The 61,199-nt window shown below is 42.5% G+C and overlaps 5 protein-coding genes across 7 annotated transcripts; 2 read left to right on the top strand and 3 right to left on the bottom strand.

Annotated features, from left to right (window-relative positions):
• Positions 1-3,763: 3,763 nt before the first annotated feature.
• cd9r (CD9 molecule related) lies at positions 3,764-11,132 on the top strand. 2 transcript variants are annotated; one of them, XM_085352102.1, is made up of 9 exons: positions 3,764-3,841; positions 4,098-4,209; positions 6,072-6,177; positions 6,281-6,378; positions 8,586-8,660; positions 8,754-8,855; positions 9,117-9,212; positions 9,325-9,408; positions 10,483-11,132. In XM_085352102.1, the coding sequence occupies exons 2-9, from the start codon at positions 4,144-4,146 to the stop codon at positions 10,570-10,572; spliced, it is 717 nt and encodes a 238-aa protein (XP_085208228.1). In that variant the 5' UTR covers positions 3,764-3,841; positions 4,098-4,143; the 3' UTR covers positions 10,573-11,132. The 2 variants fall into 2 exon arrangements, with proteins under 2 accessions (XP_085208228.1, XP_085208226.1); XM_085352100.1 differs by having other exon boundaries at positions 9,667-10,548.
• Positions 11,133-11,868: 736 nt separating this feature from the next.
• On the bottom strand, positions 11,869-22,523 carry LOC146633271 (uncharacterized). Its single transcript, XM_085352103.1, has 14 exons — positions 22,016-22,523; positions 21,515-21,670; positions 21,208-21,326; positions 19,501-19,672; positions 19,271-19,389; positions 17,459-19,118; positions 17,084-17,194; positions 16,662-16,837; positions 16,356-16,447; positions 14,988-15,121; positions 14,696-14,876; positions 13,827-13,956; positions 13,631-13,691; positions 11,869-11,888 (listed from the first exon to the last, which is right to left on the bottom strand). The coding sequence occupies exons 1-14, from the start codon at positions 22,521-22,523 to the stop codon at positions 11,869-11,871; spliced, it is 3,639 nt and encodes a 1,212-aa protein (XP_085208229.1).
• An 8,445-nt stretch (positions 22,524-30,968) lies between these two features.
• On the top strand, positions 30,969-34,927 carry emp1b (epithelial membrane protein 1b). The gene is made up of 5 exons (XM_085352104.1): positions 30,969-31,094; positions 32,618-32,705; positions 33,251-33,359; positions 34,060-34,200; positions 34,313-34,927. The coding sequence occupies exons 2-5, from the start codon at positions 32,628-32,630 to the stop codon at positions 34,477-34,479; spliced, it is 495 nt and encodes a 164-aa protein (XP_085208230.1). The 5' UTR covers positions 30,969-31,094; positions 32,618-32,627; the 3' UTR covers positions 34,480-34,927.
• Positions 34,928-36,444: 1,517 nt separating this feature from the next.
• Positions 36,445-41,259, bottom strand: gsg1 (germ cell associated 1). Its single transcript, XM_085352105.1, has 5 exons — positions 40,965-41,259; positions 38,244-38,291; positions 37,991-38,155; positions 37,774-37,885; positions 36,445-36,925 (listed from the first exon to the last, which is right to left on the bottom strand). The coding sequence occupies exons 1-5, from the start codon at positions 41,257-41,259 to the stop codon at positions 36,445-36,447; spliced, it is 1,101 nt and encodes a 366-aa protein (XP_085208231.1).
• Positions 41,260-45,359: 4,100 nt separating this feature from the next.
• On the bottom strand, positions 45,360-60,184 carry tcf20 (transcription factor 20). 2 transcript variants are annotated; one of them, XM_085351429.1, is made up of 6 exons: positions 59,906-60,184; positions 49,523-57,952; positions 49,169-49,262; positions 48,984-49,033; positions 48,713-48,813; positions 45,360-46,784 (listed from the first exon to the last, which is right to left on the bottom strand). In XM_085351429.1, the coding sequence occupies exons 2-5, from the start codon at positions 56,723-56,725 to the stop codon at positions 48,754-48,756; spliced, it is 7,407 nt and encodes a 2,468-aa protein (XP_085207555.1). In that variant the 5' UTR covers positions 56,726-57,952; positions 59,906-60,184; the 3' UTR covers positions 45,360-46,784; positions 48,713-48,753. The 2 variants fall into 2 exon arrangements, with proteins under 2 accessions (XP_085207555.1, XP_085207554.1); XM_085351428.1 differs by having other exon boundaries at positions 48,970-49,033.
• Positions 60,185-61,199: the final 1,015 nt, after the last annotated feature.

Raw genomic sequence — 61,199 nt, forward strand, 5'->3', positions numbered from 1 at the left:
AGCCACCGATTGTGCAAGTTCCCCCACCTAAAATGATGACAGAGGTCAGTAATTTGCACCAGAGGTACACTTCAACTGTGAGAAACAGAATGTGAAAAAAAAAATCCATGAATCCACATGGTAGGATTTGTAAAGAATTTATTCGTAAATCAGGGTGGAAAATAAGTATTTGGTCAATAACAAAAATACAACTCAATACTTTGTAACACAACCTTTGTTGGCAATAACAGAGGTCAAACGTTTACTATAGGTCTTTACCAGGTTTGCACACACAGTAGCTGGTATTTTGAATAGCTGCAAGGAATAGTAATTCAAAGGGTTTATTCTGTTTTTCATAACCCTGTCACCATCTTCTTAGGTCCATGGAATATACTGCCTAAAGCCGAGAGCCCGGGAGGCGTATTCTATCTGGTAATCGGGGTGGACGTGTCAGGAACAGATTCGTTTGGGGTAATTAGGGTACACTTAGTTTACCCCAAAGCCTGAGTCGCACTTAAAAACTCAATGACAAATCTAACTGATAAACTAATAATCTCGGCACCAAACACGATAGGGCAAGCAGAGAATGCCAATTCATTTATGCCAAAACAAGATAACTATACATGTTTCAAGTTTTCTAAAGATAATGTAAAGTACCAGGTGGGAGAAATCGACCCTACTTGGTGTGCCGTCACACCCACCGGAAGAACCACGAATAATGTGAGTGACCCGAGCACATTAATTAGAACATGGACAAGAAGTGGGTTGTATTATTATTGTGGGCAAAGCACCCTTTTGGTTCGTGTCCCAATGGGAAGCGTAGGGACCCCGGAGCGGTCGTTCCGGTGTTCCAGTGTCCATTGAGGAACTTAGATGCCATAGAGTGGGCTGAGGAGTGATACAACACGAGGTGTGGTGACATTTCTTTTGGAATGTCAAAAGAGGGAATGTGGAGATACAGAAATTCTTTCATTGCTGCCATATAATCTGTATCATTATAATTGCATTAATAACATTCTTTACAGCATTATTTCATTTAATAATATTTCTTACAGTATTGATATTGCATTTGAGGATCCTTTTATTATGTTTACTTTTATTACAGGTACAGCCAGAAGTATTTTATACACATTGCATAAATATTTGTGCTCATTCAGAGTTGTTGCATTAGTCTACAGAGGGTCTCAAGCTCTGTCTGGCTTAGTGCATAAAAGGATAACTGCAATGCATGCTTACAGTACATATAATACATATAATCTAGGAATGTATCCGGCCTGAGGCCTTAACTCATTTGGTGTCTTACTATATTTTATTCTACTTGGTAACAGACGATCAGAGTCAATAATTAGCCTCAGAGACCCTGAGGGCTTGAAGTTTATTACCTTGTATGGAAGGTGTTATCGAAAAGAGAAGTTCTATGTCTGCTTATAGCTATTAAAAATGTACGATTAACGGTGACTAATGTCACAGGGGGGCGTGTACCCCACTGCTTTATAAGTATCCACAACATGTATTTTGTAGTGATGTGCGATACCACTGATTTCCTTTCCGATCCGATACCAAGTAATATTCAGGGTGGTATCGACGATACTGATCCGATACCGATACTTTGTACAAAACGGATTTTATTTATTGTATCTCAAATTATAGCGTCATAATGATTACAGGACATCAGAATACCTTCTTCTTATCACTTAATAATGCAGAGTTCATCATATAGAAATAAAAAAACTAAAGTTGTGCGCTATTTGAACACCTTGCCTGCCTGGAGGACTAAAGGACTCCGTGAGAGACTCTCACCCTAGCAGCACCTGTCCCTCTCCTCCTCTTCAGTTCGCCTCAACATATGCTCGTCATATTTTGTGATATGATTTACTCTGAGGTGTTTGACAAGGTTAGTCATGTTGCCACAACCATACATGCCAACCCTCCCGATTTTTCCGGGAGAATCCCACCTTTCTCCAGATTTTCCACCCGGACAACAAAGTTGAAAAACCATATCGCAGAATTCATAGCGCGGCCCAGCCAATTCCAGTTTCCAACAATGACGGCAGCGACTTAGTTTTAATATCACTCTTATTTCTCTTTCTGGGTCGCAAAAAAACTTTTAACATATTTTCAGGTGAGAATGTAGCTGTGTAAACTTCAAATATCTGAGCCGACCGACACATCGTCTTCAAACCCCCGCGGTCTTTCACCACTCGGGTTAAACATGATGTACAAGTCACTTTGATAACTTAAAAATGTTCTTGTTTGGCTTTTTCAGTGTTTTATTTGTTCGTGAGTAAATCGGTTTGGCTGAGATTAAAGTTATTAGATTAGATTAAATTAAATTAAACTTTATTATTCCCTCGGGAGGGTTCCTCCGGGGTTTTCACACAGCTGAATAAACGTCAAACAGAAAACTGATTAAACAGAAGAGTTTACGTCAGTGTCCGGTTATATTTTAGACAGCAAGGAGCAGACGGCAGAGTTTCACTCCACCGAGGGAGCTCGTGACGTACTACCCGGCTTTCTTTAGACCGCGAAGGCCGGTCCTCAGGTGGAAGCAGCCTCTGAATTTGGACACCCCCGCTGTTTCCGGGCCGGCCAATAATAACGGTGACATTTAACGTATTTTATCCGATAAATAAACCCTGTAAAATATATTTATCCGCCCAAACAGCCCTTTTGAATGTCTCCCTAATTCTGAGGTCTCAAGGTTGGCAAGTATGGCCACAACACCTCACTTTTTTTGCCACATTTATTGCAAACCACGGCTCAGCTGTTTGTGGAGGTAAAATACATCCGCACAATTACGCTCAGCCATTGTTGTGAGTGCGCACGCCAAGGGGCTGCGAGACATTTATACAGCCGTATTTCGCACATGACTATGAAAGGCGGAAGAGGAAGTAGTTCCTTTGAATGTAGGCAATCCGAATGTTATAGTTTCTTTCCACTGTGTTCCTGTTAATGATAAACTACAAATTTACTCTAAATTACTAAAATATCGATATTTTAATGTGAGAATCGATTCTAGAACATAAATGATTGGTATCGGAGGAATCGATATTTCAGGATCGATCCGCACATCACTAGTATTTTGGTCAGAGGACATATGCTGATGTTTTCTCGCGTGTGTTAATAAACTCATCGTTTGATTGCACTTTTCTGGGGCTTCCGTGGTTTGTGACACTGCTCTACATTGATCGATTTCGCGTCTTTCATGTCCTCTTTAATGAAGCAGGTTGAGATTTCTTTAGACTGGCATATGTTACATTTGTCCTAATCTTTAATCTTTATTACTGGATAACTGAGAACTGACACGGGTGGCATAAAGCAATAAAATCTGGAGAACACAATTGTCAGATATTTGGTATTATTTTTGTATTTTGCTGTGTGCACAGAACGGAAGCCACACGTGTGCTGTGTGGGACTCCTCCCCACCCAAAAAAACAAGAAAAAAAAAAAAGAAATAAGAAAGATTATAACTGTAATAGACAAAAAAAAAAGCTTAGATCCCTATTCTTCGTGTTTTTTTTTATGTTTATGCAAAATTAGAACATTTTAAATGACGCAAACAGTCACGGTCTGTTTGCTGGTATGCGTAAATCACACTATCGCTGTCGTTTTAACTCTCGTTTCTCCCTAAGTTTCCTTTTCTTTCTTCTTCTTCTAAAACAGATCCGTTGCTGCGCCTTCTCATGGGTCAAAGCATGTGTCACTCACGTGGTTTGCCCAATGAGAAGACCGAGCGAGGACGAAGAGGCGGAGCGTGACGCAGATCGAGTCTTGGAAAACCACACGCAGCAGCGTTCAAGATTTAGTTGTTTCGTTTCCCACCTGCTGAGCTGACCGATCAGGCAGACAAACATCGATAAAGGTATTGATCGATTGGTTTGGGAGATGATTTCGCAGCGAGCGTTTCTGCCACGCTGTGATCTATTTGAAATCAAAAAGACTACTAAACCTTTTAAACGCAATACTGGCTGCTTAATGCGCATTAACGGATTAAATAGAGTGAAATAGTAGAAACTAACACAGCAGCACAGAAAACGTTTGTATTGTATTTTTAAATGCGCATAATCTGCCAGGCCTGCTCGGAGTGGTGAGGGAATTCTGCCTTTTGCACTTTACAGACTTTCACCGTGTGTCCAGCTCAACGATCCGCTGATCATCATCATCATGGCTCTGGATGGATGTGGCTTGTTCTGCAAATATATCCTCATCATTTTCAACATCATCTTCGCGGTAAGTCCGGCTCGATTTTAATACTGCGTGGTTAATTACGGGAGGGTAGAGGGAAAGGCCAAGCATGGCTTTCGTTTTCTTTCGCCTGTTTTGTGATCAATTCTTGAGATAAACGGGCAGAAAAAAGGCGTTTGTTTTTTTACATGAAGGATTAAAAGTTGTAATTTTGCGATGAAACAGGGGTGTTGTGCCAAAAAGTGGTTTCTGGTATTTGCCAAACAATTTGAACTTCTATTAATGAACTGTTGGACTCTAATCTGTAAAACACATTTCAAGTTGCAATAAATATAACAATAGTTCTCCAAAGATATTACAGGTGGTCTGGACTGGAATGGTTACAATGTGGGTACAATAAAAGAGTCTTACAGATACTTACAAAACAGGTCATTTATTTTATTTATAATCCCATAAATCACATTGGCTACAGTTAGTTTACTGATATAAGCAAAGACATTACACAAAATTAAAAAAAACAACCCACGTAGAAACGTAGACTGTTTTGCACACGATCACTTTTTGGAACAACACCAGGTTTCCTTGTGGTTTCGTTTCTTAGGATACCAAGAGAGGTTACTTTCATTTTCAGGAATCACCTTTACCATCAGTGTAAACTGTGTGCTTGGCACATCTATAAGCTGATAGGAACCCAACAGTATTTAATTTTTGAAATATATATATATATATATATATATATATATGTATGTGTGTGTGTGTGTGTATTAATAGTCACAAAAATAACAAAATAGGAGTTGTATGGGATGGGATCAAATTAAGACCCACCATTTCATTTTTGTTCTTAGCTATTTAGTGGGATTTCAGAAATGTGAGGTTAAATTGTACAGACTCTTTAAAATAAGGCAGTATCTCCGATGAGTGGAAGAAGAATAAAGCCGTCTGAAAAGAAGAAGTGAAAACTTTCCTAAACAGCATGAACAATGCTGCCGCGGATAGATGATTACCCTTCACACCTCGGTGTTTTGTGCAGCAACTGAGAAACCAAATGCCACCACGTCAGAGTCTTAGCTTACACTATACTTCAAAGTCCATAATAGACTTTGAATCATGTAGTCCCCACTAAGGCTCCTCAAAAGCTGGTATGTCCTCAATCTCAGCTTTCACCTGTTTCTTTCTGACCCTCCTCCACCTCGTCTCCTGACACCACTTCCAGAGTTGTGAGTAAAATCCTGTCGGCCTCATTTAGCCATCACATCGTTCTGTGACCAAACAAGACCTGAAACATGTTTCTATGAAACACGATATGTAAATTATATGTAATAAATGTAAATATTTAAAAATAAAATCTTTTGAGTGCCGGACAAAAAGACTGATACAACATGGTATCACTGCGACATTTTCAACTTCTTTAATTCTATAAACTCTGTCTTATTGCAACATTTGTAGCAGGTTTCAGTGCCAGTGTTGGTATGCTTGACAATCAAAAAAACAAAGTGAGAGAACTTTATGGTATTGGATAAAATACTAAATAATACTTTATACTATAATACTAAATGGTTTAACTTTTCTATTTTAACTGTTCTTCTTGGTTCTGTATGACATCAACGAGAGCAAAATCCTTAATGTGGTCATCACAGCATCAGTCCCGCCCACATCCCGTGTAAATGTTATGCTTGCGAGGGACAGCCAATCAGAAGAAAGCTGTCTTAAATGCCTGAAATGCCAATTTCTTGGTTGTTTGTCCCCTCTGCCAGCTGTTCTGCACAGTGTGAAAAACACTCATCTGTCACACAGCATGGTTTATAAATATAGACCCTAAAAACCTATATTTCAGTAACCAGATGTGAAAGTAACCAAGAATGTTGTTCATTACACTTTTGTCCTGGTTTTATTTCCTCATGTGACAGGTGGTGGGGTTTGCCTTCCTTGGACTTGGTTTGTGGTTGAGGTTCAGCGACAACACAAGAGCGATCTTCCATGTGGAGGAATTAAGCTCCAGCACATTTGTTATGGGTCGGTGCATTTATTAGGTCGAAGAATCACGATGGTACATTTTGCTCCGATGCATATTTAACAGACAGAAACGGCCCTCTTTCCCGCTCCGTTTTGTTAACAGGTGTGACTGTGCTGATCGCTCTCGGGGCAGTGATGCTGTTTGTGGTGATGTTTGGAGACTACGGTGCCTGCAACGAGAAGAGATGCGCTCTGCAAGTGGTGAGTTGTTTTGATGGGTAATGCATGTTGGCTTACAGTCTCACTTTTCCGTAAAGATGGGTGTCAGACCAGCTGTTTCCTGTGCTGTGAACACAAAACCCTGTGTCGCACAGTGGTTACACCTTTTAACTGTTATGGGAAAGTTTTAGGTTGCTTTTTAGGTTTAGTCAGAGAAACCAAAACAAAAATGTGTTAGTAACGTTTAGTATACCCCTAGTAATCCCATTTGGTCTCGTTTCTTAGGAGTCATTAAATAAAAATAAAATAAAATAAAATAAAAAAAACCGCCCTGAACAAGAAGTGCCCTGCAAAGACATGTTCAGAACAAGCTTAAATACCCCGCTGCTTCCTGGAAGACTCCTTTATTCATTAACTTTATGGCAAATTTTAACGTTACTGTTCAGGCTTTTATCTGTGTTTAACAGGAAGACGGTGAAACGTTTTAAAACCACCCCAGTGCCAGCATCAGAGGTTAAGGTGAATGCTGGAAATGGTGCTTAAATGTTAGAGCACATGCATCACCTACATGCTGGTGCAAATGGTAAAATCTGTGTAAAGTCGTTATTCAAATCAGATCCTTGATTCTAACGTGTACATCAAGTTCAACAAGTTGTTACAACATAATTTCTGTGGAACCACAGAGACAAGTCAGAGTGCCAGAGGAAAGTAATTAATAAGCTGCTCTCCGAGTACTCAGTCTTCTCCATTCATCGATGACACAATGAAACAGGAAGGAAGGAAGGACGGCTATTTACAGAGCTTCTGCTCCCCCCATCAGTCAAATAGTCTAAGATGATATGAGATACAAGGCAGGTTAACATCATGTGGCATACTAAGTGTTAAAAGCCGACTTTGTTTAAAGTCAAACAAAAGCCGAGCGTAGCATTGTGGTAAAAACCAAAAACTTTGTTTTTATTGATGCTACTGTCATTATTGGTTCTGTTTATATAGTTGGTTCCCCATTGATTCCCCTTATTGCTGCCAGATCAGTAAGCCTACTAAGGTTTTTAGCATGAGTGCAAATATTTTATCCTATCTGAGTCTAAACACAGTGTAGAAATAGAGTGCAGAAAGGTTGGCGTGTGTCTCTGGTCTGCAGGAGCTGCACGGCTAAAAGTTTAGAGATTTGCAATGCAAAACTGTCCCAACCCCACCAATCAGACAAGGTCTTCGCGCAACTGCATTGAATTGTGCAATTCCATTCTTGGATCATGCACTAGAATATCATGACTTTAAATATTAAAAGAGGTTTATAATTGTTAGCCTCAATGACCGAAGTTAGGAACTTCAAGAAAGCTAGCTAATTGCTTTCTTTTAAAGACAGAAGGCCAACATATGGATAAGAAAGTTTGGCCAGCTGGATAAAAGAAAAGAATCTGGTCGTTTATTTCTTTTAACCACCCAAAAGACCACACTGACTCACTGCTCCATCTTTTGGTTTAGATTGGTATTACATCAAAAGTACAGCACAGCTCGAGCTCAACTTAAGTTGATGTCTCTTCAACACAACATGCAGATGTTTTGCACATAAAGTTGCAGAATTTGTTTCTTCACATCTTGCTGAAAGCTGTAGTTACTTTTGGGAGGTCTGAAACACAGGAGTGTGCAAGCACCTTTTGAGCATCTTATATGATGCAGAGGTTTTTGAACCACTTAAACATTTGGCCTTTTGATTCAGACCTTTATCCAGGTTCAGATACACAGAACATTTGATTGCATCGTGTGAAGTGTATTGCCCAGTTGGCCTTGACAGAGGATATTTTGTAACTTTGTGTGTAATCACGCTGACGAAACAGGCAACTGGCAATAATCACACAGTGACCTCTCAGTTTTCTTGGCTGTTTTTTTCCCCTTTGCTGTGCAAATGTACGGTGTCCTAACTGTAAATTACATCCTCGGGTCAAGCCCTCTTGGTTTTTAAGGATGTTAAAGTTAAAGGAAATTAATGGATGTCCAGGACCAGTTAAATGTTTTGCTCTGAAATCTTCAGGCTGTATCAAACCTGCAGGAAGAATCCCAGATGCAAGGAAGGGATAGGGAATTTGAACATTTAGTCAAGCTTGAAACAGGTCCTTGTTAGAATTTACTGCAATGTTAAGCCTCGTCTTCTCTTGATGCACCCACACAAAACTGGAAAAGCTGTTTCACTTCCTGTTCCTATGTGTTTAAAAGTGTTTAAGTTAACAGAGTTCTTCCTGTCCCTTCAGTTCTCCGCCCTTCTGGCCATACTGGCTACACTGGTAGTTGTTGTTGGAGTGCTTGTCAACATTAAAAGCAATGAGGTGAGAGAAAATACTGATAAAAGGGATGAAAATCAATTAATGTGTCCAGTATGTCCTGACCATAAGATTGTGTTTTGATCTCTCATGTTAAAGGTTGGACTCAGGTTTGCCGAGTTCTATGCTAGCTTGTATACTATCTATGTGGCCAATCAAGACCCAGGAATTGCTGTCACACTCACCTTCATCCACAACACTGTACGTATATAAGCTGCTGTTTTTCATTTTTACCTAATACTAAATTTTAACTCTTACTTCCTATATACTCAAGTCTTTTCTGCTTTATGCATACAAGTTATATGGCTGATACACACCGAGAAGACGTCACTGTCAGCTGTTTCCATCAATTCCTGTGGAAGCAGTAAAGGTGTTTAGTTTCTCCACAGGGCTGCGCAGGGTAGTGTTTAAGACTTGTTTTTTGCCTCCCTTCACCTCTTCCTTCATCTGCCTGCTTTGCAGCTTCACTGCTGTGGATTAACTGGCGTCTCCATAATAGAGCTCGTTAAGCAGACCTGCCCCGAACCAGATGGGTTTTTTGAACGCCTCAAGATGGATGTAAGTTGGTGCCAATAAATGAAGCCGTTTACAGTGGTCCTGCCACCACTGCTTTACCTCTTTCACTCAGCTGTACTGTACTAGATGCTCAGTTTGTTCGGTCTTCCTGCAGAGCTGTCCTGGCGTCATTGCAGATGTCTTTATCGGTAAAGCACCAATGATGATGGGCATCTTCGTTGGAACTGGAGTGCTCCTGGTAGGCAAATAATGCATGTTTACTTTGCAACAAGTAAAGCTTCAAATGAGTTGGCAAATGCTACAAATAGTAGGGAAGAAGATAGCACAGTCTGTTGTTCCTGTTACTATTAGTCTATACACAGTACTAAAGGTTCTATATTGTTGTTCATGTCAATGGCCATACATTAATCACTTTGCACTCTTCTCTCTTAAATACTTCTTTCCCCTCCCTTTTCGAACTTTTTCTTCTCATTTTATTTCCCCAATCATTCCAAAGTTCATTGCTCTGATTTGCAGCATTACCCTCAGCAGAAAGATCGTTTCTGCCTCAACACCTCAGTACATTATCCTGACTCAGACCACTTCTACTCAGGCTAACTTTCTGCCAGCTCAGCATGAAGTAGTCACCAGCACACATGCTGACCAGGAGCCGGTCTTTTTCACTCCTCTCAGCGCAGCCAACATCCCTGTGGCTTATGCTTAGTGCACTCTTCATTCTCACTGCGCTTTTCTCGCCATTTTGATTTTACTCCACATTGCTTTAGTGTGAATTACACATACTCTATCTGCTGCTCTCAGCATTGTCTCAAATTTTTATCATTAGCAGTTATAGGAGAAATCCAACCTAACACACACACACACACACGACTCAGCTTACAGTTGACAGGTTTGACAGCAGATCACAGCATTTAGCAAATGAGTTTTCACATTTTTAAAATCACCAAAGTTGCTTCATCTGCAGAAGGATTGACATTTGCTGGCAAAACAGTATAAGAAACCCTCTGGCGCTCTGAATATTCCCGCCACCACTAGTCAACTCTTCAATCTTTACTTTAGTGCCTTTAAACACACACGGCCAGTATATCAACAGGGTTGGATTTGTCCTGTTTGTTTCGACTTCTCTCTCACACTTTCTCAAACACTTCTGTAGCTGCGTGCTATCTGATTGCTGTGGCTGGAAGGTCTAGCCTCCTTCACACTCTTTCACCTGTTGCTGGTTCAGTTCTCGGGATGATGTAGTGGGTTGGTCATTGCATAGCTCTTTATCCCATCCCTGCTCTTTACTTGCCCTCCTCCTTTGTCTGCACAACAGATGGTGGCCATGGTCTGCGCCATAGTTCTCCTGAACCAGCTCAAGAATGCCCATCAGGAGAGGACAGTGTACTACTCAAATGTGTACTAAGAGGCGGATTAGGGTTTTACACCCTTAACCACCTCCTGTCAAAGGCCACTGCTTTACATACAAGCAGCACATCAGTGTTTACATATTTTCCTTTAGCTATGATTACATTACTTCAGAACCATATTTTGATTAAAAGGTGTTTTTTTTTGTTTTTTTAGACATTTAGCTTAATAAATCCTGTAACATGTGCACTAACCTGACAGGCCTCTAGATTATTGTGGCCAAACCCAGCCATGAGAACACATTAACAAATTCAGCTGGTAAAACATGAATTTTATTTTTTTTAAAACATTTTTTCTCCTGAAAAGTTACGCTGTTTATTTATGAATGAGTATTAGGGCCACGTTAAAGGGGGAAGAGAAACAACGTGGCCATGAGCATACGGACGCTGAAGGTGCAGAAAGATGCATCTGGTTAAAATGAAATAGCTTGAGATGGACCGATGCAAGGACATTTATGGTCACACTTATGCAGTACAGATGTTGTACCAAAAAAAACACAAGTTTCATCAGCTTAACTCAATGAGGCAGTCTATAGAATAAAAAAAAAAAAAGACAAAATCTCCACATTTTCATTATTATTATTAATTTTGAGAATCGTTCCCCCTTCATGTGACCCTAAAACTAATAGTTTGTGTCTGTTGCACACAGTAAAAGTCACTGGATATGGTGAGTCATGACTGTTAAAAGGGAGTCAGTGTATCATCTTTGTTATAGTAGAGGTCCAATTACAGCAAGGTGTAGCATGGTGGGTGTCATCGCTCTAATGTGAGCTTCAATTTCACATTACTTTTTAGTGGCTGTATACTAGAGTATTGTTAAGAAGTGCATTCCTTTTAGATTTCTGGTAGAGGTTGCAGAGGGCCAAAGAGCAGGTCAAAAAACAAGAACAGCAAAAAAGACAGCCAGGTACCCGAGAGGTTCAGTTTTAGGTCAAACTGTTTAAACGTTCCAGACTCAATGCTTCAGAAGACTTGTTTCTGTAAAAGCTTAAAAGCTTTCATCCTGAGAAAAGGGAAAAAAAAATAAGCTCACATTTCATTCCTTTGTATTTTGCTTGTTAACATTTTTTTTTTTTTTTTTTTTTTTAAAATGACACAATGTTAACCGTCTTGCTGATAAAAATAAATAAATAAATTTCAAAGGCTAAATGCCTCCAGTTGTCTGTCACTTGTTTTCTTGCCCTGTACTACTTATTTGTACTATTTAGTTATAGAAGCAAAACCTCCAGAGACACTCGTTTCCATTAAGCGACAAAAATCAAGTTGCACTTGTGTAATACTCTTTATTTCGTTGCTTACACACCAGTGTTTGGACCTGTGGAGGAAAAAAAAATGTTAATGTAGTCATTTCACGTAATAAATGAGAAACACTGAGCACTTTATTAGGAACACTGGGTAGCTGTGTGAAACCTGACCAGGTGGTTTCTGTGAATGGAAACTCCAGTAATATGAGCTCCAAGGATAATTTATGTAGCTACATTACTGATCACACCATGCTTTACAACTTTAAGTTTATCGCAGAATGACAGCGGAGCAGGAAATCATGCCACCCTCCACTTTTTGTATTTAACCTCTTTTATATTTAAAAAAAAAAAAAACCAAAAAAAAACAAACTGGTAAGGCTTCTGGCTTTGGTGTAATGTCTCAGAATTGTACTTTTGGCTCGTTTAACCACCAAATAACCAGCGCAACGACCCATCTGGGTATTGTTACTGCATGTGGTTTGCAACAACAATGGCAGCAAGGTCACAAACCCCTCACGGATCAAACAGAAAACTTTGCAATGTGTTAGAACAGGAAGTACATAATGTGCAAGTCTGCATCATTGTGATTTCAGCAGACTAGAATCTGAAAGCATTTCCCATCCTCTTAGTTTTTTTGGATATTAACTAAGGGTTTGAGAAAAATATTACATTTAAAATGGGGCGATCGTGGCTCAAGAGTTTGGAGTTCGCCTTGTAATCGGAAGTTGCCTACTGGTGGTGGTCAGAGGGCCCGGTGGCGCCAGTGTCCGGCAGCCTCGCCTCTGTCAGTGCGCCCCAGGGTGGCTGTGGCTACAATGTAGCTTGCCATCACCAGTGCGTGAATGGGTGTGTGAATGGGTGGATGACTGGATGTGTAAAGTGCTTTGGGGTCCTTAGGGACTAGTAAAGCGCTATATAAATACAGGCCATTTACCATTAAAAATGACAGATTTCTGCCATTTCCCCCCCACTTTGTTATGTTTTCACAGAGTGAAAAATGATTTGATACACAAACTTAGGCAACATCAGTAATCGGCTGTAAACCCTCTGGCGTCAACGACTGCTGAAGCTCAAGGAAACTGACAAAAAAAAAACCAAAAAAACTTAAGAATTTTTACATTTGGCTTCAGATGCTTTCAGGTCCTGTTTGTTTTTGAAACTTTCTGCCTCAGGTAGTGAAAAGTGTTGAGACCAACTTCCCCGTTTAGGCACATTCTTTTATTTACCGGGTTCACGTGTTTAGTTATCGCCCATCAGTACCCAGCGGTGCCTTGGCCTTTGTAGTTTAAGAAGTGCCGTTCAGGTTGAGCATTAGACTGAATCTCAATGGAACGTCGAGTTCCTTTAGCGCTACATATACACAGTCATGCTACAACACGGCCTCCACCACACTGAACAAGTGATTCTTTAGAGCTCGTTCTTTGCTTCAAGTTCATCATTCTTTCCAAAGAAGGCGTTTATTTAGATGCGATGAGCTAAGTCTCACCTGGCCCCTCTGTTTTTGACTATTACCACATTACACAACGTAAATGTCAACTTGCGTCATCATGTTCTGAGGTTTTCCTGCACATTTGTTAGCAAATTTTCAACCACTGAATCCTTATCGCTTCATCGTCTACTTGGGTGACGTATAGAATGAAAAGTTAGAAAACCTTGTTTATCTAGAAGTCTGCAGATATCAGATTTTATTAACGAGTGTTTAAATTAAAACAATTTTCAGTCAGGAATCAAAACTTTTCAAAATTGGAACAAGTATTTTTATACTTTTAAATGAACAAGCTGCCCAGTGTTTCATTTCTCTTTATGGTCTTACCTTTGAGGCATCTTAGGGTGCAGTCATCAGAGCACAATTCTGTCAGGCACAAGAAGTGGATCTGAGTGAGGAGGGAAAGAAAAACCAAAAACAATAGCATTACTACCCAAGTTCACTTATCTGCACTGGGCCTGAACATGAATGTAACTTATACACAAACAGCTGTTTACTTGTGTACATCTTAGGTGTGAAATACCTCTGGGTCTTCTCGGAGGGAGCCCCCTTTAGTCATGTGTGGTGGAAGAGAGAGGAAGCTGTAAATTGCGATCTTCCGGACCTGCAAGTCTGAGGTCGGAAGCATCTGCAAAACCCCCAGGCTGCTGCAGCTGAACGACATAACAGTGACATGCCTTTACAACCAAAGACTGACCAACAACTGGCATTAAAGAAGCCCCCTTCTTTAATGTTGGAGATTTGTGGCTGCAAGGTTGCCTTCACACAGAGTCAGCAGTAATTTTGGCAAGACAACGCAAATCTTCATTAAAAAGATCATGGCGGCTTTAAAATCAAAGCAGTACAAACATCCACACACTGTGTTACTAAGTAATGCCCACCTGACTGAGTTTGAATTGTGGAAAGTGGAATTTGTGACACGAGGCTTTAGTAAAAATCCACCAATCATTTCCTCCAAGATGGTTAAGATTTTTGTTTTGTTTTTTCTTTGCATATTTTGCGGGTTTCACGCAGCTTTCAGGAACAGGTTTTAACCTCATACTCATCTACTTGCAGAGGCATGACTGGCATCTATTAGTGCACTAATTGATTAGCAAGCTTTGCAAAGTCAATGGCATTTCTTAAATTGCTGGCACAGCTATCAAATTTACAATTAAAATGGCCGTTTATACTGTTAAACACGTGTCCTTTAACATGAACAACCACAGAGAAACTGTTTTGCAATTAACTAGAAAATTAGTACTTACTAATACAACTACAGTTTCATGCAGTGTGTCCATATCCCCGAGCACACTAAACCACTGATCATGTTAAATGGTTACTGGGGCAGCCAGCAATATGAACAACAAGACCATCTGTGAGGACGTCATTTTCCTCCTTGTATAAACATACCCATCATAAACAAGAATCCCACTGGGATATGGAGCGTCAGTGTAAGCCAGGCAGGAGTGAACCAGCAGCACAAGTGTGGACTCTGAGGGGTCCTTCAGGCTAACCTCCACATAAACTGTTCTGCCCTGCAAGAGGCTGAGAGGGAGGTGAGCTTCAGGGTGGTAGCTGGTGAAAGACTCATCTGCAGGGAAAAAGAAAAACGCTTTAATAAAGTGTTTAAGAATACTCTGCCTACTGGCTCCACGCTATGATCTGGTGCTTGAACAGAACACAGATGTTAAAGAAAAATTACCTTCGGCAATTCTCAGTTGCACAGTGACAGCGGCTGGTGTTGGCTGTGAGAGAGGAAGAGGAGGCTGTTCATCCATCACATGAAACTTCACTTCACCTGGAGAATCTGCTGAGGAACTACATCCCACCATAAACCTGTGGAGGGAAGGAGACTGACGCATACGAATTTTTTTGAAACAATACACATTTGAAAAGCAGCTGTTGATCAAAGCACTGCTTAAAGAACAAAAACAAAATGAAAGAGAACATAATGGAAACAAGAACAAGCTGAGGATGAAGCCTTGATGGTGCACTTGTGAGATTAGAAAGCCTTTTACAAGATCCTGGTATCTTATTTACCTAAAGGCAGCTGGTTTGGTGTCAAACTGTGCGCCACACAAGAAGCAAGTGACTATGTAAATACAGAAGCCGTGGAAAAACATTTACCACCACAGAGAAAATACAGAATGGCCACTGTGCAGTGGGCCAGGTACATAATTCAGTTGTGAAGATCTAATATTTATGAGATTTTGATGAGTGTCATAACAGCTGGGGGAGGCATCTTTTCTGAGCAGCTGAGACTAAGTCATTTTCATCTTTCACTTCCTATTGAACCAATCGACAGCTGAGAGTTTTAAATAGGGATGAGAAATGATATAAAACGAGGTACTTCTCTTTCATGTTGCAATTTGTCATTAAAGGAAATATAGTTAAAAAAAAATATCAATGTGTTGGAATCAGCACCCTCCATCTGTCAGCTGAAAGTGAACAGTTTAAAGATTGGACGATTGTCATGGCATCAAAAATGGTGGACATGGATTAAAGCTGAAAACACTTTGCCTCCATGTTGGACACCTGTGGACAAATAGCAAGTACTTTTTTTTTTTTTTTTTTTTTAATTTCCCCACAAAACACTGGTTAAGATTGAGCACATTTGCTCAAACTGTTGACAAACCACAGAACAATGACTTTGCTTTTCCTCACTTCCTGTTATAAATCACCAAAAAGTAAAAAATATTTCCCAAACAAAAAAGGTAAACTTTCGTACAAGTAGGAAAAACTTGATTCATTTCGATAATTGTAGCTCATGAAAGTCAAAGTCCAGATAGAATCCAGCATAGCATTATCAAGGTATTTCAAGTTACTATTCAAACAGTTTAAATATTGTATCCTTGTCCAAGCACACAAGCAGGGTCATGTTGAGGTCAAATCAGAAGTCTGACAACCTTCAGACAAACGGGAGTATAAACCACAGAAGGATTTTGCAGAAACGGCGAATATTTAAGAGAAAACAATCTTTCCTGCTACAGCTGAATGCTTAAAGCTAAGTACTACAAGGCTGCTGGCAATTGTTACAAAAGCAAGTTTCCTGTAAACAGCAGTGACATACCTTAAAGGAGAACTTTCATGTGCAGAATTGCCGTTTTGGTAAGGATGTAAACCTCGAACTTCCAAAAGATGAACCACCGTCTCGCCAAGCATCTATCAAAAAAAAAAAATTTTATTTTTTTATATATATATATATATATATATATATATATATATATATATATATATATATATATATATATATATATATATATATATAAAAAGTTTTAATTTATTCTGCAACAGTGGCGTGTGTTTGTCCATTTTTCCTTCTTTTTGGGGGGGTGGGGGGGTCTACATGATGTGATAACATAGGAATGTGCCTTACATGTTTGTTTACTCCGCAGCCATCCAGAGGTACAATGTAGATGTCAAGATCAGGGGTCAACCTCTGCAGCGTGCAGGAAGCATTAATGTCCTCAGGGGAATGAGCCGGAGGGGCAACTGTGGGCTGTACTACAGAGTCAGGCACCGCAAAGACGCAGTACTGTCCCACTGTACAGCCTGCCGACACACATACAGAGTGGGAAATAATTATTGGATCCCCTGCTAACTACAAGAAACATTGTGCCGCTGTGCTTGCAAACAAGGATCTCACCACCAAGCACCAAGTCATGTTTTGCTTGGGGATCAAATACTTATTTAAGGCTTCAAGCCTGAGAGTCGTTGCATTAGTCATTTGCTTTCCCCCTTTACAGTCGTCATCCTTTTAGACAAGTGTTTACAAGCTTTGTATTGTGTGAGACTTACCCTTCACAGTGTTTGAACAGCAGCCTAAAGAGTTACTGCAATCAGTATCTGACACAGATCCAAGGCCGCAGGGTGAGGCGGAGGGCGTGTACGTGTGGGCCTCGAGGTAATCTGAGAGGAAAGCAAACAAAACAAGGAGAACTTCTTATGGATGACTCAGCAGCATGAGATGGAAAATATGCAATACAGGTGTGTAATTACAGCCACAACATTAGGCCGAGGGTTTCCTGCCCCCTTGTGGTGGTGATCTGAAGTCAAAACACTGGTTTTCTGTTTAAGCACAACATTTCAGTGCAGTCAAACTAAAACTGTAAGACCAAACATTTAAACTGCAAGGCATTCAAGCTTGATAAACCCTTAAATGTGATCATTTACCTCTCACTTTGTCTAGATTCTCTTTCGCATCTTCATCAGGTTTCTCAGATTGCTCATTATGGTGCTGCTGAGTAATATAATGTGAATATAAACTATGGAAAGGATTGTGCAGTGGCAGAGGGATGTTAAAATATCCTGCCATCATGCCATAGTCAAAGTCTGAGGGAAGCTGAGATTTAGCAGATTTGTTTTCAGAGTTTATGCTGCCTGTAGGATGGAGCTCGTTGCCTTCGGGCACTTTAGATGGGTAGTATAGATAATAGAAAGGACTATGCATCCAGTTATGAAAACCATACACTGATTGTGCAGGTGGAGTCAGATGTTGAGCCGGAGCAGAAGGTGCTTGAAGAAGATGGGGTGAAGCTGGAGAAACTTGGTTTCCAGGTCTGTAATACATCTGAGAGTAATGATAATAAGGGTGGTAGTAGTACTGGTAAGGATTTAGTTGATTGACGAATGATTGAGTGTGAGGAGGGCGTTGTTGAGGCTCAAGTCTATGATGGGGACCTTGTGAGACTGGAGGCAGCACTGCAGGAGACACCGATGCAGAGCGACTTGCATCATTGTGCTCCAAATGTACTTTAGCAGACAAATTAGGATGTTTGATCTGCTCTGTGCTATATTTTTCAAAGTTCTTGTGTGCTTTTATGTAGGCATTCATGTTGTGCTCATTTACTGGAAGAATTTGTGAAGGAGGAAGTGGTGAGGAATTCGACAAGTTTGTTTCTCCAGGCATGTCGGGATGTGATGGAACCAGTCTTTCAGCCTCAACCCTTGAAATATGTGGAAAGTAATAGTAGTAAAGATATGGGTTTAGAAGGTGAGGAGCATGAGTTTCAAGGGTTTTGTCAACCAATTTAGCATTTTCCGGTTGGGCGTAGGGATAAAAGGTAGTCTCTGACACAGGTGGAGGGAACTGGTCCGAGGTGACTTTCCTGATGCTCTTAGACTGTTCAACATTGGGGGCCAAAGCTGAAAATTCATGTTTACGCAAGTGAGCTGAAGAGATTTCGTGAGAAACATCCAGACCTGAATCAGGGTTTTGAGGTTTGCCAGAAAGGGGGATTTTGGGGTGATGGTAGTAGTGGTAGTATGGATTGAAATCGTGTCTCAGAGGCTGGAAATGCGGCGCTTCGAGCTGAGCTGGAAAGCCTGTAGGTGTGACACTGTGCTTCTCAGAGAACGCCAAAAAAGGAGTTTCTTGATTTTTTCTTCTTTCTGGGTTCTCCCGACGTAAATCTTCCATTTCTTCAACGAGTGACGGAGGACTGTCATACGGCTCCCAGAAAGGCATCTGGTAGACGTAGTAGGGTTGATAATCTGGCTGGAAATCAACAGGAGGGTGAAGCTGAGAGCTAGAAGTCGGCTCAGGAGTCAAAGATGCTGGAGTAGGAGAATCATATGAAGCATGTACTTTAGGACTGGCATAATTATGGTGATATGTAGGGTGAGGATAGTACGGTGGAGCCAGGTAGAAAGGAGGGGCCCATGGAAAAGGCTCCTGAGCCCCTAACATAGGTTCTTCTGCCCCCCTGGTTAGATGAGCTGGGCTGTTGACCAGAGGCTGAGTGTTAACGGAGAGCTCTTCAGGAGAAGACATAGGGCAGGCAAGTGTGAAGATTTCCTTGCCTATCTGGAGAGGAAGTATATATTCTCCATCCTGGAGGAGGAAAAACAAAAACATTAAAAGACCACAGGAAATGACAATATGCACATGTAGTAATCATCAGATACGATGATTATGCTGGAGAACCAGATGGGCTAAAGAGTCTTGTCTAGTCTGTCTTGTGTATAGTATGCTCTGAAGTTCACCTTTTCTGTGATGCCACATGTAATAAACGGAGCAGCAATTACAGTATCTGCATCTTGCTTAGCCAAAGTGTAGCCACACTGCTCAGCCAACAGAGCTAGAGGGGTCCAATCTCCTCTCACTGCAGACAGAAGAGAAATAAAAGTTCATATTTGATTCAACATATGAGGGCAAAAGGCTAAACTATTATCTAAATTAAGTTTGATGCCAATAGAAAGAAAGGGGAGCCTACCATTTACTCTCTGCTTCTCCAAAGGAGTCGATTCATGTACTTTGACAGTCATCCCATGTGAAGAGCAGCAGAGGGAGGATAGCCCCACAGTGTGAGGGCTGATCTGAGAGACTGGACAGGACATCTTGACCGGGGTTCCCCTCCATAGCAGGGGCAGCACATAACTGCCATCCTGAATAAAAGCAGAGAGCATTTATACCACCCTTGGCTAAAAACACCCCACCTTAGACCATACATGCTCAGGATTTTAAAAGAAACATTTGCCAGATTCAAAGATTATTTAACGTGAATGTACAACTCATCTGATCAGTCAAAAGGAGGAAGGTTTTACAAAAAACTCAGTTTTTTTTCTAAATAACAACAATTAGCTCAGTTTTGGACATTTTTCATATAATTTGACACTTAAAACTGTATCAATGCAGCCATAAACAAACACACTACATTATTTTTTGTAGTTTTGGCTGTTTTGCCTCTCTGGCTTTAAAAGGGGAAAAAAAAAAAAAAAAAAAAAACATGTGATTGAAGTGTAAACTTTACTAAAAAATTGCATTAACTCCTTAGGAATAACAGTCATTTTTATACACAGTCCAACATTTTTCAGAGGTTCCACATAAACTGCTTAGACTTGGGGACAGCAGAAACTTTACAAGTGGAAAAATCAATAATCTGGTGCAGTGTTAAAAAGAATGACTGCATTGACTGGCTCAGCTGCAACAACGGGCCTGGAAGACCACAGAAGACAACTAAAGTGCATGATGACAGAATTATTTCCATGGTTAAGAAAACCAACTGCACAACATCTAAGCAACTCAAGAACACTCTGGAGGAAGCAGACGGGTCATTGTCAAAGTCTAAAACAAAGAAAAGAGTTTATGACAAGACAAAACCTAGTAATACAAACACAACAACATGGCCACATTAGGCTTTGTCATAAGACATCTAAAGAGCCTGCACAGTTATGCAAAAAACAACCTTTAGACCCATCAAACCAAGAACTCGTACCAGAATGATGGGAAGAGGAAAAATGGCTTGTGATCTGAAGCACGCCACATCATCTGTCAAACACGGTGGAGATAATGTGGCACAAATTTTGTTCAGACAGAAAAAAAATAAAAAAAATCCAACTACCAGGAAATATTTACAGCTTCTTTTGAGAAGAGCAAATATTAATTTAAATGTTTTGTTTTTTTTCAAATCTGGATGCGTGTACCACTGTGCATGCAGCAAAACTGTGGAAGAGTTTGAATGCAGAGTTGAAGCAATGCCAGAACAAAGAAGTTCAAAAAGGAGTTATAAAGATATGATTTTCATGAGAAACAGATGTTGTATTTAAGTGAATGTCTGTTTAGTACGTTTGTTAGTCGTACTTATTCTGATTTTCCTATCAACATTCCAAAACTGGAGGTATTTTGCTTAGATGCGTGAAAGTTATAGAGTTTCATAAAGAAAATGTAAACGATCATTTAAATTTCACATATTTTAATAACAGAATATGTACTCTGTTTAAATCACTTTCTGTGTAATTTTCGAGTTATACTGCTAAACTGATTGGACAGCTCACAGTGCACAACACAGACATCACATCTAGATCGTGTAACTTAATTTACTGTGGTGGCGTCTGAAGGCAAAGTTACAAAAACTGTTTCAAATTTTTTTTTAAGAAACGTAAAAAATTAAAATCTAAGTGTAGCACACAGACACACGCACCTTTTGAATGACATGACAAGCGTAATATGGAACCATCAAACGGAGGTCTCTCCATGTGGTCTGAAGAGTATAACCACACTGTGGTGGTAGCTGGGACAGAGGCACCGATGATTCATTCGCTGGGACACAAATAGACGACACAAAATCTTAATTTTACTAATATTAAGAAACTGTTTGGGTTTCCCAAGAGAAACCTTAAAAAAAAGAAGAAAAAAAAAGAAGAAAAAAAAAAGAAACACTGCAATATAGTGCAAGTATAAAATCCAGGCTACTGGAGCGCATAGACATGCAGAAGGTGTAGCATCACCTCGGTCCAGCAAGAGCTGTGCAGCTCGTCTCCTCCTGACAGTGAGGGTCATGCCGTCCTCCTCACACTCCACCACAGGGAGCAGCCTCTGCCAGCTCTCCACTGTGCTGCTGACCCGGTGACCCCTGAGCCTTGTCTGGCTTCCCAGAGACCGGACTGGTAAACAAAAACAAACCACCTCTGAGAATATGGTGTTAGTGTGAGGATTATACAGAATGTAAAGTGTGTGTGCGTGAGTGAAAGAGGGGGAAATTGGGAGTTTCATGTAGCAAACTAATGGATAAGAAAACTGGACACAAAATGCCTCTTATAGTGAAAAGATTCGTTTTAGTGGTAGAATAGTTTCTAATCATCATGAGGGATTAAAATGTACCAACTACTTTATAAAAATGACTAAAATTATCAAACTGGTTTCGTTAGGGGAGTATTAAAGTAGCAAAGTAAAACGCAAGCACAGTGAGGAGGAGCCTGGGGTCAGGTGAGTTCAGGACAGTGGCTTACCTGAAGCAGAGGACTCTGATTGGTAGTCGAGAGTTGGGACGTTTGGCTCCAGCTGGCCAGCGATGACAAACTTGCCGTAAACTACGTGCTTAATTTTCCCCTCTCTGCAGTCTCCATATGAATAAACCGGCTCGTCCTCGGCTTGCCTGGGGTTGTGACGGTCACTGACACCTGTAGGACCCGAAGAAGACGCCATTTTGGGTCTTAGTCTCTTCTCGGGCTTTTCTTCGGGGCTGCTGCTGGGTTTCTCTTTCCTGCTGTGGAGGTCGTCAGAGTTTAGGAGGTCTTCTGCGCGCCTTGAGCCGAGGTCCAACCGCTCTCCGACGTCAGGGCCGGAGGAATGACTGCTGCTGCTTTCCGTAGTTAAATGACCTTTGCTGTCATCAGGAGGAGAATTCGATTGGAAGGAGGACGCAGTAGGCTCACACCGGCTTACTAGAGGCAAAGCGATTGTTGTGATGGTGTAAATAAGCACAACACCGAAGTATCCTTTATGTTTGAAATGCATTGCCAATACGCGTTTTTGTCTTTGCACCAAAACACTGGGACGGAATGAAGGGCGGCAGTGTTTTTGTAGACTTCCTGTCAACGCACCTGGTCACTTAATTAGCCTTAATTGGCAAAGAGGCACGCGCTCTTACCCGTTACTGTCCCAAGTGTTTATGTTGGCGCTGTTAGCATCCAGCTGCTAATCTAATACCTTTTCCGTCTAGTTATATAGCGTGTGGGATATTATCAATTTAGCATACTACTAGTTAGTCTTATTTATATACTTTCCTTAACACACACAAGATATTTCGTGTTTGTCTTGAGGGTTGTTTTTTTTACTGATTTGGTCACACACTGTGTATAGACATGATTGTGAGTGATGTCTCGGAATAATCTGGGTCTTATTGCCAAAATTAAAATAGCATTGTGTCGCTTCAGCGATCCTAGTTTTGACTGTCACGAATCTTAAATGTGTATTTACGTCTCTGTCCACTAGAGGGCAGCACTGCATTGCACAAAGTCACCGAAGATTTGAAAAGCATTATTTTATGAACCCTACTGAAATCATGTAGACTTACTAATCTGTAAGTCTGGCTAACTGTGTATGTTTCATCTTCTAATACAGTTGAGTAGCTGATTTTTTTCTGGACATGCATTTGCTCAGCTACACATGTGGCTCTGTCTTTCTGATAGATGCCATTTCATCCCTGAAATTCAGATCATTTGACCCCTGCCCTCTTTTTTTGTAAGTCATTTATTTTTATCTGCTGACAGAAAAATTAGTCAGAGGCTAAAAGTAACTCACACTGGAAGAATATTTCCCCACATAACTCCTGCTTTTACTTGCAATGACTCCACTTCCTTTCATTCATTTGCATTTTGCATTTTTTTTTCCAAACTGCGTTCATTTTTAATAACTTGCTGATAAACTCCCTTTGGAGAGACCTGCTCTTGGAAAAGACTGTTTAATGGCTTTGTCAGCAGAGAAAAACTGAACCGATCAACTGAGAAAGACGGTCAGCGATAGTTTGCCACCAACTCCATTCGACAGGCAGTGAGTGTGGAGCTGATATCAGTCATGCCATCAGATTGTGGTTCAGATCAACTGACGCCAGAGAGGGGCTGCGTCCTTACAGCATTATCATCAGTGCTGTGTTTCCGCAGCTACCATGAAGTTTAGAAGAGACTGCAGAGATAATGTTAACAGCTACGCTTCTTAAAGAGGACCCAGAGCTCTGTGTGTGTGTGTGTGTGTGTGTGTGTGTGTGTGTGTGTGTGTGTGTGTGTGTGTGTGTGTGTGTGTGTGTGTGTGTGTGTGTGGTGGCGGCGGCGGTGGGGGGGTGTTGATCAGTTGATGGGCGCGGCAGTGGGATGACTCATATTTGGAGTTGCCTAGCTACAGGCACGAGTTGTTTTCTTTAGAGTCAGAGCATGAGTACAGTGTGCATGTCTGGCTTTCATTGAGATCGCAGGGCTTTGTGTGGGAGGCATAAACGCAGGGGTGACACCGAGCAGGAAGCGGGAGGAGCAGACATCGTCCCAAAGAGAAGAAGAAACCACGCGGGGACAAACTGGAGTTAAATGTAGTAATAAGAGCAAAGGGAAAGAAGGGGGAGGGCTACGAAAGAGCGCCCTGGGTGAGGAAGTGAATCAAGAATGAAAACCCCTAGCCAGTAACCATGGAGACAGTTTGGCTCAGCTAAATATGAGGCATTATCTTTTTTCCCCTTCTTTTTTATTAAATGTAAACGGTAGCTAGGGCACCACAGTCGACACACAAAACGTTCACCGCACACAAAGTTGTTCTGCAGCCTTCAAAAGTGAAGTAGCTCACATCCACTGTAGAAAACCTCGGCTGTGTCGAGTTCATAATAGACTCCCGAAGCTGCTCCTGTCTCACTTTTCTATTCAAACCACTGGCAGGCAGCCAGCGGGGCACAAGCAAATGCTCAGAGATAAATTCTCTTAGCTGTGCGTTTAGCCGATTCTTTGATGTCTTAATTTGATTTTGATGGCCCTTCACACAGTGTTTACCTCTGTTCTCAGCTTCTCTTCTCCTGCTTCAATAGGTATTGCAGTGTTTGCTCAAATATACAGTGTATGTTGTAAATAAAACAGTAAATGAATAAATAAATCTCTTGTTACTAAGCAGGCGAATAAAAAACAGAACAATATGTTGTAAAGCACCTACAAGTATATGTTTAAAAGGAAATTGTACAAATAAGCATTAGACGTCAGTTTAAAGTATTTAAAATTGTTCATATCAGCCACTAACAGTGCGTACAGCTGTATGTTCAAAACCACACTATTAAAAGTGAGATGAAATCGTTGAAATTAGATTTTTTTTTTTGTAATGTGGAAATTTTGAAATAGATTCAACTGTTTGAATCAGAAACTAAAAACATGTGTGCTTCATAACGTAGTATTTAAAATGTAGTTAAAAATATGCATGAATGAATATGCAATTTAAATAATTTGCATCATCGGGCACCAACAATCTGAAATTATGTTTTCAGAATAAAGATTAGGTTGAACTCAGGATTGTTTTTAAAGAAATGAGGTTATTTTTCAGGTGTATCTTTTCAGCTGCTCGTTAATAGAAATAGCTAATCAGCTGATCTCATGGCAGCAGGTCACTGCATGTAGACATGGAGAAGTTCAAACTAAGCATCAGAATGAAGAATGAAGGTGATTTAAGTGAATGTGGCATGGTTGCTGGTGCCAAATGGGCTGGTCTGAGTGAATCAGGAGCTGTTGATCTACTGGGAAAATGTCCAGAAAGCAGCAGTCCTCCGGGTAGAAATGTCAGTGTTGGGTCAGACGACTGGGCACACTCCTTTGACCTGTGGCATTCAGATAGTAGGGTCTGAATTTGGCGTGAACAACATGAAAGCATGGATCCATTCTGTCTTGTACCAGCGGTTTAGGCTGGTTGCGGTATGTAACGATGTGAAGGATATTTTCATGCCACATTTCTGGCCCCTTTGGACCAACTGTGCATCATTTAAACACCACAGGCTGCCTGATTATTGCCGCCCACCATGTCCATCTCTTTATAACCACACCGTGCTTATCTTCTCCTGGCTGCTTCCAAACAGGACAACACACCACACCGTAACGGTAGGTTCACTGTAGTCAAATGGCCCCCACAGTCACCAGGTGTGGTTTAACAGGAGATTCACATCATGGATGTCCAGCAGCTGTGTGACGCTGTCATGTCAACATGGATCAAAATCTCTGAGGAACGTTTCCAGCACTTCATCGAATCTATGCCACGAAGAATTAAAGCAGGTATGAAGGCAAAAATGGGGTCCAACCTGGTACTAGTAAGGTAGCAAGCTAAGGTTTGGTATGATTTGTATATAAAAAAGAAATAGTTCGTATTAAAAATCCTGAAACCTTTTGAGCTGTTTATGTCAGTAGATGCTAACACTGTGTACAGCTGTGTGTCGGGTATGAAGACTAACACCTTATTATAGTGTAACTTTGCTTAAATGGTAACATGTATTTTAAAATTGAAAAACTGGGGCCAGTTTTGTAAAACAATGGTTATTTTTGTCCATATTTATCAGGTCTTAGAGAAAAAGAACACCTGATTAAAAAGTAGTGTCGTAAATAATATGAATTAACCCACTTTTTTACATCACAGGTGTTACCCTGCTGCTCATTTTGGTTCCTAAATGAACGGTATCTTAAATGTCTTTGTCTAAAGAAAGACTTTTTAAAAAAAAGTTTTACTGGAAACTGAAACTGATGACCATCTCGCCCCAGAGCAGCAGAGAAAAGGAGGGTGGGAATGGAAACTCTGTGTGTTGGTGTGTTTCTCTGTCTGTGAGTAACTCCCTTAGAAGTTGATTAATTTGGAGTACAGTTTGTTCATATTTGCTTTTCTCAAGATGCTCTGCTCACATATCCCTGTGCTTATAAACGCTTTTATGTACATGTGACTGAGCGAGCGGCTCACGCCTTGGCTGACATGCCTGTTCCGGGGCTTTTCATCAGAACCAGTCTGGTGACACCGGGAGCAGAGATAAGGGTGATGGTGTACTTTTGAAATTACACAATTGCCCCTTGGCAAATCAAGAGTTTCAACATCAATTTTTTTTCTGGCCCCTTCGTTCACTCTGGCTTCTTCCAAGGAGTCCCAGTCACTGTTTTTATAGGAGAGGTTTAGAAATCTCAGAGCAGGGTGTGACATATTGTGAGATGGAACAGGAATGAGGCGAGTGAGACGCTAACCACAGACAGAGAGCTTTACTATTGTGTAAATACGCCAGCGACTTGGCTGTGGTCAGGCTCACTGTGTTGGCATGTAGGCACCGCTGGGATGGCTTTGTTTCACACGGTCGTGTCGAAATCCTCCCTCACTCCTCGCTCCTAACAGCCACCTTCATTAAAGGATTTTGACGTTGCCCAACCAAAACGTAGCGATCTGCTCTTTTGTACGCCTTGTTCAGGCATCCGCATCACGTGGCTGGGCTGTATCTGAGGCTCGTCTCCAAACATTTTAACGTGTGTCAAAGTGATAAATGATTAGCAATACCAGTGCCGCAAACAGCTGCTAAATCAAAAATGCAGGGCTTAGCTCAAGGCTTCAAGGTGAGACAGGTAATCCATGATTGAGAAGCCCTTGTCTTGGTCGGTCTCGTGGCTCATTTGCAGTAATGTGTGTTCCTGCGATTGTTGCAGAGCAGATTGAGTTCTGCTTTTCAGCTCTTTAATGAACCCAACAGTGTGCAATAAACTGAAATTGGACCGCCATGAATGAGCATACGCTGGGGAGGAATCAGTATTAGTACAACACTGTCGATCACACAGTATGACGGCTGTTTTGAGTGATCCAGCACGACAAAGGGCTGTGTGTTGAGCAAGCCACCTGATTGGTTCTCCTTTAACAGTTATGGAGGCACATGATTTGTCGACTTGTGTTTGGATCTGAGAAATCTGCCGTGGCTACGCTCCGACCCCCCCCCTCCCCACCCCTCCTGCTGCATGCACAACTGCGGTGTGCAAAACACCCGCTAAGTTTTTCACTCTGAAAAAAAATAATAGCTGACTGATGCATGACTCATGGCAATTTCCTCTCCTAAAATTACACCGAGAACTTAAAAAAAAAGGGGGGCTGGCATGATTCTTGCATAACTGATGTGGCAAAAAAACAAAGAAAGCATTCATTTTGTTTTGTTTTGGGGCTTTTTTCCTCAAACTCCCAACACTTTTCTAATATTATGGCGAGATGAACAGGCTGAAGGGAGTGGCCTGTCGCGCTGAATAGAACATTGCAAACCTGAGCTTAACTTCGCTGCAAGGTGGGGTCGACACGCCCAGAACAGGAGCAGGCCCAACCGCATTCTCCTCTCACAGCTTTGTCTTCTCCTTTCTCCTCCTGTTTTCTTCAGCCAATATCACTTTTTTTCTGATTGTATATTTTAAGCAGTTGCAGTTTTTTATCTGAAGTCACATTGCACAAATTACAGGACTTGATATGATCACATGCACCGATCTCCCAGCTTTCCCACAGAGGATGTTTGGCGTACATTGCTGGATGATGTATGCAACTGCATTCTAAAACCTGAAGTGCGCAATTTCAACGGACTCGGATGCTTTCCCATAGGGCGGGACGTGGAACGATAGGTCAGGTGACCGAGGCGCGGCATCAGAAATAGAGAGTGTTGAAAGAGTGAGTGAATGAATGAAAGACCACTCATTCATCTGAAGGCTTCTGTAGTCTTGATTCTGCTCTTGTCATACTAAAGAACAATGTGAGACAACAGTGTTTTGTATGGAAGCATGCTTGTGTGCGTGCTTTCATGTTATGAGCCACACAGTGAGCCCTGCTGTGACCTCGAGCAGCCTCTGCTCTGGTCTGCAAGTGTGCTATTATCCTGCTGGCTCATACCTGAGGCCGAGGTAGCCTAATACGATGCTAACTCACCGCCAAGCTTTTGACTCAGAAATGTTGTTAGCCATACTTTAATTCTCAGCAGAAGCAAACAAGTGATCTCAGCCTCCCAGTCCACACACAGATTATTTTTGGATGCTTCATCTACATTGTGTTTGACTTTCCTACCTACTTGCATCTGTTGTTATTTTTGTCATCAAATTAGTTTTTTTCAGGAAGTGCCACCTTCCACTTCCTTCTGCTGCAAACCTCGTTTAAAGATCAAAACGTCCAAATGGTCAGAGATATAATCAGTAGACTAAATGATCACACGCAGAATACTCTATCAATTTTGCTGCTCATCAGCTCGTCTTTATCCTCGCCATATGCCCTTACACTTGCTGCAGTTGCCTAGTGACCGAATTCAAACTTTGAACTAGTCTCCGCCTCTCGTGCTTCCGCGCGGTTGACATCATCGTGCTTTACTGTAAGTTCACCTGTCATAGGGATTTACAATGCAAGTGGCATTTCAAGTTCTAACTGTGTGGGAACAATTTACACAAATTTAAAATGAGCTAAAATTAAAATATGATGACATTTCATACTCAAAAAGTCGAAGGCACTCGTTGCTGTGATGTCAGCGACTCTTTTAAAAAGAGGAACTTGTGGCTACAATTCATATTTCTTTTTCTGAGTTAGTCACACTAGACTTGGTGGCTCACATGGAAACAGCATGACTGTTGTATAGCGTAGTCGTCCGGTGCTCCATGAAGCTTCTGCTCTTAATGTGCAGCTTCTTGCAGCAGCATCTATATTTGTAGCTTTGTCTACTGTTGTGTGTAAGCCTTTGTTATTCACACATTAGCTCTATTGCCCATTGAACTTGCACACTCATACACTACACACAGAGCAAAACAGTTACAACAGAGCTTAACAAATCCAGGTCAAATTAGTTTTTGTTTTTTTTGTAGATGTCAGAAATCACAGAGTATTATCCTCATACTCTGTGAAGCAGACAGCATCTATTTTCACACCACCAACTTGGACAACTAACTAACATGTTTCAACTTGATTGGTTAATAGAGGCATACAACCACGATGTGGAAATTCTAGTTTTTCTAATTCGGTCTTCGCCTCTTACTGTGTCCATTACTGTGAGGGAAAACAGGATGTAGAGTGTAACTGCTGTTAGATGTAGTTATGAGGCTCTGACACCAGCACGCTGCATTGTTAATGTTTGATTTGCTGTGGGTTGTGTAACACATTTTAGGCCGTAATGAAATAGTTTATGATGATATGGACTGATCGCCTTTGAAAGGAAACCTGTCATGCTCAACTTCAGCTTCAAATTCTTATTCTTTGACTCAAACTAGGGTGGCTTCAGCATGAGTCACAGGTAGAACGGTTTCCCCTCGTAAACAGAAGGTGGGTCGGGATACGGCTGTCACAACTGAGATGATGTGTACCTGAGATAAGAAATCTACTTATTATGATTATCTATGAAATCCTGTGATTTCATAGTGTTAAACTTTAATTTAACTACAGTGAAACTTGAGAACTGCTTCGCCCTATCATGATTTCAAGCATGGGGAGAACATGCAAACTCGACACATGACCTATATCTGGGGTTGAACCCAGGGCCAGCGCTAACCACTGAACTGCCATGCTGCTAGGCTCATTCGAAGGCTCACAAGGATGCTTACACATACCCCGATCCCATACGTCCACTATTCCTACAGTACACACAGCCTGCATGGCACTGAAAATGAGGACAAGCCTAATAGATTCCCTCTGTAAGGTTCTTCCTGTGAGTAATCTGTGCGATCTGCTAAAGAAGCAGATGACTTTGACTCACTGGAGTCATTGGGAGAACCTCAATCATCAGCAGGAACAGACGAGTAATAATAAGTAATAACTAATGAACTTCGAGCGGCGTGAAATACCTCACTGCCACCCTACTTTCTGCAAAGAACCTCCTCCCCCTTTTCTGCTCCATCTTTTTCACTTAAGCAACGAGCTGCACTCGTTTGGGCCTCCAGCTATTTTTCCCTCGATGGCAAGCACCAACATTCCTTTATCCTGAAACCTCTTCCTCTGTAACAAAAGCTGGAAAAGGCGAATGGCAGTGATTAGGGAGAAACAATAAATTCAGTTATGTGTGTCTGTGTGCGTCTGCACAGCTAAGTTATGATTGTTGGTACATAACATACACACACTAGTAACAATGTGATTGTGTTTTGGGTGGTTACAGTCTGCTGCCATGGCAACATGCGTAAAATCACTTTCCAAGGCTTTAACACCCCCCCCCCCCCCCCCCCTGCTTTTCCCACATAATGTCAGTGAATCATCACGTGTGTCCTCACAGAGAAAATCACCACCATCAGCTGAGTGACAAAGGCAAAACACACCAAACACAGAGAAACTAAGTGTCCGTTTGAGCGTTGGTATGTGTACACATAGAGAGAGAGGGAGGGTGGGACGATGAGTGAAGAGTCGAGGAGGAAGAAACGGGACAGAAAGAAAAAGGGGCAGAGATTATGTGATCAAGTCAGCAAGAGGCTTGTCCTGGGTGTGGACTTAAAAAGAGGGCAGGGTAAAATAGTGGGCAGATTGAGTAGAACTTGTGTTTGTACATTTGGACACAGTCTGAAATCGGTGTCTTTGAGAGCAGGAGGAATTAGACTTGAAGAGACAAACAGCCACCTAACAGTAAGTCAAAGATTCTTCTTCTTCTTTTGCTTCTTTTCTACAGGTGTTTCATCAAGCTTGAGTGATGTTTGAATAGAAGCTTGTTTTGTAGTTTTGCATTAATGTTTTGGGGGGGTTTTTTTCCATTGGAAGATAAGAAAATCTAATGATAAAAAAGGCTAAAGTGTGGAGACGTGTGTGTCTGTGCATCTGTGAAGTAGAGCCTGTTTACCTTTCTTTGCTCTACCGTTAAAGCAACTTGTTCCTCACCAGGTTTTGCTCCAGTCTCAGTTCCTGCATCAGGACTTGTGGTTTTGCTACATTCTCAGATCTTGCCCCAAACAAATGTGGTCTATTTTGTGTATGGAAAATATGCTAGATTCAGATTTAGTCGGGGGGAAAGCCCACAGGAGCAGTCAACATGTCTTCTTTGATCAAAGTGCTCAGTGTGCGTGTTTTAAATGAAAGCATCAGCTTTAACTTTGTTGTTATTGTTGTTGTTTATCTGCTCACAGCTTTTTTTCATTAAAGTTTGGTCCTTCTTTCTGTATTTGCGTTCTCTGCCTTCAGGCTGAGCCGCAGAGCCAATATTTGCCTTCGCTGTCACTAGATTGGAAGTGGGCAAAACGTGGGAAATTACTTTGCGGGGATGTGCCAGTATGTGTGATCACAGTGCGCGAGCCCCCCTCCCCTTTTCTTTTTGTATACGTGCGTGGTTGCGTATGAAAGTAAGGGAACTGGCGGGCGTGTGAAGCGTGTATGAGGACCCATCCCATGAACACTCCTTTACCAGCCCAGAGAACCAGCGCATTCCAGATGTGCCTCTTTCTCTGTTCACACCCAGAGCAGCCTTATTGTTAGCTACAGCCAAACATAGCTCTTGTATACATTAGATTAGCAAATTCTAAACTAACTGATATCTCATAGGCGGGGTCATCTTTTTTGACTAATCAGTCAGGGGGAACAGTTTTTAAAGCTAGGCTTAAGTTTATTTTTTAAGTCGGGAGATATCGAGCGGTCCGATTCAGACTAAAGGGATCAGGTGTGGAGCATCAAGGTGCAGAGAACAGAGTGTAGTCTCTACAGTTATTTTAGGGAGTGGCAGGTTCCTCCACTGTAATCACCATGCCCTGAGACAAGCCTAAACTCATCTGCCTGTCATGAACTTTCCTCCACAGTTGTCTCTATACCAGAGGTATCTGCTTTCCCAGGGATACACTGATTTTGTTTGAAACACAATTGCCCATCAGCACCTCTGATTCTTTTACTGGGAGCCGTAAACCAGGGTAATTAGACGTTAAGAAGCCACGCCCTGAGCGGGTGCCAGGTTTGGGCCTAGCTTTGGTGCACTGAATGCGTGCGTTCATGAGGATGTGTGTGCGCGCGCACACACTTGGGACTCGCACGAAAGGCTTCCTTTACTAAAGAAAAACCAAACAACACAATGAGTTAGCTGTAGGCCACGCTTGACTGTTCCCTCCTAGTCTGCTTGGTTTATTTTACTCGCCCTGTTACATGTTAAAGTTGTGCCTTCCTCTCTGCAGCACAGTCATCATGCTGATTCTCCTCGCCGCCATCTTTGTTCTCCACATCGCCTGCATCATCATCCTCCTGACAGCCACTATTGACAATGTAAGTGCAATTCTTGTTATCCGTGTATAGACTTCTTCCATGCTCAAGGCATAATTGCCCCAGCATTGCTGCTGGCCTCCTCCCTTAGCTTCAGGCCTTGTGCATCTCTGACATGATGGATGGGCAAAGAGTTGAGACTGATTCATCTGTTGAGGAATTCATTCCTTCTCGGCGTGCGGCCAGCTGTTCTTCTGGATGGCCACATGTTTGACATTTCTGTGCGATATATGGTGACGAGCTCTGTGTCATTACCCCATACCGCTGAGCGTCTTACCCAGATACGTCACACAAGTACGGATACCTATATGCGAGTCTCACCTGCGTTGCAGCCACTGTTGCATACCTGAGTGAGATTTGTCTCAGTTAAAGGAACGAGTGAATTCCTTCTTCATATTGTCATAATTTCCCCCTGCAAATGCACACCATAACTGCTGCTGCAGTATCTACCTGTTTAATTTCCACTCATACTGATTCACCGCTTTTACTTTAGCACACAAGAATTCTGTTAATATTTTTGCAAATATTGTCTTTGTCTTCCCCGTCAGGCCTGGTGGGTCATCTCAGCCGGAAACATGCCCACTGATATATGGGCCCGCTGGGTTTTCGTGAATAACTCATGGCATTCTATTGATCTTCCACCAACCTACCCAGAGAGTAAGAGAACATGTTTCCATGCTTGCACCTCTCAGTGTTACGTTTTCGTATGTGTAGAATCAAAGTAAGAGATTAGTAATAGTTTGATGCTATGACATGTAGCTGGTCAGTTGTGTTAAGCAGAGCTGCACAGGCACAGTTAGATGCACAAACACACTGTGACTGCATTGTGATTTTAAACAGTGATGCTCCATTTATAAGGGAAGACAACTAAGATTTAAATATATATACAGTGCATTCTGTTAAGAGTACTATCTGATACAATACTTTGGGGCCTGGAGCTCACACATTAAATATAACACCTATTTTAAGCATTGAGAGTTGAATCCAGGAACATGCTTTTTATCTGCATCATTTGGTGGGACACACAATGAGTTTACACTCACCCAAATTCTGTATTATTTGCATTGCAAATGAAGACTTTTTCCTAATCCTTTGGTATGCAGTTATTGCCTTGAGTCAAACATACAAGACTGTTTTAGCTGTTTGTGATCAGCGTCTTTTTACCATAAAGCATTTGGCGTGTTTGAACATAATGTTCCTGCCTGTCAGCATTGCAACTGTGTCTGAGATTTTCAAAGGTTCAATGTGACTGCAGTGCTGCCGTTTCCAGGGAGTGTCCTTAAGCTATTACACCCCCCACACCCTTTCACACACTCTGTATCTTCATTGCGTTTGCTCTCTCTGGCTCCGCCTGCAGGTTACCTCCAAGCAGTGCAGGCCAGCTCAGTGCTAGCTTGTATATTCTCCATCATTGGAATCTTCGTATTTGTGGCTCAACTCTTCACCCTCCCCAAAGGACAGAGGTTCCTCGTCTCTGGTGTCTTTCAGTTCCTTGCCTGTGAGTATTTCTTTTTTCTCTTATGTTTTATTCCTTTCACTGAGGGTGTTTCTCTCTGTATGACATCCGCTGATGTGCATCTTCACTCGTCTCCATGTTTCCTTCACTTCAGGCCTGTGCATCATGATCGCAGCCTCCATCTACACAGACCTCTTCCATACTAATGAACAAAGTCTGGGTAGTTACGGCCATTGCTTCATTTTGGCGTGGATCGCCTTCGCTCTCACATTCCTGTCCTCCATCATTTACTTCGTGCTACGCAAGAAGACTGCGGAGTAGCTCCAGAATTCAAACCTGGAACCCTTAACTGAATCTGCTCTTCCAGCTAAAATCTGGCTTTAATTACAGTGTGTGGTCTGTGTTTACATGTATCTGTTTTGGACATCAGATTTGAGCTGCTAGTGTATTTTCAGCTATAGATATAGTAGATCTGCTGATCCTCCTCAAATACATACTGGTGTTTAACTGAGCCTGCTTTCAGATAATCGGAGTTTCGGGCTTATTTCTGCAGGCTCAGTCGATCACAGCTGTATTTGAGTGTATTTCCAGCCCAGAGTGGGGCTGGATTTATTGAGGGCATCTAATGATAAACAATCCTTTATTTTTTTTAATTACATAAAAAAAGGCCTTAATGTTTATAAGATGCTATCATAGACTAAGACCTATTAATATCCCTCTATTATAAAAAAAAAAACAGTTTGTAATGTACATTTATAATATGGAAATGGGTGAGTTTTATTGTTTAGATTTTTTTTTTGTTGTTAGTTTATTGATTTTTAATTTTTAATTTGCCCTTGTATTACTTCATACAGTGTGCCACTGAATAAACAGAGTGAAAACATAATGCAATCAACCCGTAGCTAATCTGTTTGAAGTCTTACATAATATATAAAAATATAATAAGACTATACAAAGATATACGGTGGAAAGCCGATATTATGATGCTGCTGAGGTTGTGCTGTAATTGTTTGTAATTGGGAAGACACCAAATCAAACCCTGGAGATACAGTTTAATACTAAATGTAAAGGCAAAATGAATTTACTTTGTTTCAGCGTGAAACACATAAAAGCCTTTTGGTTACGTTCTCATGGAGTGTTTGAAAGTTGCCATTTTACATAACTCAAAGACTCAGCTGTCTTTTCTGGTTGTAAATGTAATCACATTAGTTTCTAAAAGCATAGATTCGATCACCCAGATTAAACCTGCTTCCACACTGAAAGGCAACTGGCTTTACTCTTGGTGTATGAGATGTAGTGTGTAAATATAATTTGTTTCCCATGACGCTCTGTATGCTCTTGTTTATTTTTGCTACCTTTGTACGTCATGATGAATGACACTGACGGTGATTTTTACTATATTAAAACGTGAATTTCAATCAGTTATTGGAGGTGTTTTTATTTTTCTTCTCCAGTTGTCATGACATGGATTTCTTAATTAACTACACTGGCTCACAAAGTGAAGGTTGATATACATTTTATACATAATGAGGAGTTTCTGTATTATGCTCAGTCTTTATCCACATGTTCTTCATTTAAATAACAGACATTGCAGATTGTAAATAACAAATGAATACACTGGTTTATGAATCACTAAAATGTTATTTTCTAACAAAAGCAGTCCAAAGGAAACACATCAAATGTTAAAATTTTATTATGTTCTAAAAAAAAAAAAGTTTATTTTACAAATATTCAAATATTCTGATTAAATAAATTAATAAATACAAAAAAGTTGTGTAATCTTATAATAATAATAATGGATTGCATTTATATAGCGGTTTTCTAGGCACCCAAAGCGCTTTACAATTCCACTATTCATTCACTCTCACATTCACACACTTATGAAGAAACACGGCAACATCTCACAACAGATGACGTCCATTAGTAACATGAATGGGTTTAGAAGGAAGTAAAGAGAGAGGAAAAACGAAGTATATCTTTAACTGCCTCTGTGTATTAACACAAAATTATCCCCATGTGCTCACAGACGTTATAAAGAAGTGGGCCAAAATTGCTCCACAACAAACAGGAGAATGCAAAACTGTGTTTGCATTTATTTACAACAAGCAGAAAAAGTTAATATTACATATTTTTTCAGTACAGAACTTGTGTTTTCTAACATTGTGTAAATGTGATTGTTACCTATGGGTGCAGGACCTCAAACTGAGAAATGGAGGGAATTTGGGACCATGTTCTATAAAGTTTAATATTCCCAGCACACAGCATTTCTAAGAGAGGTGTAGGTCCTCAGAGGGGGCTGTAGTCCTCCTCCTGCTCGTAATGACTCTCCTGGTGTCTTGGGAGGGTCGTGTGGTAAGAGACGGGTGGTGTAGGTGAGGGAGATGGTGAGGGCAGGGACAGACGGTGAAAAGGTGATCCAGGTGCAGGGTGAGAGGGGGGAGGAGGGAAGGACTTAGAAATCGAGATAGGAAGTGAATGGGAGTGCGTGAGCCTTGGGGTGGGGGCGGAGGGCGGCAATGTTTCCGAAGGGGGGGCATAGTAGGGAGACAAGTGGGAGATCCGAGGAGGAGACAGGGGACAGGTGAGGTTGGAGGCAGGATTTGGTGGTGTGTAGTAAGGAGCAGGTGGCAGAAGTCCCATAAAGTTAAAGCTGCAGGGGTTGAGGTCAGAGGCACGCCTGGGACCCACCATCAGGACCTTTTTGGTATAGTTGTTCAGGGTGGAGACACCTGCAGCCATGCAGATGGTGAAGCCAAGCCAGGCCACACTGTTGGAGGCAGAGGAGGAGAAACAGAAACGGCATCACAAACGTTTCACAACGTTTTGTTTTTTCACAAGTAGTAATATTATTCCGAGTAGCTTTTTGGTGCCCTACTACCATCTTGGATTGTTAACTTCAACTTGGAAGTTGGACTTAAAGGGAAAACTCAGAAACTCTGACTTTTATACTATTTATACTGGACAAGTGGAAAAGAAGAATTGGCAGGCCTAAAGCAGATAAACAGTATCTGAAAGTCATGTCCTTAAAAAATGACACAGGACTTTGCTATATTGTATTTCTACATAGAATATACACATATTGTATCCTATGTATGTTGGAATCCGTTGCAATAAATTGATGCACCTATTTCCTAAATAAAATATATAAAGAAATGAGGGATGACTCAAGACTTTTGCACAGTACTGTGTCTCTAAAACGCATCAAGCAACTGTGTGTTTGCAGAAGAACTTATTTCCAGAAGCTGAGAGTTGTAAAACTGTCGTTTTAAGTGGGCAAATGATTTGAGGGCATTTCAGTAGCGTGACAAGCTGGAGGGACTTGATCCCCAGCTGATTGAGAGGTCCCACAAAGAATCCCAAACAAACAGCTCAAGGAATTTGGTGTGGAAAAAAATTGGTCTGATTCACATAAGAGCCAGGAAAAGAATGTTTATTCTCCTGTTTTCATCCCCAAAACAAGAATTTTAGTCAGTCAGACAAGCACTTAGCAATAGACATGAGGAATAGATTATCATCATACCAGTATGGTCTGAGTCAGAGAGGGAACAACTAATTGGGCTGAACCACTGTGATCTTCTACATCTTCTACGTAATATAAATGGTTAAAGAACTCACTAGAATGCCCAGGAGTACCCGTAACTATGTGGCTTGAAGTCATCTGGTCCCATCGAGGCAGTGGTCTGAAACACCTGCATGAACATCATGTGACCGACCATCCCGAGCAGACCTGAGAGGACAAAACGAGGAAATGTAACAACCTGGTCACTCTGTCGGTGTTTCTGCGGTGTTAACAGAAGTCACTCTGATTTGACTATGCATCTAAATATTGTACCTCCCAGGACTGTGAAGACAGCTGCAAAAGCATTGAGCAGCTGGCCCCAGTGCTGCGTAGAGGGAAACCAGGCCCTGATACACAGCTGCAGGGACAGCAGTATGCAGCTGATTAACAGCAGACCGATATTCACGAGCTCCATTGACAGCGACAGCCAAAGCATTGCTGTAGAAGGAGGAGGAGAGGCTGAGAGAGGGGACAGATGAGGGAACGGATTTCAAACGACACTGCGGGAGAAACCGCAAAACTTTACCTTTTTCAGATCCTGGGGGGAGTGTGTAAAAGCCTCGACACTTTTCCTCTAGAAATCAGAAGAAAACATGAGAAGAGTTTGCTCTGGAAATGTTTTATGTAAGACCCATTGCAGCATTGTCTCTCCCCAAAATCCGCCAGCCCCTGCGTAATTACTCTCAGTGTAAATAAACACTGCAATCGAATTACTGTGTGAGAAACCAGATTTGAGATGACCGTTTGCATGAGTGCTGTAATGGCCTGAGTTAACCTGGTGATAGGAGATTAAAAGATTAGCTCAGATCTCGAAAAAAGATTGTGGCTACAGGGTCACACATTGAGACTGTTGTGTTTTCCATTTTTATAACATTAGATTAGATTAGATTCATTTCAATATTGCCGCATTTTGTTTCCACCAATCAAACGGGCCGTGCGTTAAAAACAGTAGCAACGTGTGCCAGTAGTGGGTTAAGCCTCTTTGTAGCCTGTTTATCTAATTGTTTACATGGCAGCTGAAATAATTAGAGTACCATATGGCTCTACACCGAGGTGGCCCTGAAAGTACAGCATACGGAGACTTAATGCAAATAAAGGGGGAGAAATGAGGAACAGATTTTCACTAACTTGAACACGCATGTGCAAAATGCATTAAGAAAAACACAGTAATGAACACACACAGCCGCGTGCTCGTGGCCTTCATCACTCTGCGCTCCCCTCTGTGTTGTTATAGGTTTTCTTCATTTGCTTTGTTTGATTTTTATCTTTGGATTGGTGCTCAGAGCTCCCAAGGACACCGCGCCGCACTTGCTTTGAATTATTTTTGAATTTCAGTCGTGTAAAAAAGAAAGTGCAAACTCTTTCTATTCTACGGTGTTATGTGTCAGGACATAATTATAAGTAAACAGCATCCTCACATCCGTAGGAGGTTGTAAAAAACACGTGACTTATTACACTGATATTATTTATTAAACCAACACTAAGGCTAAATGCCTTCCTTACTGATTTCATTGGAATTAAGAGAGTAGAGAATGATAATCAAACGCACTTAATTAACCGATCATCAGTGAGTGTGAGCACCTCTGTAAAAGCAGTTTTGGAGGACTGCTGATCTGGAGCAGTCAGGTGTGTTAATACAGTGATAAGGAGGAAAGACATCAATGATCCTAGAGAAGTTACTGCCCATCAATCTGGGTTATAAGGTCATTTCTAAACAATCTGAAAACAGAAGGGACCCAAGAGTCTATCCCAGCTGCCACAGGGTCACAGGGCTAACACAGACAGTAAACCATTCAACGTCACATTTGTTATGAACAATTTAGAACCAACCAGTTAACCTAACCCCACTAACTGCATGTCTTTGGTCTGTGGGAAGAAGCCAAAGTTCCTGTAGAGAACCCACACAGACACTGGGAGAACATGCTCCACACAGAAAAGGCCTGGGCGAGATTGTGGATTTGAGTCCTGCTGTGAGGTGACAGCCCTGACTGCAACCCCTTTTTAAACTAAGCGCTCTCTGTCTAATATTCACACACACGTTAATACTAATAGGAGCAACTCAGAGTTCATTATCTTGCCCACACGTATGCAGACTGAAGGAGTCAGGAATCGAACCACAAATTAGTAAATGACTAATATGAAGGTTGCAGATGACCTGATCTACTTCCTGAGCCACACGCCTCTCCAAGGAGTGGGCTCAGATCATCCAACGCTCAAAGAAATTGAAACCCCCCCCCAAAGTGCTCTATCTCAGACTCTACAGGCCCCAGTTAGCATGTTAAATATTAAAGTTCATGACAGCATGATTAGAAAATAACTGAACAAGTACGGCTTGTTTGGATGGGCTGCTAGGAGAAAGCCTTTTCTCTCTCAACACTTGATTTACTCTGTTGCAGACATGGTAACAGATAGCTGGAGACCACGAGATTAGGGTGCATGCACAGCTCGCGTATTGTAATGTGGAGTTTTACTTAATTAACCATATATGTCAGTTGAATTTTTGAAGGGGCTTATCGTAAATATTGATAATCATCCTTCAAATCTGCTGCAGATCAGCTGCAAATGAGACGGTGAATACCCGGTTGATGTTTGTGAATCCTATCAATCTTTCTCTCTCCGGGTTTTAATCCATAATTGAGTCATGCTGTTGAAGTCTAAATCTCGGCTAGCAGAACATAAACACAGATGATAATCCTCTTTGTGCCGAGCGCCCACCCAAATACAGTCACAATCGCACACGTACAAACACACCTGAGTCCTCACTTCACATTACCACCTTGCACTTCCTCTCTTCCTGTCACCCATTTCGGTGTCTAATGCTGGACTAAGGATTCCTTTCGCTTCCTGTTTCTGGGCAGATGTTTGGCTAACCTTGTTTGGCTACTCACCACGCAGTTTAATCATCAAGTATGATCAGGGCGTGCTTATAAAAAACCTTCCGGTGATACTGATTGAATGTTACAAGCATCACTAGATAAATTAGAGAGGAGCATCGGTGCTTATTTTTAGCTTCTTTGTCCAAATCCAGTGCTCTCTCATTCATTAGTGCCTATTCCTGTTAATCCCCTTCAGGGTCAGCGGTGCCACGTCTGGGCTTTTGTAAGAAACTGAGCAACTTTGTCCTTTGACTCTCCATTGTGGTCAGTAAGGACTTCTGTTTGACTTTTGTTTTTACTTTACACAACAGAAATCAATCACAATATTCTGGGCTTGTCACATTTCTACCCACTCCCCTCTTTTCTCTCACCCCACTCATCTTTGTAGATGTTCTCCTCACAGATGATGAACAGTCCGGTGTGAAAGTTGGGGAAGACAAAGCAGTCGTCGCCGGTCTCCCAGAAGAACTGAATCCTGGAGGAGTTGGAGACGCCGGGAATGGGGATGCAATTGGTCTGCTTGGTGGGCGAACACAGCGGTTTGGGCACCTTCTGCTTACCCACGCACCAGTAGGAGGACATGAGGGCCGTGGTGCTCAGGAGGAGAGACAAAAATGTCTGGACAAAGGAGAGGCAAGGGGAGCGCATCCGCTGCACGAATGCCATCGCGCGAGGGTTTAAATGAGGGCTTGGGCTGATGGAGGAGAAACAGGGAATGAGACACGATACTGAGACGTGTTTGACTCGATTTAAACAGCAAGTTAAAAAAAAAAAATCTTGCAATGTAAATGAAATGCTTCATAAGGGAATCTGTTAAATTTGCTTGACGTCAGGTATAACTCCTGTATGCCACTAAAAATACCAGCAGCCTGTTATTAGTTTCCAAGGAGAAGCGGCTCTACCCAACTGCCTCAGATTAGTGAGGCATTTAAAAGAGAGAGTGAAGGGGGCCTGATTGGTTTTACACTACTAATCACATTTAAAGAATAAAAAGACTGTGACAGAAAATCACACACTGCTGGTAATTGGTGGGAAGACAGACAGCCAAATCAGAGGAGGAAAACGGGTGAAAATAGCTGTCGCTATGGAAGCTCTCCGGGAGACAGATGCTCAAACTAATACGTCTGAGCACTTTGTGTCAAGCGGTGAATTAAAGCGCACTCACCTGCTTCAGCCTCCCTCACCTTGTCCTCAGTTGCATCATCGAGTGAGTGTGGAAGGTGAAAGAGAAACCTGGCTCCCCTCACAGCTCTGCTCTCCCTCTCACTCCTCATGAGATACTGAGAGTGATGGAGGATTTTGGCCGTCACACTGACCTCTGCGAGCAGTGTGTCTGTCAGTCTTTATGATCCGACCCCGGCAGTCAGACACAACTGTGAGCATCACACACACAAGCACACACTCCTCCTCTTTAATCCATCCTTATAAATCCAAAACAGACAACTCTGTTCCATCTGTTTTTATTTTGGTTCCTAGACTCATTTTGATCTATTTCATTCATCTCTCTTGCCTCTCATTTCCACCCTCCTTCAACACTTTCCAGCCTGTAAGTGCAAGCAGCGCTCTGTTCATGTAGAAATCAAAAATGACCTTGAAAACAGTGACAGGGGCTATAGTGCTACCCAGTACTATATGTGTGCACCATAACTCTCTGATTGTAAGACGTGGCTACTCCACTGTGATTGGCTATAGGGGGTCCACTAGACCCCTGAAGGTGTGCAAAGGTTTAATAGCAGAACACTGCTCAAAACATCACACTGCCTCTTCAGGCTTGCATTCTTCCCATATTGCATCCTGGTGCCAGGTTGCAATATGGGAGGAAACACTCACGTGCCCAGACATCCACATGATGGAAAAGAAAAACACATTTTACAGCTGTAACACTAGCGAAGCCATTACGAATATCATCACTGACACTTGACTTCTAGATTAATAACACCACAGTAACCTCTTAAATCTTTTATTTATTCCTCATACAGAAATCTAAACAGCAGAGGAAACTAAAATATACTAAATTGATTTATTCAGAACCCAGAACGGCCTGAGGGAGATGGAGGTCAAGGCCCAGCACTTGGCAGGAAGCAGCTCCTGGACATGTGAATGAGAAAAGCCTTTTTTATTTATTTTTTAATACACAGTAGGTCTGGCGTACATTCACATGGACTACTCTATTATGGGTGTGTGGCTACCTCAGCTGGTTTAGAGCGCTCAGCAGAGTCAAACAAGATACGCAGGAGAATCAATAGGTTGGAGACCGAAAGGATTTATGAGCTTTGCCATAAGATCACTTTGCAATCATCATGCTGCTGAAGTCAGTGGATGTAAATTAGAAGAATTGTCACCTCATGTTTGTTATATCAGACTAAGGCAGAGGATTGGTGAGCAGATCCAGAAGCAGCTGGAGGAGAAGCTGTTGCAGGATGAGGTGAAAGATCGAGATAAACTACAGATAAGAGAGATGCATGAAAGAATGCATCCAGAATACCTTAAAGTGCAGACACAAGAGGGAGGTGCAGCCCACCCACAGACACCCACCTTTATTGCATGCTCAGACATGCAGCATGTGCAGTACACGTATATGGGATGGGAGTCAGTTTGTTTCTCTGACCGTCTCCTTCCAGGCCAAGGAGGAGGAGGGGGGAGAAGTTGGGTGATACTGGCAGCATCATGGATGAGGCCTTACGACAACAGATGAAGGAGCAAGAGCGCAAAGATCTGCGAGGAGGCCGACCGGTTGATGAGGAAACTATCTAGAACATATTTCTAAGTAAATAAATAAATAGTTACACATCTAGTTTCCTGCTCTGCTGTTAATGTGGTGTTTTCCTGTCCATGTGCCGAGCAAAAGCCATCCCTGAAAAATACTGCAATGACATGAAAGCTGTCAATTAACACCTCCATAGCTCAAATTACTAATGTCACTCTTTATATTAAAGAATGTGACAACAACGCTGCCAAAGACGGCTCTTTTGTGCCCTTGCAGCTAGACTGGGAAAACTCTGGCTTCACTTTCTCAGTCGATAACCACGTTCATGTTGAGGTGAGTGAAACCAGATAACAGAAAGATGGGCTTGATGACAGTACAAGGCCCACACTTATCCTCAAGTATCACCATTTTTTTAAGCTAACTGCTGCATTTCTTTTAGCCTTTAGTCAGTTAATTCTATTTATTTGCTAAATTGTCACTTTTAGTATTAAAGCGTTTCAGTTATCAATTATTTTTAATGCTTAATATTTCAATTGTTAGCCTTTAGCTAATGTGAGATATCTTACCCATTGTTTTTAGGTAATATTAACTATTTCAGGTTTTTTTTTTAACCATTATTTTATACCAAATCTGAACCACTTATCCTTTAGCTATTGTACGCTATTTTATTCATTATGTTGTAATGTATGCTTAACTACTTTGACCATTTATCCTTTAGCTGCTGTTAGGTATGTTAGCCATTATTGTTAGATCATGCTCTTTCACCATGTTGTACTTGATATACTTTAGCTTATGTAATCATAACCAAAGCATAGCTAAAGCTAGCTCCATTCCACTGTGTTGCATGTCTGTGCTTTTTCAGCTTAATTCACAGAGGTATTTGGGCTTTGATGTTTTTTGTGTAAAATAACCATTGTTATTATCACCACTTTTAGCAAATGTGTACCATTTATCTAGCAACCCAGTATTACCCACTTCACTCAATATTTCCATCTCATATAAACCATTTTAACCTTCAACCCTTTCCCCAGTGTTAGGTATTTTAACTATTTTAGTCACGTAAGAAAAACCTAAATGATGAATGCATACGATTCAACACAGGTGCACTTCATCATACAAAGCAGGTAACTGACATGCCACGCAGTGTGGTTGGACAGTCAGTTTACTTAAGAAGGTTCTACATGAGCTGAGTGACCTGCAAGTATCTGTGGCAGCCATAAAACAGCCGGTGGAGTTCTCTACATACTAAAGTAAGGTGCTTTCCTTTAATACCTCCTTTAACAGAGGTTACACTAGACTAACCTTTATGAAAGAAGGAAAATAATACCAGCCAAAAATTCATAGCAATACTTTAAATACTCTTGAAAACCACACCCTTTGATTAGCATACTTAGAACTGTTGTGAATACTCCACTCCTACACTGAGGGCACCTGGCAATTTTGTAACGTTATAGCAAGGTTTTTTTTCTTGCTTTATTTGAACATTTCCATCTTGATGGGAGTGGTGTCCCTGAGTGAAAGCGCTCTTATCTACAGGGTATGAGGTGGGGAATAGCTTAATTACTATGAAAAAAACGTGCATTAGAAGAATGGACTTCCATCCAGAGTTCAGGAGAGTCGTATTAAAGCACACAATGGTTCACATGTTTTCCCCCCTTTTGACCAGTCTCCATGTCCAGCAACTGCTGGTGTTAGAAATTACAGTCCCAAACCATTTGAGACATCTTCTAAAACCTGTCTGATTACATCAGTATGCCGCTAAGCTTCACAGTCAACCAAAGTCAAGAAGAAACAAGAAAGGAAGTGTGCATGTGTACAGAAATGACTACAACTAATGTGGTTATTTTCCAAGAACTCACTGAGAACATAAAAGAGATAGAACGGCTGATTTGTAATAAAAGTAGAGAGAAAAATCGGGGGATAACCATGTTAGACGAACTTGAAACAGGCGGGTTTCCCAGAGGAACAGATGTGAAAACAAATATTTCAGGCATAAGAAGAGGAACATACGTGAAGCATTTTTAAGTGTATTCATAATTCATATACATATTGACAGGTTTCTAATACAGCATGGTTTTGATAGTGTAACTGTCTTTCAGCTTGACCTTTTTTTTCTTACAAGAATAACAATAAAAAATGATAAAGACAACACCATGTACGACTCACTTTTAAATTTTTATGGCAATGCTTCTTTTGAATGGATTTTGCATCTCCCGATTAGAATGCTGCCGTGTCACAGAAGTTTGAAACCATTCAAAAGTACTTGGTTAGGCTCGCCCTCGTTCATATGACACCCTCTCCAAAGTTCGCTTCCAAAAATGTCTGACGTCTGTCAGTCGAACGTAACTTTGCACGAACGTCTTACAAACGCGTGCATCCAGTTCCACACCAATAAAACCTCTTCAGTGTCCTGTCCTTCACCTTTTCCCAGCCGGCGTGGTTAAAGATGGCAGACACACTTTAGTCCATAGTGTTATCTGCTCCTCTTACGAGCGTCTGTCCTTCTCTTTGCACATTATGAACTTTTTGTACTTGAAAAATAAGACTGTGTCCATCATTTTTCGTGAATACTATCTGTACCGTAAAAACCCCGGTGATGAAAAATAAGAACACTTTTCAAAAGGACCAAAAAATGGAATCAAAGACCCAGAAGTCAGCATTTTTTCTTTTTTTCAGTTTTTCCACACGCACTCAATTGCTCACTCATACACGACTTTAGAAAGGCAACAGATGTCCGTTCTCCAAGGCAATAATGTCTTTGTGGCAAACATGACCCTGACATTACAGACAACATCACTCTGGTTCCCCCCTCTCCAGGAATGAGGAAAAAAAATCCAATTAATGCGTAGACTGAATATAAAATGAGATACATCCATTTCATTTCCATGAGTAAATACTGATGAGGTTACAAAATAATGAGGACTAAAATAATAACTGTGATCATCCTAATATTATAAAAGGTAAAATACTAATTGTGAGAGGATACAAAGTTCTCTCCTTTCTTGGGTTTATCACCCAACTTGCTCCCAATATGTCAAAGCAAACAAAAGAAAAACAATAGAAAATACAGATGATGATGATAAGCATGAGTTAAACACTTTAAGGGTGTCACTGGAAAATTAAAGTAAGCCTAGAGAGGAAGGTTGTTTCTTTTGTTCTTTATAGCAGAGTTCCTTTAGTTCCTCTGTCAGTCTTGATGTTTTATCTCATCCCACTTCCATCTTTGTAGTCCTTTTCTTGTAGCTCCATGCCCCTGTGTTGCATGTCCATGGGGGGTTTTTTTGTTTTGTTTTTTTTTCTTTTTTCCGGCTTTTAAGTATAGAGCAACAATTCTCCTAAAAAAAATGATTTTTCTCCCTCCATTGTCTTAAATGTAAATAATGCTGAATCTTGGTGAGAAATTGTACATTCCCTTTTGTTGTCCTCAGCCGCTGATGACAGGCCAGTCTTTTTCACATTTCTCGGTCTTCTATCCCAAACTAACCTAGGAGAGAAAGAAAAAGGCATAATGAAGCAAAAAGGATACGTTGCAGTTTCGAAAAACCTTAGCATGCCAGCAGCGTTGTACAAAACAGAGACGAGAGGCATCAGTTTCCATGAGGACAGGCTGGATTGGAAGTGAGGGGGAGGCAGCGACAGGCACAAGTACAGCCACTAAGGTGAGGTGAGGAGGAGGAGTGCGAGAGCTACATGATTTTTTTTCCCTCAATGCTACTCGAAGAAACCTGCCAACAAAGAGTGGCTGCTGTGTTGCTTTTTGGAATTTAAATGAACAGAGAAGGTATAAACGAGCCAGAGGCAACAAATCCATCCATTAATGAGACAAAAGTGTCTCCACATCTTTTAATAATTAAACAAAAATAAAATGCAGCATGTGTTTGAACGTTTCTGTGGTAACTGAAGCCCTGTGTTGAGGCAGGCTTTCACACTGGAGCTGGTTGCGAGACAACGTAACATTATACACCAACATCCACTTCTACATGATTACATATAGATGACTGCTCCTAGCACACAAGCTCACAATGTGACAACTACGAGGTTTGACCCTTTAAGATCTAGCATAGAATCAAGAGCCAGAGCTTATCTCTATATTCTTACATGCTGTAGTGCCATTTCTGGCAGCATTTCAAGTTGCTATACACCAATACAACCATTATAGCCCAAACTTTAATAATATGTATGCATTAAGCGCATAGTAACTACACAAATTGCAAAAAAGTGCCAAAAAAAATATTGAAAATCGTTTTTGTTTTTACATATATTTCTAGTTAGAGAAATTTAAGAGGCTTATCCCTCAAATATGTAAATACAAAAAGGTTGCACAAAATAGTTTCCAACAACAGGAAATTCATTTTGAGTGTCTTAATAGTTTTATTTTTGAGATACACCAATTTTTATATACTGCAGGAAAAACGAAAATAAATATTATAATGCAAATTTGCAAAAAAAAAAAACAAAACAGCATGTGCATCAAAATAAACTATTTAAAGCAGTGCAATTTGATTTCTAAGCATCCCAGAAACTATACAGAAAAGCAAAAAGTCAAACATGACTTTTAAAAACACCAGCATAGGCTTATAAGGCCCTGGAGGTTAAAAAAAAGAAACCTACTTCCAGTTTCGGGCAGGTAATGGCGGACATGCAATAGTTCGCGCTGACGTCCTTTTCCAACGCAGGAAGTGTTACGAACAGCTGATCAGATCGGCAAAGCGTGTTTCTGGAATATTATGTTTTTGCTGCTGCAAGTGCTTTTTATGCAATTTTTGCAAACACCGGTCTTAAAGGGTTAAGAGGCTTTTTTTTAAAGAAACAAGTAAACATGTAAATGGTTTTGGATGAGATCTGACAACGTTTGAAAGGATGAAAATCATTTTAAGAAAAGTAAACAGTATCGCTGTATTTTCTTTGAATTTTGCGTTTAAGGAGACAGACTAATTTTTTAAAGTGTTCTTGAGCATTGGCTGGTTTTATTTACTCATATTCAGTGCAGTTCTTGTGCCTGATTATTCAGACAAATGCTTTTTTTGTGTTTAAGGCACTTAACACTGACCTATGAACCATTCAGACATTAAAAAAGGCAATTTTTAAAATGTATTTTTGGGCACTCTGTTACTAGCAGCCTGTTGCTAAAAAGTGGAATCTGTGCAAAAGTATTTCGAAACATCAACAAGGTGATGAGGTATTAGTCATAAACTCAGGGTGGTGTGCAGTTTGTGCTTTAGGAAATGGAACAAAGAAAGAAGGAAATAAATCAAAAGAACAGAGAAAAGGCGACCATCGTCCAAAGAAAAGCTTTGAATAGAAGAAGAATAAAAGTGGTCGGACTGTATTGCATTGCATCCATTTATCATTTTACCATAGCTCAAGACTTTTGCACACTACTGTATCTTACATATACAGCTGTAAACTTACAGCTCCCAGACTCCTGTGTCTCTTCCTCCTCCCTGTTTCTCTCAGCCTCTCTCTGACTGCTCCAGGTACACTGACTTGGCAGGCCGGATGCTCTGGGTAAACTGAAAGAAGGGAAGGTTGGGGAAAAAAACAAAAACAGGACGAGATAAAAGTGTGAATTAAAGAAGACTGAAGATCCTGAAAGAAATGAGGGGTTCAGGCACTGATTTGGACGTGAAAAGTAAGATATCGCACTGAATTACAAAAAGAAAACGAACCTTTCCTTCTTTACCTTGTGCTTCGGACACCGCAGCGAGAAGTTATCTTCATTCAGAGAGCAATCTGGCAAACAGACAGATTTTCAAGACTCTAAGGACACTGCCATAGACTTTTTTCTTTTTTTTTTTTAATCCAACAACAGACTTTCACATCATTTTACTATTTCCAGTGCACTTGTGCAGTAATGCAGACACTCACCTGCTTCAATAGCACATAAGTAGTGGTAGCGAAGTGTACAGCCTTTACTATAGCAGCCCAGGGTTGAGCCAACCATCTCACAGTATGAGCAGGACTGAGAAAAGATGATATAAATACATAAAAACCGTCAGATACAGAAAGACAGATACAATCTGAAAAAACTGATGAGCAAGCACACTTGATATACTGTATAGTACATGATCCACTGCAGTACTGGGTGTCTTATCAACATGCATGTATACGTGTGATTTTATTAAGCAGTGAAACCTACATAAATTTAAATAAAAAGCATAAATTTGTAATTCCCCCCTCCACCTCACCCCACCCCAAAAATGCCAAATATGTACAACTCACTGTTTCTCTGCCGCCATCTAGTGCTTCCTGCAGGCCATACAGTCTCCCATTGACAAGGTACACTCCACTGGTCCACACTATACATCCTTCATGGACCCACAGCTCCTCTGGATCCATGGGCATCTGAGGCAGTTGTGCCAGCTGTGCCAAGGGTCCCAGGGAATCCAAGGCCGGTGGAGGGGGCTGGAACGGCAGGGAGGCCTTACTGTTGGCTGGCACCATTCTGGGGGAATCCTCACTCGACTTGTGTCTCCTTTTAAAACGGGGATGCGAGGTCAGCTTTCTGTGCTGAGGTCGCTGCTGAGCTTCATCTGCAGGCTGCTGTTTCGGCGGCTGCTGCTGGTCGGTTTCAAGGTCTGGCTCTCTCTTAAGCTCAGGGATAGGTCTGATATCCAGATTCATATCCCAGGTTAGAGAGGTTTTAATGGCAGCGGACGAGGAGGAGGAGGAGGAAGAGGAAGAAGAAGAGGCAGCGTTACTGTGCTTGTCAGCCACATGCGTCATCATTTCCTCCCTCCCAGCTGGAGAAGCAGTTCTGACTGTAGTGTTAAGAGAAGCAGGGTTTGAATCCAGATTGAAGGCATAGTCGCTCTCAGATGAGGGCTTGGTAAACTGAGCATCTTGTGTTTGTGTGTCTTGGATTGTAGTCAAAGGGTTTGAGCTCACGTCTGAATTTGGTCCTGTTTTGTTTGTGCCTGTGGTTGCCTGACATTGCCTGACCTGGGGCTGATTCTTGGGGAGCTTTGCAGCATATTCAGCTGGGTAGAAAGGCCCGTAGAGATCTCCGAGGTGTTTGTAATTTGCCCATTTCTGACACAGGCAACACAGCAGGCGCCCGGAGTGATTGGTCTCCGTAATCACAGGGCCTGAAACAACATAGCCAGATGAAGGAAGTGCTTTTCCTGACTGAAGTGTAGTTTCCACCTCGTCCGTCTCCCGTTTCTCTGATTCTCTGTCTCTCCTAGATAACTGGGAGGAAAGAGCCGAGGTCAGGAGGCATTCAATTCCACTCCCACCAGCTTTCCCTCCAACTGCGCTGCGCTCTCCTTTCATCTTGTCCTCCTCAGCGTTCACAATGGTGCACACCGCCCCTATCTCTGGTACTTTTTTCTCCACGTGTATGTGGGGAACAAACAAGCCCTTTCTGTTAGGATCTGCAAAAGCTCTATTTGCGCCTAAAGGTGTATCTGGATCGTCTTTGGCCACTGAGGGCGTTGCCGCTGCCGCTCCTCGCCGCCTCCTCCTCTGCCGCCCTCTTGCTTCCAGGGGCTCGTCTTCATCTTTGACGCCTCTGCGTCTTCGCCGCACAGGTTTGACCTCGATCTCCGGCTGGGTGTCCTCGCTCTCGACGTCCACCTTCACTACCTGGGTTAACACAGGTGGGGCCAGCGGAGGAGTGGTTTTACTGTCTGGCAGAGGGGGTGCTGGCGGGGCTGTTGTGGTTGTTGTTGTTGTTGTTGTGCTGCTGCTGCTGTTGGTAGTCTGCATTGTTGGTGGAGTTGTGGGAGCAGCTGTAGCTGGAATGGCCGGTGCTGGAGGAGTGCTCAAAGTTGCATTCTGTGTTTGGACTTGAGACTGAGCGCTAGCTTGTGTTTGGACTTGGTTTTGGGCCCGTTTTTGTTTATTCACACTCCCAACAGGCCTGCCTTTTTTCTTGCCAGATGGGAAATAGCCTTTAGGCACAACACTCTCTAGCGGCTTTGAATCTTGTGGTGACAGACTGGACCTACCGGAGGACATCTGATGCTGCCTGTTGAGCATGTGCCCTTGAGCCTGGCCGTGGTGGGGCGGAGTGGTGCCATAGTAGTCGCTGCCAGGATAATCATCAAATCCCATGCCAGATTCTTGAAGTTTCTGTCGAAGAAGGTTAGCGGCAGACTGCTCTCCTCTCCTCGTCTCAAGCTGCTGGTACGTGTTGGTGAAATGCTGAATGTCTGACAGGGCAGACGAAGATGGAGGTGGGGAACCCTGAACCGGGCGAGGAAGAGGTGGAGGAGGAGGCAGTGGTCCGAGCAAAGCAAAATCCTCCTTGTCGCCAGATGCCGATGCCACAGCAGCACCTAATCCAAAGTCAAAGTCCTGTTGTTTGAGGGGCTGAGACGTCTGGTGGGGATCGCATGGGTAAGCTGATGGAGGTAGAGGCCCAGTTTCGTCAACGCCTCTAAAGGGAATCATGTCGTTTAATGAGTGACTTTCATCCATGTAACTATCGTCCCCTCCTGGAACCCTGGGGAAATGTGGCAAGTCTTGGTCCTGCGAGTCATTAAATGTTGGTATTTCGGAGTGAGAGAAGCCTGGGTAATGATTTGACTCATCATCAGTATGGCCTGCTGGCTTTTTAATATTTGGTGTGATTTTCTGCACTATTGCCTCTAGTTTCAAACCACGTCCTTTTCTGGGAGGCAAAGCCTTAGTGTTGCCACTGGATGGAGACAGAGGTTGGGAATAGGTGCTGTCTCTTGGCAGAGGGGATGAGAGCCTGGGACATGGAATATCTGAACTGGATGAGTCGTCTTCGTTGTGATGGCCAAGCTCAGACTGGGCCCCAGGAGAGTGATGTGAATTTGTGGCGGCCCTCTGTTGAGACACATCCTGGAGTTGCCTTTTGGCGGGAATGGGAGAGATAAAAGAGCGAACTCTCCTCCGTAACATTAGCGGATTTGTGTCTCCGGAGCCCCCGGCTTTGGTCTGATGCTGCACCTGTGGCTGGGTGGAATTCACGTCAGCAGGAGACTTGGTGGAGCTGGGTGGAGGAGGTGGGCAGGGATGTTTGGCTTCTTCTGTGGCTACTCTGGAGACCTCAGGTTCGGCGGCATTTTGGCCGTGAGGCATCTGCGGCAGAACGGGGCCGTGTGAAACAGGAGTTGGAGGAAGGAGAGGGGGAGGTGGTGGGGGAGGAGGAGGAGGAGGAGGAGGCTGCGCTCTGAAGTAGTCCCCCTCCATCATTCGAACACCTTCTCTTCCGGAGTGTGTCGACTCCCACATTTTCATGTCATAGTAGGCGCTTTGATGATGGAGGGAAGGTTTGCCAGCGTGCGTTTCACTTGGCATGTCAGTTTGAGAGATCATCCTCTGTCTCTGCTCTGACTGGCTGACTTTATGTCTTCCAGGGGACAAGCTGGGCTGCATCATCATCTCCTTGGTGGGCCTGCTCATCGCTTTTACCCAGTCACTCATTTCATGGTGATGAGGTGGGCCGTGAGGGTGAGGATACATTTGAAGCTTAGATGCAGCTTGAGCTGAAGGGGACAGACTGTGGTATGGATGATGGGAGGGAAAATGAGGATTGCTGCGTGACATCATATTGCCCTCTCTTGAATCTCCATATCGATATCCAGGAAATGTGCTGCTGCTGCCAGCTGACAGATCAACGCCGTGAAGGTACGGCTGATGCCTTGACGGCGAAGTTAAAGGATTAGTGTTCATAGGATGAGAAGGCAAGGGGGGAATATCAACATTACTTCGCCTATAGGGGTCAGCATTCATTACAACTGATGAATGGATCGACTTGGAATGATACTCCGTGTCTGCCTCATTAGCCCCACCACTTCCTTGCTGCTCAGTTTGCAAATTTGGAGCTTCCACCCCAGTCTCTTTTGATGCAGTTTCCATTTTCATTACTTGTTTCTCTCCCGTATCCTTTTTAGTTAGATCACTGGCTGCTGCTGCTGGAGAGGAAAATGGCTGTTGAATCACAGAAGCTCCACTCTGACTTTTCTCCCGCTCTCTCTCTCTGTCGCTCTCTCTGTCCCTCTCTGGTGTGCTGCGTCGGTTTGGCGACACATCACAGATGACAGAGCGTCGCTCTGATGGGGCTAATATGCAGCCTGATGATTTCTGAGGCTCAGTTTGACCACCGCTGCCGGTTAGTGGCTCTGGCTCTTGCAAAAGGAGCTCCTGCACAGCAGAGGATGGAGTGGAGACATTAGATAAGGCTTTTCTTGGTGGTAGAGAGTAGTCAGCTAAGTTTATGTGTTTTGTTGCTGCTTGCTGAGACTCGGCCTGTGGTAAATGGCCCTGGGACACACCCACCTCTGTTTTCTCAGCATTTTGCATAATCTTAGCGTTTGACATTTCTGACTTCACTGAGGACTGAGGCTCTGTGGTAAAATCAGGCTCGCTTCCATGCCGCTGGCTTTGGGGTTTTCCAGCGCTACCCATTTGAGCTGAACCCTCAGTTGCTCCACTCTGCATTCTCATACCTTCAGCCATGCCATATGATGGGTGTCTGGACTGAAACTGCTGATGAACTTGAAGATGTGAAGAAAATGCCTGTTCTGGTCTCCCATAGCGACGATCTAAATTGTAACCTTGAAGGACCTCTTGCAAAAGGCTTGGGAATTGCTGAAGCTGTGCATTCTCCTCGAGACCTTTAGCCCCTGATCCCTGGCCTCGCTTCACCAAAGCCTCTGCTACAGAACCACTGTCTTTCTGATGCACAGGTCCGAAACTAGGTTGTGACTGTTGGTATCCTAAATATCTTGGATTTGAATCCATCACACCCACTGGGCCAGGCCTCCCTTTGTTCTTCAAGGATAAATCTGAGCCATATGTTGATTCAGGGTAGCCATACTTATGCGGGCCAGACTGGGAAGGATTATGAGGCCGTCCGAAGTTTGATTTCTGGTAATGGGATGAATACAGACTGAGGTCTACGCCTTCATCGCCATTATGACTGCTCGACTCTCTTAAATAAGAGTGTGAGTGTTTCTCTTCTATACAGTTGTCCTGGGGATTCTTGCTTTTTTCTGTGAGACTTCCCTCAGACCGAGCGGAAACAATCACTCCAACACTACTGGCGTTGTGCTGCTCCTCAGACGTGTGCTTTTCTTCCCTCTCGTTACTGTGTAATCTGGATGTGGAGTGAACCCTATTCTCTTTGTCCTGTCCATTTTGTGTATCGACTTCCCCATCCCGCTGCATTTGGCTGCTGCCTTTCACGGTTTTATCAGCTACACCGTCGCTTTCGTTTTTAATGACTTCATTTTTAATTTCTAGTGTCTTCTTATTGCCACCTCTGCGGTCATTGTATGCTGCCCCAGACTCTGGGACACAGTTTGGCTGAGGGGGAATACTGGAGGAAGTGGATGAGGAAACTGGAGGCATCGGATGTGAGCTTGGGCCAGTCTCTGACGACTGATACACAAAGGATGGAGATGACGATGAAGCAGGAATATGAGCTTCATTTGCCTTCGCTTCAGAGGCAACTGGATCCTTTGATGAATCAGAGGTGATTACTTTGACATTTGATGTTTGTCCAGTCTGTGGTTGGCTTTGGCTCTGTGACTGAGGGTGAGAGCCAGCTGCTTCAGATCCACTGCTTGCACCGCTCATCTGCCTCACTCTCCCATGTTCCCCCTCAGAAAACTGCTCCTCTCGCTCTACCTTGGTTCCCGAGGAGCCTTCGACTGACAACAATGAGGAGTCTTCATCCACCCCGACATCTATGCTGGCTCCATCTCCGGCCCCTACTGCACTTCCATCTTTGACCGTGCTGGTGCTCGAGGCTGCGCTTGCATTGCGACTCCTCGGCTGTGATGGGAGCACGCTATACGTCGCCTGTTGCATCTGTCCGCTTTCTTTCTTCTTAGGTGAAAGCACTGTGTCAGTAAGGACCATGTGCTGAACTGTGTTTGGTAAATTGGCTACTTGTGAGCTCAAGGCATTAAGACTATTCAAGCCGGCATCCTGCATTTTGTCAACTGAAGAGGATGAATAAACAGAAGAACCTTCGTCTCGGGATCCAATTCCCGTGCCTAGCCCCATTTTACTGCGGCCTGTTGGAGGGAGATTGCTCCCTCCGGCTGCACTCATGCTGTGAGGTTTATGACTGCCACTGCTACCACAACTACTGATGCTGCTATTAGAGTTGGGTGTGGGACTTAACTGAGGCATAGTCTGCAGTAATCTACCATGACCATGGCTGCTACGAGGGTTTGATGTAGGAGGATGTGAAGGACCATGACCTGAGGGGGTTCCATGTGCCTCTGAGACACCCATCAAAGGGGAAGGAGAGGAGCTACAGCTGGGGGAGTGCACTGCCGATGCAGCTGGAGAGGGATTGGAAATTGGGCTAAAGTTTTGGTTAATTTGAGTTTGTTGCGCATTGGGATGCATTGGAGATTTGGTTATTTCTTGGGATGCTGGCTGAGGTATACTGGGATTGGAGGCCTGATGATGTTTAGCATATACAGAGCCTGGAGACTGGCCCTGCATCTTGAGAGGTGTGTCATAACCTATCCCTAAATTGTGCTGCGAGTTGCGGTGCTGTAGTGTGGCTTGCTTGTGAAGTGAATGTGTCTGTGGGGAATATCCAGGATAATTTGAAGCATGGTAACTTTGTTGAACATTCTCCATTGGCCCCACATTGTTAGCAGCAACTGAACTGGAGACTGAATTTGAACTGGAGTTGACACTGGGAGAACTGTTGACTTTGGGATCGAACCCAGCGCTGGCAGCCCCGTCGAGATATCTCTGTGGAGGGGGGCTGTACATTCCTGATGACCCCGTGGATGCGCCACCCTGGGGAGAGTAGTGCGGGTACTGATGGGTCATTCTATGTCCAGAGTGTGGATAGCTCCTATGCTGCTGTCCATGATGGATAGCTGGGAAGGTTTGCCCATGCTGGCGGTGCTGCATCTGAGAACCTGGCACTGGCTGCATTGCAGGGTTCTGACTCATATTATACTGATGAGAGGGAGAGAACGCTCCAGTACCTCCTCCTGAACCAGCACTAGAGGCATAGTCTACTGGATATGGCGACATCAGGCCAGATGACGGTGCAGAGCTAGATCCGGGATGCCGGTACTGGTGAGGTATATGTCCATCAATATTGGGGTACCCAAAACCGTAGCCCATACCTCCCCTTCTGTGCCTGTCCTTTCCACCCACTGGAAAATAGTAATCCATGGTCTCTTTCCTGTAAGGGTTATTACTGCTGCCACTGTGAATGTTACCCTGTGTTGGTGTTGGCTCCACAGCTCCTCTGTTTCTAGCACTGTAAACAAGCATGTGGCTGGCTTGACTTGGGTGGTGATGGCCTCTGTGCAGGCTCTGCTGGTGCATCCCTGCATAATCATCTGTCATCCTCGGGGATATCTGGGGCTCTGCTGGCTGTGGGGGATAGGGAGGTACGCCTCCACCCCTCCCACTGAACCCAGGGGGGAGAGAGGGGGGAACTGGACTGTTAGGAAAATTCTGCATTGTTCAGAAAACTAAAATATCCGTTAGTGTTTATATCAGGGAATGATTCCGATCAGAAACTGGAAGGCTTATGACAGTATGAATAAATGACAAAGAGAGAGTCTACGGCCTGTCAGGAAAAGAAAGAAATGCTTTTGAAATCCACCAAAGAGCAAAGCAATACATATACACATACATATATGTATATATTGCAGCTGTAATAATCACTTTTGTAGTGCCAGCAGTGGATCGGGAGGTTAAACTTAGGATGACATCTCCAGTTTTGGAAAAAGGTCAAACTGCAAAAACTGTACTTTTTAAATGTGAACGTGTACTTTCCAACGGGGGAAAAATGTTCACTTAACAGCTGGGTCTTAGAAAACAGATTCTTCTTTAAGATTTATGTCGTGAAGCAGCTTTCTACTTCAAAAAAAAATTAGAAGATTAAAAATGAGCAGTCATTCCCATGAAGCTGAAGCAGTTTGGCACCGAACAGGCAAAAGATATGGATGATTGCCACATCACCATGTGAGTTTTTCAACCTTAAATGTCTTTACGCATATGAACTCCACACTAATAACAGCTCAAGCAGGCAGAGTTATTTCTGGGTTTAAACGGTGTTACGATCCAACACGGTCTTGCAAAATGGAAAAAAACAAAAAAACAAAAAAATATCTCATTAAAACCATCGAGATTGTGCTCCGTCGCGGCGATCCTTCAGTTCGTCAAAGCGTGTAAGACTGCTGGGACTTGACTCACACCTGTGTGAGACAAAAACTCCAGTAATGGAATCAAGTGGTCTGAATCAAGACCCTCACTCAACATCATCCCAGAGGCGAACGTTCCATGGATATATTCACATCGGCTCTTGGATACAGAGTCCAACGCTTTTTCAGGCGTTCGTTTTCTCGGTCTCTCCTTTTTGGATTTCCTTTTTTAGTTTTTTGCAACTGCATGCAATCATCTGGACTGTAGAAGTATTTGATCCCTATATAGTGACCGTTCTCTCCTTGCCTCCACACATCTTGATGCTTTCCTGTGTCTTCAGCACTTAGCCATCTTACCTTTGTTTTTTTCTGTCAACCATCATTTAATTCTACCTAGTTCCATGGCAACAGTTTTCCAAAAGGAGGGTAATCCATTTATTCCACTTCAGGTTGAGTCAATTCATGCTCCTGTTTTCTGTTTCTCTTCAGTATTTCCATGCAGATGTGTTCATTTCCCATGAACTGCTGACCAGAAAAAAACCTGTTGTCAAAAAAAAAAAGAAAAGATAAATCAAATGCGTGCAGATGTAATGCGCCAACATTTATTAAATATACCTCCTGCTAAAGCTCTGTTGTCGTAGGTAAATATTTATAACTAGCAGTGCACTGATTGCTCACAGGGCAATAGCAAAGTGCATTTTGGGCTAATTGACAGTTTTATACTTATATATTGCATATATTACTTTATTAATTAATTAACTGCAACGACTCAGTGGTAAATACAACATATACGTAACACTAACAAAAAAAAACCCCTCATACTTTATTTTCAAATGATTGATCTGGGGTCACATATTATCTCAGCATTTCTCATAAGTGCACTTTATTTTCCAGTCAGCCGCATAAATATTACGCTGCACTATTGCAAATGCATTTGCAAAAAAGGGCAATAATCTAAACATGACTTAATGTTGCACAAGCAATCTCATTCAACTTCTGTCTTCTCTACTTAAAAGGCTTTCTGGTCTCGTATCATCGCTTCTCTTTTATCATTCTCTGCGAGTACAGCTTTTACTTTGGTCCACACTTTAACAATGCATGCTTAAGGCGTCTCTTGTGACTGATAAACAGACTTGGTGGCTGAAAGGAGGGTAATCAACAGTCTCTGAGTGAGGCAACAAAATACTCATCCTCACAGGTAAACAACCAACCCTGTGGAGTCAAGACAGAAGCAGTCCATCTGTCCTCTTTTTAAAATGAGAAAAGGAGACCATTAACCTTAATGTGCTTAACTTGTTTTTAAAGGATTTAATTGTTATGGGTGATAATTAAAGGGATGATGCCACCTTTATGGGGTTAGTGCCTTTAATTGTCATGTGTGACATAAGCCTCAATTGTATGTCTCTAATACACTGTAAAATTGTTAATGGCCCTAAAACAACTTTGGATGGCTTCTCCCACTGTGGGGACTTTAACTGAGCAACATTATTGGGCATCACTAGAAGCTGCAAGAAAAACATGACAATGAGCAGGGACCATGTGAGGTTGCAAAACAAACCGATCACACCGTGTCAATCGGACTGAGTCAAACCACACAGCACCATCAAACAGGTCTGATCAAATGCTCCGACGGTCACAGTTAAGGTACACCGGCGATGCAGAGCAACAGCTAAAGTTAGGTGGAGACACTTGGTTTCCATCCTTCTGTGAGCTCACGCTTAGGTTATGGACAGATTATTAATTAATCAAAGCAGCTCGCCGAGCACGACCAGGCGGCAGCATTCATAACACAGAGCAGTGCAGCAGCAGCAATAATAAAAACTGGCTCAGTGCAGTCTGTCAGCAAGTCAATCAGCTGCATGGCTGCCTAACTGATACGCAGACGCAATGTTTTTGCAGATAATTATCAAACGCTAGCTCCGTTTTATCTGGACAATTTGTCGTCTCAGACTGCCATCAACAAAACACAGGCTTTTGCACCACAACCTTAGTGGCTATATTAGCCAGTAGCAAGGTATACGCATTACAATTAGCCTTTTAGTGCTGCCTCTTTTTTTCTTTTTAGCTCCTTTAGGTTAGCGTTAGCAACAATACCTCAAATGCTGCATATTAAAATTGTAAGCTAGCCGCATATGTTGAGAGCTAGCTAAGCTAGAACCTCCAGTTAGCATTGTAGCAAGGCAGCTAATTTGCGTTTCTTGCATTTAAGACCCTGCACAAAAGAGTAGTTACAGCAGGCTAAAGGAACAGGGGCAGCCAAGCAGCGTTTAGCCACAAATAGAGAAGTGATTAGGTGCAGATGTTCCCCCCTCACATTATTCAGTGGGGCTGTGAGTAAATGGGTTAGCTAGCATAAATAAGAGACCTGGTGTGGGCACTGCAACAGAAAAATTGCCGTCACGCAGCCAGATATTTTTCTTGAATAAACAGAGCTAACGTTTGCCAGGGAGAGGCAAGTCACTCAGAGACAGGCTAGCTAACACACTGTAGATACCTGAAAACGTAGCAATACAGGCCCCTCGAAGAGTGAAAGGCTGTTTTGTGACAATCCCGCTGCTGTGGCAGGAAACCCCAGTCTAGAGTCGACTCCTCCGCCGCTTTTCCCTCAGCGCTTTTGAGTCCAGACAACCCCGACCAGCGGCGGCGAAGTCGGGGGCCCCGTCACGACACTTAGATCCCGGGCCTTTCTTCCGATCCCCCCTTTTTTCTTTTGTCCTCACCTCCAAAAAATGATGAGAGCGGAGCACAATCGGGGTGCCTGTGGGTCCCGTAACCAGCGAGGTCCATACACCCCCGCCCCCTCCCCTCTTGTTCCCTCGCCTCTCGCTCTCTCTCTCCCCCCCTCTTTCACACACCGCTTAGGTGATTCCACCTATCTCGAAGTAAAATTAAACACATTGCCCTCGCACGAGCCTCCATCAGCACGCGAAGCTTTCAGACGTCAGTTTCCGTCACTAAATTGCATTTGCATGCCTTCATCAGTAGCTCGACTCATTCGTTTTCCTGTTGGACTACTGTTTTTTTCCCCTTCTTCTTGCAACAGAAAGACCGCCTTAAAAATGCATACACACTCATATTCCTGCACCCCCTCCCTCATCTCTCTCCATCACATCCCTCCCTCCCTGCCTCCCTCTCTCAAGCTTTTGCTATTTCATTGATTTTTACCTATGTCTACAATCAAATCCAAGACTATCCTAATATAGCAAAAGGCAAATTTTGCATGTGTGTCTGAGTATGTTGCCTCTGCCCCTTTGTTCTTATTTCATCTCAAGTGAAAGTGAATTAGCCTGATGAAGGCACCATGGCTACAAAGGCAACATGGAGAGGAGACGGGGCTGGATGGAATGGTAGGTTAATGAAGAAGGCAACAAATGAAAGGCAATTTGTGAGCAAAGAGGTGCGCCTGTATTAGAGGAAGATTGCAGTGCAGTGGACGAAGTTCACAGTGGTCTCTTAATGCTCAAACAGATCTATTACACACACAGTGCAGCTGTATTTCCCCTGTTTTGGCACAAAAAAAAGCCACTTAAGTCATTATGATAATAATATGTAACCATTGGTTAATGTTTGACAGGACAGACTCAGAATATCATCATGGCCGGGACAACAATATAGGTGCTACAAACAATCCTTTTCCCATTAAATTTATTGTGTTGTCTGTGCCTCAGCTTTTCTGCTCTCACACAGGGCCACTGAGTGCAGTACAGACCCACTCACACTCTCCTGCCATCATAATTACGTGCCCTATGCCCTCCATCCATGGTGCTGCACTTTTAATATACTGCAGT

The sequence above is a fragment of the Diplotaxodon limnothrissa genome, linkage group LG4 (genome assembly GCF_057381915.1).
Source record: "Diplotaxodon limnothrissa isolate DT_005_m linkage group LG4, D_limnothrissa_male_GT1.1, whole genome shotgun sequence".
In the NCBI taxonomy this organism is placed as follows: Eukaryota; Metazoa; Chordata; class Actinopteri; order Cichliformes; family Cichlidae; genus Diplotaxodon; species Diplotaxodon limnothrissa.

What these genes read in the sequence shown, in the direction of transcription:
- cd9r (XM_085352100.1), top strand. Translation starts at nt 4,144, where the DNA reads ATGGCTCTGGATGGATGTGGCTTGTTCTGCAAATATATCCTCATCATT. An exon ending in CTCCAGCACATTTGTTATGG is followed by an intron (nt 6,178 to 6,280) that starts GTCGGTGCATTT and finishes TTTTGTTAACAG; the next exon opens with GTGTGACTGTGCTGATCGCT. An exon ending in TCAACATTAAAAGCAATGAG is followed by an intron (nt 8,661 to 8,753) that starts GTGAGAGAAAAT and finishes CTCATGTTAAAG; the next exon opens with GTTGGACTCAGGTTTGCCGA.
- tcf20 (XM_085351428.1), bottom strand. Translation starts at nt 56,725, where the DNA reads ATGCAGAATTTTCCTAACAGTCCAGTTCCCCCCTCTCTCCCCCCTGGG. An exon ending in TAGATGGCGGCAGAGAAACA is followed by an intron (nt 49,263 to 49,522) that starts GTGAGTTGTACA and finishes ATCTTTTCTCAG; the next exon opens with TCCTGCTCATACTGTGAGAT. An exon ending in CTTATGTGCTATTGAAGCAG is followed by an intron (nt 49,034 to 49,168) that starts GTGAGTGTCTGC and finishes TCTGTTTGCCAG; the next exon opens with ATTGCTCTCTGAATGAAGAT.
- emp1b (XM_085352104.1), top strand. Translation starts at nt 32,628, where the DNA reads ATGCTGATTCTCCTCGCCGCCATCTTTGTTCTCCACATCGCCTGCATC. An exon ending in TGACAGCCACTATTGACAAT is followed by an intron (nt 32,706 to 33,250) that starts GTAAGTGCAATT and finishes CTTCCCCGTCAG; the next exon opens with GCCTGGTGGGTCATCTCAGC. An exon ending in TCCACCAACCTACCCAGAGA is followed by an intron (nt 33,360 to 34,059) that starts GTAAGAGAACAT and finishes CTCCGCCTGCAG; the next exon opens with GTTACCTCCAAGCAGTGCAG.
- gsg1 (XM_085352105.1), bottom strand. Translation starts at nt 41,259, where the DNA reads ATGGCATTCGTGCAGCGGATGCGCTCCCCTTGCCTCTCCTTTGTCCAG. An exon ending in CCCCCCAGGATCTGAAAAAG is followed by an intron (nt 38,156 to 38,243) that starts GTAAAGTTTTGC and finishes CTCCTTCTACAG; the next exon opens with CAATGCTTTGGCTGTCGCTG. An exon ending in TGTCTTCACAGTCCTGGGAG is followed by an intron (nt 37,886 to 37,990) that starts GTACAATATTTA and finishes TTGTCCTCTCAG; the next exon opens with GTCTGCTCGGGATGGTCGGT.
- LOC146633271 (XM_085352103.1), bottom strand. Translation starts at nt 22,523, where the DNA reads ATGCATTTCAAACATAAAGGATACTTCGGTGTTGTGCTTATTTACACC. An exon ending in GCAACTGAGAATTGCCGAAG is followed by an intron (nt 14,877 to 14,987) that starts GTAATTTTTCTT and finishes TTTTCCCTGCAG; the next exon opens with ATGAGTCTTTCACCAGCTAC. An exon ending in CACCCTAAGATGCCTCAAAG is followed by an intron (nt 11,889 to 13,630) that starts GTAAGACCATAA and finishes TTTCCTCCACAG; the next exon opens with GTCCAAACACTGGTGTGTAA.